This window comes from Saccostrea echinata, unplaced genomic scaffold (genome assembly GCF_033153115.1).
Source record: "Saccostrea echinata isolate AGI-Se365-2 ecotype Australia unplaced genomic scaffold, CSIRO_AGI_Sech_v1 ptg000009l, whole genome shotgun sequence".
Lineage (NCBI taxonomy): Eukaryota > Metazoa > Mollusca > Bivalvia > Ostreida > Ostreidae > Saccostrea > Saccostrea echinata.
In genome coordinates, this window is record NW_026889758.1 from 41,571,008 (window position 1) to 41,643,096 (window position 72,089).

The 72,089-nt window shown below is 33.7% G+C and overlaps 2 protein-coding genes across 2 annotated transcripts; both read right to left on the bottom strand.

The window, feature by feature from the left end:
• Positions 1–2,485: 2,485 nt before the first annotated feature.
• LOC133182400 (neurotrypsin-like) lies at positions 2,486–7,601 on the bottom strand. The gene is made up of 6 exons (XM_061317227.1): positions 7,463–7,601; positions 7,126–7,298; positions 5,340–5,485; positions 5,056–5,224; positions 3,575–3,837; positions 2,486–3,387 (listed from the first exon to the last, which is right to left on the bottom strand). The coding sequence occupies exons 1-6, from the start codon at positions 7,549–7,551 to the stop codon at positions 3,289–3,291; spliced, it is 939 nt and encodes a 312-aa protein (XP_061173211.1). The 5' UTR covers positions 7,552–7,601; the 3' UTR covers positions 2,486–3,288.
• A 2,335-nt stretch (positions 7,602–9,936) lies between these two features.
• Positions 9,937–60,100, bottom strand: LOC133182738 (deleted in malignant brain tumors 1 protein-like). Its single transcript, XM_061317585.1, has 12 exons — positions 59,958–60,100; positions 58,781–58,953; positions 47,293–47,434; positions 47,009–47,181; positions 42,300–42,444; positions 41,803–41,975; positions 39,408–39,549; positions 39,111–39,283; positions 30,798–30,942; positions 26,249–26,421; positions 11,251–11,389; positions 9,937–10,120 (listed from the first exon to the last, which is right to left on the bottom strand). Exons 1-12 carry the CDS (start codon positions 60,062–60,064, stop codon positions 9,937–9,939), a joined length of 1,869 nt encoding a protein of 622 aa, XP_061173569.1. The 5' UTR covers positions 60,065–60,100.
• Between the last annotated feature and the right edge of the window lie 11,989 nt (positions 60,101–72,089).

The following is a 72,089-nucleotide window of genomic DNA, read 5'->3' on the forward strand; positions in this document are numbered from 1 at the left end:
AAGCATGAATAGAAGTGTTTTCGTCACACAACTTGAATCTTTAAAAAATGTGTTGCACTCCTGACCATAGAAATATAGATCTGAAGCACAGATAGATCCTGTAATTGATAAATCTATTTGGTAAAAATGTTCTTTGTATCTTTCTTTTCCAAAATAAAAATCAGAAAATCATATAATGATAATAGTTTTTTCATGCTTGGGAGCAAAACATCAAATGTTGCACTCCTGACATTTTTGGGTATGCACCTATACTTGACTCAAATTAATGCTGCTTGTGATTTATATAACATTTTAACGTTTTAAAATGTATATCAGTTATTGTTTTACACTTCGAAAATTCTTTTTTGTCTTAATTTTCTTTCAGAATTTTATAATTGATGTTTTTTTGTCAACACTACATTTTTTTCTGTTGCACTCCTGACATGGTATAACATTTTTTAAACATCAACCATGACCACAACTTGATTAAACAAAAGTTACTACAGCCTACATTTAAAGCTCAATACTTTGAATATTATCAGGAAAGTCTTTATTTTCAACATAAAGCATTATTATTTATTTCACAGATCTCCAAAAAATATTGAAATTTCAAAATGTCACAAAAAGGTGTTGCACTCCTGACAATTTTAGCATCATTTTTGGGCATAACTTTTTTGTTAATTGAGATATCAACGAGATATTTGGCAGGTATTTAGACACTATCTAAAGACATATGCTGAGACATAGAAATCTATTTTCATTGCCTGTATTTTTAGTGTGGGTTGATAAATATGCGTTTGGTCATTTTTTTTTAATTCACCCCTATGTTAATCCCATTATCACAACCACATTCAAATTTTCCATAACTAATTTCGTTAATCATGAAAACATACTCCGGATAATAAATATAGATAAGTGCAGTTTGCGTTTTATTTCTAACTTTGGTCAACGAGTATTAAATTAGGGTGTTAAATTACCCCTTTGAAAAGTTAAAATTATTTTAATAAGTCATTATAAACTTACTTTCTGTGATCATTCTATAAATCCACTGGGATAGTTTGTATAAAGACATTAGGATAAAGCTCATATGATTTTGATTGCCTACTGACAGCTCGGATGCAGTTCTCAACACTGTCAAATACATGTACCTTTAGATTACATGAATTGTATGTTAACTTTACGCATGCGCATAAATTCAAAGGCAGGTAATGAAGTTTTCCATTGTACCTACTGAATTTGGAGCGGTAAACGTTTTAAATCATTTTTTACTTCTGGATTTAGTAATTCAAGCAGAAAATTGGATGTTTTTATGGATGTAAACTCTAAAAAAGTAGAGTCTGCTTTATGATTTAGCAAAAAGTTTTTGTATACATCATTTGATTGTTTTCAAAATTAACTGATTTCAGTTTTTCATTTTATTTTTACTTATCAAAGTTTGCTAAGCTTCTTGCTCGATAATTATACATCAGCGGTTAAGTCTGACAAATTTTCAAAGGAAATTTTTCAAAAGAAAGTAAAGTAAAAACGACGCATGTGTGTTAAAGCACCTGTTTTCTTACTGACATTTTTCTCGACTGATTCTTTTCTCCATTCAAAATGATAGATATACAGCACTTAATTCGATTAGAAATTCCATCGACCATGCTGTCGTATTCATAAACAGAATGTATTTAAAGTTTAAAATTGCTAATGTATTTACTTTTCCTCCGTCAATATACTTTTTGAAGTAAATAATAATTGATATATCAAAAGCACCTTTATTTCTGTCACTGTTTTAGATTAATGCATTTCTGCAGAATTGAGAACCATCGTACAAAGAAGGGTGCAAATGATTCGACTACGTCAGTACTTTCTTTCAAAACGTGAAACCATGCCCTTCTATTTTAATGAACAATAAACGCATCTTTATTGTGAGAATTGGGCCTAGGAACTGAAATTCAGGTAGTTTATAATGTCAAATATTGATCGAATAGAGTGAAGGAGAAACTTTTTTTAATAAGTTGAACTGCCTTTGCCTTTTCTTATACACAAACCTTTCTTATTCTTATTTTTAACTGGCGCCATGACAGCAAAGTTAACCATTGAAATGTGTGTCCTTGCTTTAAGGTTCATAAACCCTCTACTCACTCATATAAAATGTTGCTTTAACTTTCATGACTTCCTGAAGGAAATGTATTTTATAAGTAAAATACAAAAATTATATCATAGTTTGCGGAGAAAAATTAAACACAAAGAAACATTTAAACCTGACAAATCTTTAAAGGAATAATAGACATTTATGTCATTTAGAGTTATCTCTCTTATCAGAGTATCAATGAACCATAAAATTACGTTTAGCCAGAGAATATAAGTTGGCCGGTGTTATACAGTATTTTATTTGACCAGAAAGGTTTTATAATACGGTACCAACACCAAAAGAAAATCAAAGATCAGAAAAAAATGTTCACTATGTATATCAGTAGTTTATTACGTGGAATAAATAACAAACTAAATTTCAGTCATTTCATCTCCATTCAAATGTTAAACTAGGATCACCTTGGCAGACCAATTTCATTAACTGTAGCTACTGATATAATAATCTTAAATGTTCATAAAAGACACATAATACCCTAACTGTGTTTCCATATCAGTTGCTGCAAATATACCAGCTAATCATCATTGACAATGTTTCATCAAAGCATGCATGGATCAGACATTATGCAACATTCAACATAAAAAAATTGAAATTTGCTTCAAATTGACCTTCTTTTAAATCTAAGTATGGATTGCCTTAGTGCATTTCATACAGTGATTTGTTAAAGTTGTAAAAGAAATAAATATTCAAATTCACCAAATTTACAGCAAAAGATGTCTCATAGAAGTTTTATTAAATTTTAGAGTGAATTCATGAAACATAGGGATTTTGAACTTTTTTTCAGTTTAGAATACAACACAGCACACACATAAACATACACACACACAAATTATTCCAGTTATTAGTGATGTGATTTAAAAATTGAAAAATACTATTTTCCCATGCATAATTTTATTCTATGCCCTTAAGTTTCAAATTTTTGTAACCAATTCATAATCTATATTCGGATGCAAAAAGTATTTTCTAACATAGATTAACTTGTTTGATGATTCTCAAATATTTCATCGAGACACTCACAGAAGGAATAGTTCGTTGGACGAATGGAAAATAATGAGTAAATGAAATAGTTACGTTTGATATGAAAAATGCATTTTGAATTAAAGTATTTAATCATATAGGCACTTGTGAGGAAGACTAATAAAAAATCATAGAACTGTACTTTATGCATAGTAACGTTAAATAATTGTTGTGTAAATATCTTCATCGGTACAGGTTTCCAAAATAGCTTCATAGTCTTCATTTGCACAATCCGCCATGCACGACGTATGAGCTGCCTAAAATATGAATAAAACGTTTACTATATATAACACCTATTTTTATGTAATATCATATGTTTCACGATTGATTATTAGATTACAAGAAAAAAATTCGATCAAACAAACTAAATATTAAATTATAAAATATTTTACTCATAGGAAAAAAATCATACAATAAGTTTTGTTTGTTTTAAATAGCGCATACCTTATTTTGCTTTGAATTATCATTGTTCTCATAAAGGGGCATATTGTAAGAGGGGTTTTCGAGAGTATGCGTATTTTTTACATTTGCCTCAGAATTTTGCTTGCTTTTGTTCCCCTTTCTTTTGTGTGCCATTTTGACCAAGCAAACAACGAGCACCACAACTCCCGCCACAGAAACTGAGATATATATGATGTGTGTTATATCTTCAACTTTGGAAATAGAATTTTCCGAAGAATTTATCGAAGCTTCTTCCAAATCTGAAACTAAAGAATAGATATTTTACGATTTCTTATTCGAACAAGAATAAATATTTCACCAAAGTTTCATGTTTCCATAATCTACTTTGGATAATTTGAGTTAAGTATAGTATATGTTAATATTTCTAATAAATTTGACCTGCTAGAGCTTTGACTTACTTTTGTTCTGCAACTTTATACACTGAATTAAAATGCAAAATATGTGGCAACTTCTCTATACTTCAAGGCCTCTGTTATAGGATGCGTTAATGATGCAAGATGGAGAATAATACATACCCTTTTCATACTGCATCCTGTATCAGCCCGAGGCACGTGCACCAATATCAGCCAGAGGATCGAAGGCCCGAGTGCTGATATTGATCGAAGGCTGACCCAGGATGTGACATACAATATGTTTATTACATACGTAGTTAATGTAAAATACAACACACATATACTTGAGTAAATACAAAAAATAATCACTTAGTAGCTTATTACATCAAAGAATAGTAATTTAAAATCAAGAGAATGTGAACGAAAACAAAGTTGTAATATCAGTACTGTATTTTAAAGGTTTAAACCACAAAGGATGTGATATATATATCCGTATCAACCCTTCAGATCCTATAAGGCCTGCAGGATCCTATCAATCCTGGAACCTGATACGGTTATTGTGACGTCAGGCATATCGCATAGGCAAAAAAATGTATTCATTACTATGTATGTAATAAACAGGAGTACATGTATAAACTTAAGGCTGATACAAAATGAATTAAAACCTCATTACCTGATTGTTTTTTGTTCATAGTACAATAAAATGAAAGATTGTTTTTGCTACCTGTTCTAAATTATGGATTAATCACAGAGAGACAATGATACATTCATCAGCATGTCCACAGGAGAATCTAATCTTTATTAAATTAACAGGAAGGGTCTGAAATATTTTAACTTTTTTCTAAGAAAAGACATAAAATGATTTTCAAGAAACTTAACAGTTCTAATAGTTAAATACAAGAAGTCTACGCCTGTAACGAACAGTTGCAAGTATAATTTACTGGTTAGTCCGATTAGAATTTTTTTTTTATCTTTTATCGTTGCTCTGCTCATTTTTTTTTTAAAGATTCTGTTTAGGATTCTGGTACGAACAAATCACTATGCATTTTCTTTACAAAGTCAGAGGACCGATAAATAATATTACTTTTTTCCTAATAATTTATAAGACAAAGATAGAGAGAGGTCACTAACCTGTTGAACAAATTACTCCAGCGTCTTTACTGTGATCACAATTTTTTATCCTCAAAAATGAATTGTTACACTGAAACAAATCCACTTCATCACCATTACACATGACGTCATTCATCAAGATCCTTCCAGTTTCGTACCCAAATACAGAAGAGGTAACGGCTGTAGCATTCTTTCTGTATCGAAACATATACATTCTCTATTTGTTCAAATTTATTATAATTAGGATATGAGATAGTATTAGCTAGATTATTAGCTAGGTCAAAGGTGTCACAAGAATAAAACACTTGCCTTGAGAATCCCAGCATGAAACAAACAACTGCAGCATCTCTTTCATCCCATTTGTTATCGCAAATTGTTCCCCATGAACTATTATAGAAAACCTTCACTAGTCCTTCCGCTGGTGTCTGACCACCTACCAGTCTTATTTTATCTGGATGCAAAAATCTTATTGATGATTCGTATTTATTGACACGCAGAAGTTAAAGAGTATACAGGTAACTATCAAACAGTTCCTCAGTTATCATCTCTTTACACAATTTAATTTAGAGGAAAAATTGCAGTTGAAGATCATGTATATTTCAATCATTTTTATGTTTGGAAACGTCATTAGAATTATAAAAACTTTTCCCCAATTGGATCAGAAAATTTAATTTTGCACATTAATCAAATTTTTCATATTATTTCCTTATCAGAAACAAAATTCGTATATCAGATGCTTTTAGAGTAAAAGAAAGTTTCAGTTTTTAATATAAATTTACTAACATTATGATTGTTTGTGTTCAAACAACAGGCTTTCTTCAAAAACGTTTTTGATTTCGTGATACTAGTATTTCAGACATTGCAGAATATACTTATTTTGAAATTTTGTTTTAAAGTATCTTCAGTATCAAGTTTTGAAAATAAATCATGGCATGTATTAAAGAGTAATCTGGGAGTTTGCTAATAGTTTTTTAAATTACTCTGATTCTACAAAAAGTACTCTGAAGTTGATATTAAAGGGATACTGGAGTTCCTTACGAACAACATTAATGTAGTCTTCGGAGACCAGGTCGTCCAACAAACTGTTGATATTCCCATGGGAACTAATTGTGCTCCTTATTAGCTGACCTGTTATTATATTCCTATGAATTTATTCAGAAACGTCTACTGAGAAGAAGAAAACACTTGTAATGGCCTTCATCTCGACGTTCAGTTATACAAATCGACGACGATTTGTTACCAATTAATTTTAGAGTATTGTTACCAATTAACAATTCTTACGTTCATTCATATGTCGACTCGAGATATCCCAGTGAACTTGAAATAAAATATACCACAGTCTGACACATCTGTTTCATATCTGGATGTTTTACTGACTATAGATTATGAAGGCCAATTAGCAACAAAATTGTATGACAAGACAAACGAGATGTCAAACGAGCTTTTTCATTGTCAACTTTCCTTATTTATTTAGTAATATTCTGCTATCACCTGAAAATTGTGTTTACGTCTCCCAACTTATTCGATACTCAAGAGCATGCTCTGAATGAAATAAGTGGAGAAATATCTAAATACGATCAATTTTTAAACCGAGGCAGGCCTTTGACAGATAAGTTGATGTTACAGTGATTTCAACAACCTAGTTTAAAGTCAGCATTTCGTTAATTCTATGGTCATTATAACGACTTTGTTTACAAATATAACCTATCACTGGGTCGTGTTTTGGCTGACGTGTTTCACACCAATTGTTAGGCCTTGTTTATACTAAATTTAACTACGGAATGTTCATAAGGCTCACGGCGGGTGTAACCGGTCAACAGGGGATGCTTGATCCCACCTCTGAAATTTCCGGGGGTCCGTGATTTACGAGCTGTGGGCGGATTTATATTGTTTGTGGATTTTTTAATCGTTGTCTTCACCTTCTTCATGTATAAACTACCATTTTTACGATTATTAAAATGTATTGAATAAGTTCCAATGTGTGTTAGTTTTACACATTTCACAAAAAATGATCGATGAAGGCTGATTAGAAGCGAAAGATACTGTTCATCTAAAAATGCAATCCATAGTGCTTTTGCAAATACAACCAACCTTGTGTACAATTGACTGCTGCGTATTGGTTTTGACTACATTTCTGGGGTCTTAATGTTGAGTGATTACATTGAAATATATCAAATTCACTCCCTCTGCATTCAACGTCGGACATCCAAACGGCAATGCTTTGCTGGCCAACTATTTTGAAAGACTCTGCTGTCGATCTTTTTCTAAATGAAATTTAATTTTTTTTTTAAATCATAAAAACTGTAGCATTATTTGAGATACTTACATGTATGAACTAAGTTTTTTTTCTAAAATCTGAGAATCTCTCTCTCTCTCTCTCTCTCTCTCTCTCTCTCTCTCTCTCTCTCTCTCTCTCTCTCTCTCTTACCTTGAAAATCCAAGCATTAAACAGACAACAGCAGCGTCTCTATCGTCCCAACCGTCAAAACAAATTGATCCCCAAACACCCCTATACATAATCTCCACTCGGCCTTCAGTGGTCGATGATCCATTTACAAGTCTGATTTTTTCTGTATTGAATGTATACATACTTTGATGATTATAATTAATTTATTTTCCATCTCATTTTTGGATTCAACACCTTTCTTTGTAGCAATTCTTTATAATGCATAATAATGCTATTAATTTTTTTGATCACATCTTTACAAGAACCTTAAACATCATTTTACATTGCAAAATTTTCGATTTTCATCCAACACACGTTCAATTGTTCTAGCATAAGCGTCCATCCTTTATCGTACACCAGCTGGAATTTATTATCGGTATTTATTTTTTAAGTTACTGACTAAGGTTTGAGAGAAGAAAATACATTATGGTTTTTTACATCTCATTTACCCTCAAAATCATGAGAGTTTTTTTAATTTGTTTCATTTTTGGATGAAGCCACAAAAACAGAATTTTCGCACTCAAAATGTACTCGGAAATAAACTTTCTTTCAAATTTGTCATTTGGCAAATCTCGGATGTCTTTAATGAGGTAGGAATCGACCGAGGTGTGCCGTGTGTAAGTTTTGCGTAAGATAATATGCGTAATGTTTCTTGTGGTTAACTTGCCGCATCAAAATCATCAGAAGCAATGAATGTGACCAAAGCCATTTTTTTTCTATTATGATGTACATGTAGAACACGCATGTAATGAAATATATGGAGATAACGAACAGTATTCAAGCTCAAAAGTCCATTAAACAATACAAAATAGGAGCAGAGTAATCACGGACCTCCAACATCAGAGGTGGGATCAGGTGCCATGGAGGAGTGAGCATCCCCTGCCGACCGATCATACCCGCCGTGTGCTCCGTGTCATGATCGGGAAATAACGGAAAAATCTTTCGACAATTCAGTGTGTAAATAATGGCCTAACAATTAGTATGAAAAACGTCAATCAGCATTTGACTCAATGATAAATTGTATTTGCTGACAAGGTCATTGTATCGACCATAGAACTTACGAAATGATGACTTTAAACGAGACAGCTGATATTCTTGTTTCATCAGCTTGTTTGTCGATAATTTACCTCGTTTCAGAAAATGTACATACGTAGAGCATGCTCTTGCGTATCAAATCAACTGAGAGATATATACCCCGTGCAGGTGATGAAGGTATATTGCTGCATAAGTAAAGGAAGTTGACGATTGAAAAGTTAAAGTCATCACGTTTATCATAAAGCTTGGTGGTTAGATTACCATTAACGTCTTTTTCAAGTAAAATATCCAAATATGAAACAGATGTGTCAGACTCTGTAGTATCTTTTATCTCAAGCTCACCAGGATATATCGTATCGACATAAGAATGGAAATAGCCATTGTTAATTGACAATACGTCGTCGATATATCTAAATGTCGAGTTGAAGGCCACAGCAAGTGTTTTCTTCTTTTCACGTACAAGATTTTGGACAAATTCTGCTTCATATGAATACAAAAAAGGTCCGCTAATAACGGGGTTTAAGTGATTCCTTTAAATGAAATATAGTAATAGGTGGAAATACTGTCATTCATTTTTATGAAAATACTTCTTCCGTTTATTGTGCACTACATTAGTCTTTATATTGTAAAATTGTGACTTCAATTGGTTTCCAGGCGTTATTTATCTAAAAGTATAATTTATTATTCACACTGTGCTTTCTTTGAAACAGAAAAAAAACTCCTTTGTCTTACATTTGTTTCTTTCTATAGGGAATAATTCGACATGTCCCTCGAATATATTACCTAACGTTTTAACACATTTAACGCCATCGGAGAAAATACAAAACATGCATGGTAGCATTCTGTAATCAACACATGAGTTATTGGTTAACACGTCTTTTAGACTTCTGTTTCTTTGTTAAGTCAAACAGTGAGAGTGACTAGTCCACTTTAACTATGTTTTAACACAGATTTTGTGGGTAACTGCACATGTACGACTGTCGTGAAAAAATATGTCAGTCCTGTCAAAGTTCAAAGAGGCTCCCAAAAAGACTGTCGTACATTGAAAAACCACATATTTTAAAATCGTAGGTCTCTCATTAACAAAAGTAGAACGTTCTAAGGCATCACACAAAAACCTACGACAAGGAATCGTAAGCAAATGCCTACATTGCTGACAAATTTTGAACATGTCAAAAAAAATTACTTAAAAGGGAAATAGAATTAGATTTTCTCCGCATATTTACGACTGTCAATTGATGCTCAATACAAACTGAAGTGTGTTTATTTTAAAAAGTTTTTGTTCTGAATTAGGCAAATTCCTTTGAATTGCTAGGCCTTAAGGCATAAAGATTAAAGAAGCATAAAGAAGGTGTATCTGATCGTATTATCTTTTTAGAATGTGATCGCTAAAAAGGAAATAAACGTGTAGCTAAATTTATTTAATACTTGCCTGGTACACAAATAACTCCTGCATCCTCACTATGTATACAATTCTCAGTCCCAAGTTTCGGTTTTTTACAATGCGCTATATTTCTGTCATCCTCACCACATTCTACATCATCCATCCAGATAATTCCTTTTCCTTTTCCAAAGAAAGCACTCCTCTTAGCAACTGCGTTTTTCCTAAGAGCAATATTTAAGAAAAGTAAAAACAAACTTTTGAATAGAATTCAGAATAAACTTTACAGAATTTCACACATATACATAATCAATGTTAAAGGTCTGAAATCTAAAGAAAAGGATGAATCTAATGAAATGATTGCTTGCAGGCACCTATAATAAACTGTTTCATTCTATTAAGGTACTTAAAAAACGAGTCGATCCCTATAAGATATGTAGAAAGGGGCATGAAACTCTTTTCATGCTTCATTATATTTATAACTGTACAAATTGCGTTATTGGAATTACTATTTCTATTCAACATACACGCACATGTACTGAAATAAAAAGAAGAACGGTATAAAGTAAATCAACTATCTAACAAAAATATATTAGAGTAAATTACAGTTTACTATAATAAACTATATTTTACTATGGTATCAAAGTATTTACTTAAGTAAATCGAACTATTTACTATAGTAAATCAAAGTTTTACTATAATAAATGAAAGTACTTTTTCTATGAATTTCAAATGGTTTATTTTATTTTCTCCAAGTCTTACATGCATTTTTTTAAATATATTTAAAGGAAGTATTACTTGTATATTAAAATTTATTTCTAAAACTTATATCATTGGTGGGCAACTGTGGAGATATTCTAGCCCTAAATCTCAAAACAGTTCTAGAGTTAAGTTTCATAGTAAATCAAAGTATCAAAGTATTTACTGTAGTTAACTATGGTAAACTATACTTCACTATCCTAACAAAAAAGTACTATAGTAAATTATAGTTAACTATAGTTTACTATTGTGTCAAAGTTTCACTATAGTAAATCAAAGCTTTTACTAAAGTTGATCAAAGTATTTTTACTATGAATTTCAGATCGTTATGTTTCATTTTTTTTAACGTCCTACAAGCAATTTTCTTATATTAAAAGGAAATACTACATGCATAATTATATACTATTCCAAAAATTTATATCGTTGCTATCTATTTTTCGAAATATTAAGGCTCTAAATCTTCAAAAAATCCAACTAAAAGTTTCAAATTTAATATAAGTATCAAAGTATTTACTATATTTTACTATAGTAAACTATAGTTAACAATAGTAATTTTTTGTTAGGATATAGTAATTTTTTGTAAGAGAGACGTTACCTTGAAAATCCCAACATCCCACAGATGACAGCAGCGTCATTGTTATCCCAGTAATCGTCACATACAGTTCCCCACACATCATTGAATTTCACCTCAACCCGTCCTTCATAAGCCGAGGACCCGTTGACAAGCCGTATATCTAAATAAGATATACTATTTAAAAAATCTGTTCTCACATATACACAGTTCCGAATATAACAAAGAACATTAACAGTACTTTTTCTTAGTATAGATGTAAGATATACTACTTAAAAAATCTGTTCTCACATATACACAGTTCCGAATATAACAAAGAACATTAACAGTACTTTTTCTTAGTATAGATGTCGGGTGTTTGTAGAAACAACCATCTTCCAAACAATACATCTCTCCAATTTCATTTTATTGAAAAAACAATCCATCTATATTCTGAAACATAATGTACTTTTCAACTTTTATCTATGTCGTCATTTTTTTAAAAATATAATTTATGATTAGATGTTGGAATTTCTGAGTTTTATTGTGTAGGGGTTCGGTGTCTCTTCGGTGTATATATAGAGGATCTATAGACAGTGGATTAGTTTTTATTCTTTTTGTATTAGTTTAATTCCTTTTGTGTGCAAATATTCATAATACATATTCATTTCGTTCGTCATTTAATCCTTAATCTTTTGGTTGTTGAACCTCTCGGCCATGAACTAAAGAACGACTTTGACTTGTAATTAATGTGATCAAACAGAAAGGTCCTTTGTTACAACAGTTTTCTTCAAGAAATTATATTATAGTCCTTGGAATCAAAACTAGTTCAAATAGATGTATCACTTTGCATCAGATTAAAATCTTTTATCAACTAATCAATCGAAAAAAAATTATTAATGTTTCAAATAAAAATTCAAATATTGTCTTTGTCTGTCTTCAATACGATTTATTTCCACACGGAAGCAGGCTACTGACAAATAAGGAGGGTTTATCAACAATCTCGTTTAAAGTCAACATGTCGCAGTTTCTTTGGTCGAGACAATGACCTTATTTGCAAATACAATCTGTCTTTCTGTTGTTAGGTTGAATGTTGACTAACCTATTTCATACAATTTTTTGGTAATACTAAGATGTGTACAAATTTCTCCTTTATCTGATCATGACAAAGAGCTTTCATTGGGTGTGACCGGTTGACAGGCAATGCATACTCCTCATTGCACTTGATCCCAGCTCTGAGGGGTCCGTGTTTGCTCTGCTATGAGTTTTATTCAACTTTCTATCGTCATCTCTTATTTATGCAATATACCACAATCACCTTCATATGGACTTTATGTCTCCAAGTTGATTCGATACACGAGAGCATGTTCTACATACGAAAAATATTTAAAACGAGGCAAGCTATTTACAAATAAGTTGGTCAACATTCGCAAATTCTAGGTTGATACTATGAACTTGTTAGCAAATAAGATTTATCGGTAAGTCGATTGTTGATGACGTTTTTCATACAAATTGTAAGGCCATAATTTTCACTTTGAATTGTTTACGGATTTTTCCGTTTACCCGATCATGACAAGAAGCTCACGGCGGTCTACAGGGGATACTTACTCCTCCATGGCACTTGATCCCACCTCTGATGTTTTAGAGGTCTGTGTTTGCTCTGCTCCCAATTTGTATTGTTTCAACGGACTTTTGAGCTTGATTTCTTTTCTTATTTTCACATTTCATTGTTTAACTGGACTTTTTCTGATTGTTATCTTCACGTTTCATTTGCAAATAAACTTAAAGCTTCAAGATTTAAAGGTATGAAATGATTGTTGATAATAAAGCAGTTTTTTTTTTTTGCATTGTTGCTCATATTTTAGAGGGTTATTTTCGAGTTTTAGACGTCTATATATGGGACGTAAAACAACATACAATCAACCAATCCATATTGGATTTTCTTTTTTCCCATTTATTTTCAACAGAAGGAAAGTAAACATTAATTTTATGAAAATAATGCATTTAAATACATGAAATATGGAGATAATGAACAGCAATCAAGCTCAAAAATCCATTGCAACATTACAAATCGGGAGCAGAGCAAACAAGGACCTCTAAAAACATCAGAGGTGGAATCAGGTGCCATGGATGAGTAAGCATCCCCTGTTGACTGGTCATTGTCATGATCGGACAAACGGGAAAATCCGTAGACAATTCAGTGCTTAAATAATGACCTAACAATAAGTATGAACTAGATGCTGTCATGAGACAGAAATACCCGCACTAAGGTGTTTGCCTCTAAATGCACACTCCTTCATATTGGGCTTACCAAGGAAAAAGTCCAAATAATTCTATAATTTACACAGTACATGTATTCGTCAAATCGAGCATAAAATGCTCAGGTGACCATGTGACCCATGAACCTCTTATACGCATTTCATATACTTAATTCATTACCAGTCTGAAATAACAGAATTTAATTAATGATGTAAATTAGATTTTGATAAAAGGGGGGGATATAAATTTTTGGCCCATAATTGGAACTTTTTAAATTTATTTTCTCAACAACAAATAATATTATTTCAGTACAAAGCGTTTTTGATGAATTTATCAAAATGTGCAAACTTTTTTTAGTATTTGATTAAGCAAAAACCTCCTTGAAAAGCCATACCCAATCAATTTTGTCCCCCCCCCCCCCCAACACACACACACACACAATTTGCCTGTTTTTGGAAATAGGCCTAGATGGCAAAGTTATGTTAAAACATCGTTTGTTATGATAATTTAGAATTTGTTCTTGTATTGTACATGTATGTGAACACCTTTTTGAAAATTTCTACATCACATTGGGCTTGCGTCACCCTACCAGTGCGAGTACTAGTTTTACCATTATCATTTTTAGATTGCACATGCCATGTGACATGGTGCAGTGTTACATGTATATCAGTGGAAATTAATTCATTTTGTGTTTTAATTGGATTATATTTCATGAAGTTGACAGGACCTATGACAGTCGGTAAGTACAAGTTTAAGTTTAGATTGGGGTAAAATAAACCGAAATGCAAATAGTTAGGTTAAAGTTTAAAAAGGATCAAAGATCATCGGCAATCTCCTATGCAGAGTTGTCGTTCGTTTCTGAATGTATGAGCCGATGGTAGAGAGGGGATCAGATGCCACAATAGACGAATTTCGCATTCTGAAGAAGAGTTATCTCCCGTTGTCGACATTACATTCAGTTACAGGCACAGATCCGGGAATTTTTTTCCGGGGGGGGGGGGGGGGGGCAAATCTCAGTCCAAAAAAAATTCCAGCGCAGAATTTCCTGAGAAGCAAAAAAAAAACAAAAAACAAAAAAAAACAAACGAAAACAAAAACAAACAAACAAAATAAAAACAATGATGGTGGGGTCCATGTTTTTAAAGGGGGAGGGCATCCAAAGTCATTTTTTATTTGCTTCTGTAAATCGGTATATAGTCCTATTTAAATAACTCTGCAAATTCCAGGGGGGGGGGGGGGCTTCCAATCCCCCTAGCTGCTTCCTGTCCCTGAAATGACAAATGATCATGTGACTCCTGAATAGTAGAAAACTTTTCCATTTGACTATACATAATTTTGTTTCTTGTGTTATTATGTTATGTACATCTAATGGTTTAAGGTTATGAACCCCTGGAGGTCATCCCCACTCTCTTAATGAACTGGAAATGTTCATAATATGACTACATCAAATTAAATAAAAGTGCATCAATGATAAGATTACTTGACATTTCATTCATGAATTTGGGTCAACCCATGTACCCTCCTCGAATTAGGAATGAAAATCATTCAAAGAGATGGACCATTAAACTATTTGTATATATTCACATTTTTTTATGTCAAACCAAAGTATTAGACTAGTTTGCATACATGAACAAACAGGGGTCTGGGAAGGGGCAAGGGGAAGGAGTTATCTCTTTACGTCTTAATTGTTGAAAACTCCTAAAATGAATGTTAACCTCAAATCTGACTTGTATGTCTTCATTATTTTTAAGTGGTGGTGTCTCCGTATGAGTGAAAAATTCCCAAGAGGGACATTAAACAACAAGGTTGTGCATTTTAAAATTCACTAAGCTCTGTGGTTGAATTAGCTATACCAGTTTAGCTTATTTTGCTACTCAAAGCACCTTAATTAACTATTTTTAATCATACTGTTTTCTGAAATGTGAAGTTTTTTCAACATGATATAAGTCATACCTTTTCAGCTTCTGAAAACAATGCATGAAAAAAAAAACTGCTTTTCAAATACTGTAACTCTTTCCAAGTACTTGTGATCATCAGTTTTTAGCTTACTTGAGTTTTTCTGGTTTTCTGATCACATTTTGTTTGTCATCCATCTGTCCGCCTGTAAACTTTTCACATTTTTGTCTTCTTCACTAGAACCGCTGGGCCAATTTCAACCAACCCTGCCACAAAGCATCTTCGGGTAAAGGGGATTCAAGTTTGTTCAAGTGAAGGGTCACACCCTCTTTCAAGGGGGGGATAATCAAGAATTAGTGAAAATTTGGTGGTATCATTTTAAAAAAGTCTTATCAAGAACCACTGACTGGGCCCAAAAAGTTGAAACTTTCTTTACATAGACTTAGTGTAGCTTCAAATTTGTTAAAACTATGACCCACTGGGGTAGGGTGGGGCCACATATGGGGATCCAATGATTTACATAGGAAAATGCAGGGGATTTTTTCCATCATAAATCTTCTCATGAACAGCAAGGGCATTATTGTCGTCCGTTTTCACAAAAGGGACCTAGGGGACATTAAATCTCATTTGTCTGTCAGTCCGTCCATTTGTCAGTCTGTCAGTCTGTCACAATAAATTTAACCTTGGTCATAACTTTTGAATAATAAGAGATAGGGCTTTCATATTTCACATGCACATTACCTACAAGAACTTTCTAAACATACCATGATTTTTGAACCCATGACCTTGACCTTGAAGTTTGACCTACTTTTCAAAAAATTTAACATTATTTTAAATGATCATTTTGAAAGAGAAAAGATAGGGCGTTCATATTATACATGTATATTACCTGTGACAAGACCTTTCTAAATATATCATGACTTTTGACTCTGTGACATTGACCTTGAACTTTAACCTACTTTTCAAAAATGTTATATTTCCTTATAACTTTTCATTGAGAAGAGATAGGACTTTCATATTTGACATGTACATTACCTGTAACAAGTGGTTTTCGAGCATGCTATGATTTTTTTACCCCTTGACCTTGATGTTTTACCTAATTTTCAAAAATTTTAACTTTGGTGATTACTTTTGAATGACATATGATAGGGCATGCATATTTGAAACAATATGTCATAAATAATGGCATCCCATCCACTAGGACACGGAAAGCAGGGGACCATAATTCTTTGAATTTGCTTGTTAGTCATTTTGATATGGAAACATCCTCATATAGTGTAGATTCAAGTTTTTTATGCCCTGCCATGAATATGGTCGAGGCATATAGTGTTTTTCATGTCCGACTTCAATAAAACATCATATGCTGATACATACTGATGTAAGCTTTTCAACTGCATCAAAATTTTTGACCTTGACTTTTCCTTTGACCTTGACCTTACTTTTCTTAAATTAGTGTCTAGATCAGTTTTGAATAAACAATTCAAGATATATTTATCAAACTTCATATGCTGAAAGATACTGCTGAGAGCTATCAATTGCATCAACTTTTTTGACCTTGACTTTCCCTTTGACCTTGACCTCACTTTTTTAGTCCCCTACCGGTGAAACCGGAGGGGACTATAGGTTTCCTCTGAGTCTGTCCGTCCATCTGTCTGTCCGTCTGTCTGTCTGTCTGTCCGTCTGTCTGTCTGTCTGTCTGTCCCTCTGTCTGTCTGTCAGTCTGTCCCACTTGGTTTTCCGCACTTTTTTCTTAAACGCTTGTAGATATTGAGCTGATTTTTGGTATGTGAGTGTATCTTGATGAGTTACAGATCAAGTTTGCATTTCGTTCCGCTTCATTGATTTTTGACGGAATTACGGCCTTTTCAATTTTAAGGGTTTTCCCCAATTTTCTTCTAAACGCTTGTAGATATTGAGCTGATTTTTGCTATGTGGCTCTACCTTGATTAGTTATAGATCAAGTTTGCATTTCGTCCCGCTTTATTAATTTTTGACGGAATTATGGCATTTTCAATTCTTAACGGGAACCGGATTACACTTGCCGGTAGGGGACTAGTATTGCTAATGCAATACTCTCAGAATGCTGGTTAAATTAGTATTTATCTACGTTTTAAATAAAGCATTTCTGATATTTTTATTGAACTTCTATGCTAATAGTAAATACATACTGATATAAGCTTTTCAACTGCATCAGCATTTTGACCTCAACCTTACCTTTGACCTTGACCTCTCTTTTCTCAAATAAGTGTTAAGCTCAGTTTTAAATAAATCATTCAAGATATTTTTATCAAACCTAATATGCTGATATGTATTAATTAGAGCTATTCAACTGCATCTAAAACTTTTCACCTTGCACTTTCCTGTGACCTTGACCTCCCTTCTCTTTAATTTGTATTTTGCTTAGTTTTAAAGAAACAATCTAAGATATTTTTTGTAAGCATGTACTTATACATAATTTTGTGAGAATTTATCATCTATATCCATTTTTTTTAGATTTTAGTTTCAATTTTAAAGAAACTGTTCAAGATATTCTCATCAAACTTCATACACTCATACAAATTCTCATGTTGCATTAGTAATATACATTCCGCGGGGCATTTATGTCCTATGGACATATTTCTAGTTTTCAAATCATGACCTCCGAGGATAAGGTCAGGCCACAATAAGAGATCAAAGTTTTATAGAGATTTAAAAGGAAAAAAAATCTTCAAAATTCTTCTTTTTAAGAACTAACAAAAGCATGATTAATATGGAAACATTCCCAAGAAGTGTAGATTCAAGTTTGTACAAATCATGACCCCATGGGTTAGGGAGGGGCCATTTTTTTCCTGCCCCTATTTGCTATCCACATGAAAATGCAAATTTTAAAACCATTTTACACATCCACAGGACAAAATCAATCATCTTCCAAATGATCATGATTTAAGGCTAGTGCATAAAATATAAGGGAAGTTCTGGGAACCAGGATGTTTAAACATGTTAAATATTTTTAAAAAAAAAATTGACCCCCATTTGACCCCAGGGGGAAAATAAAAATTCCGAAACCTTACTGCACTTCTATAGGACACCACCAACCATCTCCCAAAAGATGATTAGGCTACTGTGTAAAATGTAAGAGGAGTTCAGGGAACCAGGGGCTTTTTGCATAAAAAACGTCATTTTTTGACCCCCATTTGATCCCGTGGGTGAAAATGAAAATTCCGAAACCTTACTGCACCTCTACAGGACACCACTAACCATCTCCCAAAAGATGATTAAGCTACTGTGTAAAATGTAAGAGGAGTTCAGGGAACCAGGGGCTTTTTGCATAAAAAACGTCATTTTTCGACCCCCATTTGACCCCCAGGGTGAAAATGAAAATTCCGAAACCTTACTGCACATCTACAGGACACCACCAACCATCTCCCAAAAGATGATTAGGCTACTGTGTAAAATGTAAGAGGAGTTCAGGGAACCAGGGGCTTTTTGCATAAAAAACGTCATTTTTTGACCCCCATTTGACCCCGTGGGTGAAAATGAAAATTCCGAAACCTTACTGCACATCTACAGGACACCACTAACCATCTCCCAAAAGATGATTAAGCTACTGTGTAAAATGTAAGAGGAGTTCAGGGAACCAGGGGCTTTTTGCGTAAAAAACGTCATTTTTCGACCCCCATTTGACCCCCAGGGTGAAAATGAAAATTCCGAAACTTTACTGCACATCTACATGACACCACCAAACATCTCCCAAAAGATGATTAGGCTACTGTGTAAAATGTAAGAGGAGTTTGAGAAATAAGAGTGTGACAGACGGACGGACGGACAGACATGAGTAACAACAATATACCCGAACTTTCTTTAGAAAGTGCGGGTATAAAAACGCGTCAGCATTCGACTTAATGATAGATTGTATTTGCTCATACTTGTTTTATCAATGTATGTATCAATAGCTTGCCTCGTTTTAGAAATGTTTCGTACGTGGAGCATGCTCTTGCGTATCGAATCAACTGGGCGATTAAAACCCCATATGCAGGTAATAAGGGCATATTGCTATATAATTAAGGGAAGTTGACGATAGAAAAGTTAAAATTAAACATTCTCGGCTTAATCTAAAAAGTACGATGACCGACAGCGGGTGCCACTTTTGTTAAAGAATACGAGGGTTGTTCAATAAATAATGCAACAAACAGTATATCATAGTAAATGTAGATCTATTCAATTATATTTTTTCACAGTTGAAAGGTTCCATTAAAGAGCTCCCAATTTTTCCTATTATCCTCGCAAAGAATTTCACTTTTAAAGTAAGCATGGTCACTACACTGACCTGAAAACTTTTTAAAATGATCTCTGCCAAGAAGATGAAAATTAGAGCGTATGTGAAAACTGCTTTTTTAAATAAATCGCCGAGAAACTCATTTTAAAGATATGATCTTTATATGTGGAAAGAATAGTCTTTAATCTGTAAAGTTTTCAGATTGATTCAGAAATTCAAACGTAAAAAAAGAGAGTTAAAATATAAAAGTCAAAGTGGTCAATTGAAATTTGTAGGGACACCAAAAATTATCAATGAAATGTGCAACATGATACTGCAGTATCTGAAAATGCCAGATTTACATCCAAAGACGATGTTAGAGCACTAAGCATTTCATCGTTTGTTTGTTTGTTTGTTGTTTTACGTCCCTCTCGAGAGTTTTTCACTCATATGGAGACGCCACCACTTGCCGGTGGAGATCTAGAGCTGCAAATTTTGACCTATGCACTTAGGGCCATTAAGCAGTGAGGGGTCTTTTTCGTGCCAACATCTACTGCGACACGGGACCTCGGTTTATACGGTCTCATCCGAAGGACAGGTCTCCACGTCCCACAGTGGAGCATTTCATCCATCGTCATAACATTTTATGGAATTCTGACAACTGAAATGAATATAATAATATTTTATCAGATATCTGCCTTAATTTCTTAAATTTGCCAAAGAGAAAAATACGCATTGAATGTGCCAACGGTCTACTTAAATACAAATATTTTAAAAGACAGAAGAATTGTTAAATTTCCCTGGTGGATGACGAAACATGGGTGCACTTTTTATAGCCAAAAAGGAAGATCAATAATAAAATGTGGAATCAAAGAAAAAGCTATCGTTCTTATTATTGTAAAGAGAAGCAAGGTCTCCAAGCATGTTTTATCAGTTTTCATTTTTTTTCAAGAGGTCCAGTAAAACATGTTGATACACCCAAAGGAAGGACCATCAATGATAACTTTTATGTTGTGCACTGAGGAAGATAAACAGATTTCCTGCAAAGGAAGTCCAAATACGACCCCAGGGTAATTTTCTTGCACCTGGCAACGCTGCTGCAAATAAGCACAGAGAAATAAATAAAATTCTGAAGAAAAGAAAGTTTACTGAGATTTGATATCCCCCATATTTGCTAGATGAAATATATGGAGATAACGAGCTCAAAAGTCCATTAAACATTACAAAATAGGTGCTGAGCAAACACGGACCTCCAACATCAGAGGTGGGATCAGGTGCCATGGAGGAGTGATCATCCCCTGCCGACCGGTCACACCCGCCGTGTGCTCCTTGTCATGATCGGGAAATAACAGAAAAATCCGTCGACAATTCAGTGTGTAAATAATGGCCAAACAATTAGTATGAAAAACGTTAGTCAGCATTTGACTCAGTGATAAATTGTATTTGCTGACAAGGTCATTGTATCGACCATAGAACTTACGAAATGATGACTTTAAACGAGACTGCTGATATTTTTGTTTTATCAGGTTGTTTGTCAATAATTTACCTCCTTTTAGAAATTGTATATACATAGAGCATGCTCTTGTGTATCGAATCAACTGAGAGATATAAACCCCGTATGCAGGTAATGAAGGCATATTGCTGCATAAGTAAGGGAAGCTGACGATTGAAAAGTTAAAGTCATCACGTTTATCATAAAGCTTGGTTGTTAGATTACCATTAACGTCTTTTTCAAGTAAAATATCCAAATATGAAACAGATGTGTCAGACTCTGTAGTATCTTCTATCTCAAGCTCACCAGGATATATCGTATCGACAAAAAAGTGGAAATAACCATTGTTAATTGACAATACGTCGTCGATATATCTAAATGTCGAGTTGGAGGCCACAGCAAGTGTTTTCTTCTTTTCACGTATGAGATTTTGGACAAATTCTGCTTCATATGAATACAAAAAAGGTCTGCTAATAACGGGGCGCAATTGGTACCCATGGGAATTCCAATAGATTGTTGGAAGACCTGGTCTCCAAAAACCACATAGATATTGTCAATCAGAAACTCAAGCATCTTTTTAATGTCAACTTCAGAGTACTTGTGTGTACAATCAGAATGGTTTTAACAAAATAATTTTGCAAATGACCAATGACAAGGTAAGTAAATTTACGATCTCAGCCATTGTGAGACCTTTTTATTCTAAAAAAATGCATGACAACAATCAAAGGAAGATTGTACAATACTAGATACGTCATGGAAAGTGATATTCATCAGTGTCTTTAGGGTATCCCTAAAGATGGGATGCTGAGGTTTTCTGGTCATGGGCACAAAGACTTAAGACGTGTAAAGGATAACAGGAAATGACTTGAGGGATTAAAAATGTTTAGAATATATATTACGCACTTTCCTTACTTTTAAATGACCCATTGCATTGTTTATTGAACGATGCTCGTATTTTCATTTTGTACAGCGTCTTTTGTCAATTTTCGTTGTCAAATTAGAACTAAACTAGTAATGCTATACGTACATGTACCATTATTAGACTGACAATATTCACCCGGGAAAACCCTTAAAATTTTTTCATGTGATAGTATGAAATGCAGATACATACAACAGGTTTATGTCAAGGAGGAGATAAGGTTCTAGCAGAAATGCAAGATCGAGATAATTCTAGATTAGTATTGTCTCCTAGATATTCTTTCTCGACAGATTTTTGTAATTATAATTCATATAATTCTTTGTTATTGTGCGTGTTTATTACATCATAAGTAACCAGAATGAAATTTTCTAGGACTATCAGAGATTTGATTTTTGTTTGTAATCGGACGATGTTTTGTTTAACAATGCGCACATGGAAATGATCACTAGATTACTGTAGTCAGCTATACATGTATTTTGCTTAAGCGTGCCACATTGAACTTTGCAGGCTGCAATGGCCTTTTAAAAGAGTTTCAAGCACTTGATTTATTTAGGGAGCAAATACAGACTCTCACATTTAATGTTGTCATTTTATTTTTGTTTAAAACGGGTATAGTAGGTATAATTCCTTGTCTAAAGTTTGTTTTTGATACATTCCAAAAACTAAAGACTGGATGCTCTGATGTAGAGCTACTAAATCGGTTTGTCTACCTTTGTATAATACATGAAGGTAGAATCAAGTTGTCTCACACTCTCTAAGATATATTGATATATTTCCATCACAGCAACCGTATTATTTTTTTTATCCACCTTTTTATACAATCCCACGATTTATATTATTGGTTACCACTCGTCTTCCGCAACAGCCATGACAGGTCTCTATCGCGTGATTTACTGAGACCTGCGCTTGAAATTTAGAAAGGCCTCAAATAGTAAATGTAATATCACTAAACATCGATAAATAACAGCATTCGAGATGGATTTTTGTTTCCGAAACAGCAATATTTATGCTTAAAATATAGGAATTCCAATATTGATCCTCTCCTTAGATCCAAAATTCTCATTGGCTGTCTCAAAATAAAATCGATCAAGGTCAGTAAACATGGTGGAAAAACTCAAGTTGTGATGTTGGCATACACGAAAAATAACTATAAAAAATCTATGGTTTATTCATTAAATTTTTGGATCAATGTATGTCTTGCATGACTACATTTTTTTAAAATCATATATGAAATGTTGATAAAACAGTCACTTTCTAATAATTTGAGCCTAAATTCGTGCGGTAGTGAATCACTCCCACACTTACATCATTATGGAGATAACCAGACTGTTTATATTACATGTATAAACGAACCATAAAAGTATTACTGAGTACTAGAAGCACTGTGCTACTGATAAGTTGTGAATTTGAAATTTAATTCGGTATGCAAGTATTGGAAATCTAAACGAGAATGTCGGTTCCGGTTAGAGGCACGAATTTTATAATTTTCATTAGTGGCATCGGTTCTAATATTTTCCTGGCACGTCAAATATCAAAATCGTGGAAAAAGCCCAGAAAATGTCCAAGTTTTCAGAAAAATTTACAGGCCACATCCAATTATATTCCAAAAGATGATTTGGTGAAGATTGAAAAAAAATGTTAGGCCTTCTTGGGACATGATTCTTGTAAAAAAAAATCGTTATTTTTCTACCCCCGAAATTATCTCCCAGGATAACAATGAAAACTCTGTAACCTCTCTGCATGTATACAAGACACTATAATCATACTTGAAAAAATAAATTGGCTACTGCTTACAATGTAAGAGTACTTTGAAGATAGTGTTCCAGGTGGACGGACGGACCTGAATTTTGTTTTGTTTGTATTTTGTTTAACGCCCCTCTCGAGAATTCTTCACTCATATGGAGACGCCACCACTTGCCGGTGGAGAGCTGCAAATTTTGTCCTATGCTCGGCATTTATGGCCATTGAGCAGTGAGGGATCTTTTTCGTGCCGCACCTACTGCGACACGGGACCTCGGTTTATACGGTCTCATCCGAAGGACCGGTCTCCACGTCCCACAGTGGGATTCGAACCCGCGACGTAAGGATCAACTCCTTACTCCGCGACTCTAGAGCAGATGCTCTAACCACTGCGCCACGCGGGCGACATGGACCTGAATTAAAGCAATATACCCGAACTTTCTAAAGAAAGTGCGGGTATAATTATCTCTTACTTGTAATAGTATTTTATATTTATATATATATATATTTATATTTATATATATATAGAGAGAGAGAGAGAGAGAGAAACTTGTCTAATCCGGACACCACTTGTTCCAAAGAAATTGACCGTATAAGACAACATTCCAGATTAGACAGCATGTAAAACTATTGAATTTACTGCAAGGGAAATAAAGTTTACACCGTAATAGACAAGATTTCGGATTACACAACATCCGGATTAGACAAGTTTCAGTGTATGTATGTGTGTGTATATATATATATATATATATATATATATATATATATATATATATATATATATCAAAAACACACAAAACTATATAGATGTAATGCCCCCACGTAGGGTTTGCCTCTAAAAGTACATGTGCTCACTTTTATATTTGGGAAAGAAGGGAAGATACAACAAATATTATTCTATAACTAAAAAGTCCCTTTTGGACCCCCAATCGCCCTCAGGGTATATACCAAATATATATCAAAAATACACAAAACTAGATGTAATACCTCCACGTAGGGTTTGCCTCTAAAAGTAAATGTACTCACTTTCATAATTCGGTAATAAGGGAAGAAACAACAATAATTCTATAATTTAAAAAAGTCCGTTTTCAGCCCCCAATCGCCTCCAGGGTGAAAATCAAAACACCTAAATGCACATCTACAGGACACTCCCAGACTTCCAAAATATGATTGGGCTACTGTGAAAAATGTAACAGGAGTTCAGGGAACCAGGTTTGTGTAAAGTTTCAGTATTTAGACTGGTCTCAGAATTTTGATTTTTACCGTGGGGGCCGTATGTAGGTAAAAAAAACACTATTGCACATCTACCGGACACTCCCAATCATATTACAAAATATGAATGGGCTACTGTGAGTTTAAGAGGGGTTCAGGGAACCAGGTTTTTGTAGAAAAACGAGACTTTTTGACCCCAATCGCCCCCAGGAAGAGAACTGAAATTCCGAAACCTTATTGCACATCTACAGGACACTCTCAATCATATTCCAAAATATGAATGGTCTACTGATCAGGGAACCAAGAATTAGAGGACAACTATTTTTATCCCCATTAGGCATCCAGAGTGAAAATGAAAATTTCAAAATTTGCACATGGTCAAGGCACCACCAATCATATCCCAAATATGAGTTGGCTACTGCTTAAAATGAAAGAGTAGTTTTAGGAAGAAGATAGTGCGACAGACGAACGGAGGGACCAAGAAAACAATATACTTTAACTTCCTTTTGAAAGTGCGGGTATAATAAATTGTGTATCAAAATGTCTTCAAAAAATTATTTCCTTTGACATTTTTTATAATGTTCAAATGGCTTAGGTATTTTGCGCCAAATCGTGGACAATCATGCTTAAATGATTTGACGCTTTTTGCGCCTGCGTCTACCATCGATTAAATCGTCTACTATTTACTTCATGAATTTGTTCGTTTTCATGTTTCTACAAACATTTTTTCTTTCCTCTTCATACCATTTTGTATCAAAAGTTCTATAGAAGTTGCTAACATTTCTTGCGCTGTCTATAATGGAATCTCCAGATGACTCAGTGGCTTCCGGATACACATACAGAGTCTCCTACCCTAAGTAGTTATCTAGATATTAACTAACTTAGTAAAAATCATCAAATGATAACTTTTTACTTACAAATGTAGTAGAAACATTGAATCATATCTTTTTCATTACTTTATATATTAAAATCATCAAGGTCTAATATTTTTTCTTGCTTTATCGATTATTTTATCCACCTGAGTACATTAAAACTATGTTAAAGAAAGGGAAAAATCTTTTCTTTTCTACTATAGAAATAAATTTGAATGATAATAAGGGTAAATAATTATACTATATAATGATGTTGATGAAGAAAAAGTTATGGTATTTGCACATTTTTAGTTATTTTGAACAAAACAGGTAAGCACCATAAGTATTTACAAATCTGATACTGGTATCTGAACTTAAACAGCAACTATACTCAAATGTAAAGCGGCAAATGTTCATAAAAATATCGTCATTTTCCGTACCTAATGAGCAACTGACTCCCGAATCTTTGCTATGAACACAAATGTGGTCACCAATTTCTGCTTTAGGACACTGGAATAAATTAGCCTCACTTCCTGTACATTTAACATCGTCCATCCATATAGGTCCTTGTCCTGGTCCAAAGAAAGCCCCATTTCTGGCCACAGCATTTTTCCTGAGGAGAATTTATTATAGAATTGACTATATAAATTATTTTGTTCATCGAGAAATGAATCTAAAAAGTGAATCGCACACTTTATGAAAGCATAAAGCTTTCATAAAAAAGTGTGCGATTCGTTTTTCAGATTCATTTCTCGATTAACAAAATAATTTATAAAGTCAATGCTTATAATTCACTTTCAGTGAAAAACATGTCACTTTTTATGTACATACTCATTATTTAGCTAACTCAAAAAATTGTGCACGAACAACTGCGTAGAAATATATCGATTGGAAAATTACACGATTCTCGGGAGCGGATCTAAAAGCCTGTAGTAAACAAGGCGGGTATAATTTTCTTTTAAAAGTTATAAAAATAAAGAATTCCCCATTATGTTATATTGTCTTTATGATAATTTACTAGTTGTCAGTAAGCAAACAATCAACTGTAACACGTCGAGTGGAGTGCAATGGAATATAAACAAGAGGCCCAAGGGCCTTAACTGTCACCTGAGTACAACAATTTAGAGGATCCATAAACTGATAAATGAAGCTTTGTTGCCCAATACCAAGGAAAATAGTACGATTAAGACCAACAAAATAATTGGTCTAGTATCTTTCTATCTGTCCCCCATTTATCACTATTACCATGCAGACTTTTAAAAAAATGTCTATATTATTACCTCTCACACTGGCCTCACTTGGCCTTTGAAAAACATTTTTAAAAAGTTATTTTTGTTTCATTTTTATTCATCTATTATTTCCAAGTCTACCTGATTATTAAAACGATGAAAGTACTTTTTGTATTATACAATAAATGTTCTTGCATAATTCTCTTATTCTATTAACCTTTCAAATACATTATCTACAGTGATTAATTATCAAAGGTGAATGGCAAAGGGGAATAACTTCAGTAGAATACAAACTTTTAGAGCCCTGGCCAGGACCAGAACACTTGACTAAATGGTCCAGATGTTCAAAATTCTGGTAAAAATACCTTGCTTATTAAAACTTTTACTCTGTTTGTTTCCAATATGCCTAGGAGTAGAGGAGATTTTCAAAGAAATAATGCATTTTCACTATTTAACACAGCCCTACCCTAACACCAGAACCCATGAACTAGGGTCATGAAAATTTAAAAATTTGGAAGAGGTATCCTCATCATCATAAATATGCAATTAGTTGAAGATTTTCAAAGAATTCACACATTTTCACTATATAATCAAATAGAGCCCCCCCCCCCCCCTCAGAGAAACAACAGAACCCCTGGGACCACAAGTTTTAAAAATTTTGTAAAAGCATTCTTGCTCGTCATAACTATACACTTGTTTCTTTGCTTTATAACCAGGAGTAGAAAAAACTATTTAGAAAGAAATTATGAATTTTCACTATATAATCAATGGAGTCCCCCCCCCCCCTTTCACCAGAACCCCTGACCCAGGGGCCATGAAATTCACAATTTTGGAAGAGGCAGCCATGCTCATCATAACTATGTACTTAGTTAGTATATTTCATACCCAGGAGCAGAGAAGATTTTCAAAGATTTAATGCATTTTCACTATATAATCAATAGAGCCCCGCCCTAATACCAGAACCCCTGACCTAGGGGCCATGAAATTCACAATTTTGGAAGAGGCAGCCATGCTCATCATACCTATGTACTTAGTTAGTTTATTTAATACCCATCAACAGAGAAGAAGATTTTCAAAGAAATAATGCATTTTCACTATATAATCAATAGCCCCCCCCCCTCAACACCAGAACCCCTGACCCAGGGGCCATGAAATTCACAATTTTGGAAGAGGCAGCCATGCTCATCATAACTATGTACTTAGTTAGTTTATTTCATACCCTGGAGCAGAGAAGAAGATTTTCAAACATTTAATGCATTTTCACTATATAATCAATAGAGCCCCCCCCCCCCCTCAACACCAGAACCCCTGACCCTGGGGCCATGAAATTCACAATTTTGGCAGAGGCACTCTTGCTCTTCATAACTATGTACTTAATTAGTTTATTTAATACCCAGGAGCAGAGAAGATTTTCATAGAAATAATGCACTTTCACTATATGATGTATATAGCCCCACGTACCCTAGCACTACAACCAACTCCTGACCCTGGGACCATGAATTTCACAATTTTGGTGGAGGGCTTAGTGCTTATTACAATCATGCCAACAGTTTGACTGCTTGATGTCCAGAAGTAAAGAAGAAGATTTTTAAAGATTGCATTAATTTTGGTGGTTTTAGCCCCACCCCTAGGCCCCAGGGGGGCAGGGACCATGAAATTCATAATTTGTGTTCCCCTTTACCCATAAATGCTATATGCCAAAATTGGTTGAATTTGGTTGAGCGGTTTCAGAGAAGAATCTAAAAATGTTCAAATGTTAACGCGCGACGCACGACGAATGCCGACAGACGAAAAAGGATATCAATAGGTCACCTGAGTGACTCAGGTGACCAAGAAAGAGATATCTTTAGGTTTAATAGGAATAAACTTACTTTTCGATACACCTTAATACACGTACAACTTCATTGACAGTTAACATAGCAAATACCCTGTATAAAGTTGATGTGCAGATGAAAAACGTGAGAATGTGCGAATAACACACATCAGGAAAACTTAGTCTAAGGTCCTTCTAATTATTTAAATTTTAAAACCGACATAATAACTTTTTTTTTCTAGTTTGGTTTTCAATTTGTACGACATTCAATGTAAATTGTTACTTGTTACAAATAAAAAACGCAAAACACGTGCTTCTTTACAAAATTATATCACTTACCATCCCCGGCATTAACCATTGACAATAGTTTCCTCGCATAATAATTTATTTGAATATTTTTCTTTTCTCTACTACCAAGAATTTTATTGTATGATTTAAAAATAAAAACACATGATTGAATTTTTTCCTTTAAATCACACTGAGAGAAATAAAAGATTTACAGAAGCTGAATTTAAATCATGAAAAGAACATAATCATTCATTTGAGAGAGTATTAGTTTATAACACAGTCGCGTTCCTATAGTTTTTAGAAAGACGTTAACAGTGACAATCATCGTATCAAAACGTATAGTGAAAAGTAGTTCGGTTACTAAGTTGACATTACATTCGTCGAAAAATGAACAGAAATATTCCTCCGTAGACATACATTACTTCAAAATGATGAAAGTGAGGAAATTTGAATTGTATTATTTAATTTACCCTGTTGTTATAGCTCATCTATTATTTCTTGTTTAACTACTTATTTCTTTGTAATGACTTGGTTTAAATGAATTTGTAATTTTCTTTGTCTAAAATTTATCTTTAAATGCGATTCAGTTTGTCGGATTCTATTATCGTTATATGTATTATTAAACAAGAAAACATTGATGTAACCATCAATTGTCGCCCGGGAAATAAATAAAGTAAACAATGGAAATGAGTCTTTATCATCAAACCGCTTCGATATGTGTGAAAAAGGCACGCGTCTAAATGATGGAGACGATAGTCGAGAATATTTTGAAAACTTATAGTCGGATGAAAATCGAACAAAAACGATACCCTTTTAAACTTTATCAATTCTTCAAGTAAATGTTGGCTGCATGAAATATAATATGAAACCAGACACATGCATCACCTATTTTCAAAAATATCTTTCACTTTAAGAATATAAAACACGAACTGTGTAAAGTACATTTTTACGTTTTTATGCGATAAGTAAAATTCGATGTTCTAAAAAAAGGGACCTGTCGTTTTTTCGATAGTAAATGATAAGCAACTTTATATATTAAATATGAAAAACATATATATTTTTACAGATTCACTTTATGGAAGTAAATATATTGTGTATCTCGTAATTTATAAAGGGAAAGAACATTCTGATTAACAATCTTTTTAATGTTTAGAAAACCTTCAATTCTGAATAACTTCTCCCACCTCAATCCCCATATACCAACACTTAAACTTATATGTATAGAGCAGCCCGGTCCTCCGGGCTGCAATTATTCAGACTTTTTTTTAAAGTTATGGCTATATATCCTAAACGATTGATTAAGGTAAGACGACACGTTTCTCAATAATAAATAATTTTCCCCAAGAATTTGTCTTTAAAATACTGCTAATTTGACAAGTTTCTTCACAAAAAAATGATGTACCTTACTAGGCAATTGTGCAAGATACCAGAGGGTTGCGTTTCCTATATAATCCTATTTTAAATCATTTGAATTGTCAATATCACATTTTTGTTGTATTTATTTTCTAAGATATTTTGAACAGTTTAGAAATCAGAAGATAATGTTAACATTATGAATATTTCTTATATTTTACAAGGAGAAACAAAAAGATGTTTGAGAAACGTGTCGACGTGTGACAATAAGCAACACGCAAAAACATCACATATCCAAAGTCTCACCTTGAAAATCCAAGCATTGAACACACTACGGCGGCTTCATTGTCGTCCCAATCATTATCACAAATAGTTCCCCATGCACCTTTTCTTTGTATCTCCACTCGGCCCATTGCAGTTGTGTACCCATTTAGAAGTCGAACTTTTTGAACTGTAATACAATTTCCCATAACTTCCAGTGTTATGCGTTTATACATTTATTGTATAAATGTATATATTCAAGGAATAATTGTCTTTTTTATGATGATGAACGATAAACGTAGTCTTCAGAGAAAAGGTCTTCCAATAAGCAGTTGGAATTCCGATTGGCACTAATTGTGCTTCAGGGTTCTCCATCATTTCAAATTTGACTGTGGCGCATTTGTTTCCCGAGGTGCTAATTTTCGCGATAATTAGCGACCGATTTCGCGAAAATTAAAAAAAAACAACACACGACTCTTCTGAATCGCTATTTTGATATACAAATTAATAGTATGAATTATTTGGCGAATTGAAAAATGATTTTAATAATACTAAAAACAATTAACGGATATCGATATACATAGCCTAAAAAAGGAATGTTTCCAATAAATAAGTGTACTGTGACTCGGTCACTCACTCCCCATCCCTACCCCCAACCCATCCCCCAACATACATGTAGGTAGGTACTTAATAATACTTAATAATAATATAACTAATAGGATTTGAATTCTTAAACCCATTTTAAAAAAAAAACAACTTTAATTTATAAAAGGTAAATTATACACCTACAGTATACATTAATTGAGTGCGGAAATTCCAGTAGGTCACACAATCAAACTTCCATCTAACCGTTATATATATATATATATATATATATATATATATATATATATATATATATATATATATATATATATATATATAAAGCACATTTTACAAACAAGTCTTAAACTAACTCTAACATAACTGCCCTAAGTGAAGAAATATTAATAAAGAAAGCACAAAGAAATCAACTTTTTATAAGGATACTCACTTCCGCCCCAACCTGGGGTTGAAATCTCGACCTACGGAATCTGTCTCCTAGCTGTAAGGAACAGCGCGCTAGACCGCTCGGCCATCTATGCAAGTAAAAAAAAAAAATGCTTTCGATACCGATGGAATTCGATGGAATTCTCTCGGCGCTGTCCCACTCTACACGGTCATTGAGAATGGAAGTGAGATAAAGTTAATTAGACAATAGTTTTATTATAGAGGATCGTTACCGATACACATTGTATTCTTTTTTATATTTTTATTAATTTTATTTCTAAAGCACATTTTACAAATCTTAAACATAACTGCCCTAAGTGAAGAAACATTAATATATAAAGCACAAGGAAATTCACTTTTTATAAGGATCGGTAACGATCCCCTAATAAAACTAATGTCTAATTAACTGTATCTCACTTCCATTCTCAATGACAGTGTAGTGTAGGACAGCGCCGCGAGAATTCAATCGGCATCGAAAGAAGGTTTTTTTTAACTTGCCTAGATGGCCTAGCGCGCTGTTCCTGTACTGCTAGGAGACAGATCCGCACGTCGAGAGTTCAACCCCGGGTTGGGGCGGAAATGGGTGCTCCTTTATTAGCCGATCTGTTTTTATATTTCTCTGAAGCAGGATTTATTCAAAAAGAAGAAAACATCGGCCTTCAACTCGGCACTCCGATATATCGACGGCATTTCATCAATTAACAAATGTTTCTTCTATTTATATGTCCATTTATATGTCGACTCGATATATGCCACTGAACTTGAAATACACCACAGAATCTGCCACATCTGTTTCACATTTGGATGTTTTACTGACTATAGACGATAAAGGCCAACTAACAACCAAACTGTATGACAAACGAGATGACTTCAAGTTTTCCATGGGCAACTTTCCTTATTTATGTAGTAATGTTCCGCTATCACCTGCATATAGTGTTCACTTCTCCCAACTTATTAGAACATTTTTTAAAAGGGACAGGTTACTGACAGATAAGATGATGCTACAGGGATTGCAACAACCTCGTTTAAAGTAAGCATTTCGTAAATTCTATAGTCGTTTAAATGACTTTGTTTGCAAATATAACTTATCATTGGGTCGTATTTTGGCTAACATGTTTCATACCATTTGTTAGGCTTTTATACTAATTTTGATTACGGAATGTTCCGTCTACCTGATCAATACGGCGGGTGTGTCCGGTCAACAGGGGATGCTTACTCCTCCAACGTACCTAATCCCACCACTGGAATTTCCGGGGGTACGTCCGTGTTTTGTGCCCTGTTCACAGATTTGCATTGTTAGTAAATTTTTTTTAGGTCGATCACCGTTTGTTATCCACATTTTTCTTTAATGCCGAGTCGGCAGTATTTATGCCAAATACCGTCAGCAAATGATTACTAGAAGATAGATATACTTCAGGTTATTTTAAAACACAATATTGAGAATTAACTGTAAATTAACCTTAGGTATATATAATTGTCTTTTTGACAAGACATATCCCATAATATTTGGTAGTTGCGGCCTGTAATATGACTGTTAAAACTGTCTGTGTCAGAGATGTGCTTACAGAGGAGACAACTTCTGTCAGAGTAAGTTTTAAAACCCTCGCTAGGTAATGGGTTGTCCAATTTGGTTATAACTGTCATATCAGATCCTTAAAGTTCCTATAGCGCCTTTAGGAAGCTAATGGAGTCTTCTTAAACACCTCTTACATTCTTTCATCTCATCAGTGGTAGTATGAACATTGTGTGACACATTGTAAAGTAATGCATTACACTTCTGGGTATTAAATTGCCATTACTATTACTTTGTTTTCTTAAAGTAATGCATTATATTTTGCTCTAACAGTAGAATGGTTGTCTTCTATTCCTTACGGTTCAGTAGATTTGCCTTGATCAGCTCCAGCTAGACCAGCTCAATGTTTCATGAACACAGTCAGGATATAGGGATTAGTATGTTGAGCACCACTCAAAACAATACATTGTTTAGATTGTTACATACTCCCAAAGATCTCTGACAATGTTGACACTGTGTACCTTTAATTAGTGCATAGGCCATAAAAACGTACCCCTGGAAAATCCAGAGATGGGATCAAGACGCTGTGAGCCCTATGTAATGATCTGGTAGACGGCAAATTTCGTAGTCAAATTAAGTATAAAAACAAAGTCCTAACACACCCTATTGTATTCCTCACCATATATCTTAAAAATGTTTCTTAAGAATCTTAAAAATGAAAGATTTCATGATAGACTGAAATTATATTGTGATTAATAGGGTTTATCTTATAAGGATAAACCAGGTTATTCAGTGTAGTAATTACATGTGTATAATTTTCTAATGGGCAAAGGGCAGTAACTCTTAATATTAAGTCAATTGTAGTTTCCCTGTTGCGTTCCCCTTTGTCTATGTAGTGATCATGCGCAAACACTACTTTTATTTGGTGAGCATGCGCGTTCAACTCTTCCTTTTTCTTCATCAACCCTTGAGCAAGAGACACGAAATCCCTCTCACCCACCTCCAATTATTAAAATTCTATATACTCTTAAAAATGGTTTTTTCTGCTTTCTCAATTTATTTTTTTTCAAGGTCATGACCAGTGTCAGCGCCGATTGGTTACCATGTGACAGTCTCTGCGTCTAATGGACTTTTTTTTATTTGCTTCTAATGGACATGGCATAATTTTGCATAGAATTCCGTCTCCGGGGGGTACTGTTGTCTCCAGGCTCCTTGGATCCAGATGGTATTTCTATTGCTGTCTCATATATATTTATGCTGCCATGTAATTGTAATCGGCGCATATATTTGTGAATTTAATACATATTACACTGTACATATAATAAAAGGTCATGACAAGCACGCCAAACACAATTAAATGTTGTTTTTATTTCAAGTATGGTTGAGGCCAGGTTCATAGGACAATGTTTCTTATTAGTTTTCAGGTTAAAAAAGGGGGCTTTACAGTCACTAAATAATTAAATGTTAATTATTCATGGATTAAAAGTAAGTTTTTCTATACTGTAATATATCGCTTATTAATGGGCAATATGTTACTTTTAAACTCAATCGATTGATTGATTCTATATTGTTTTACGTCCCATTCGAGAATTTTTCACTCATATAGAGACGTCACCATATACCGGTGAAGGGCTTCAAATTTTGACCTTTACTCGGCACTCAGGGCCATTGAGCAGTGAGGGATCTTTATCGTGCCAACGCCTGCCGTGACACGGGGCCTCGGTTTTTAAGGTCTCATCCGAAGGACCCGCAACTTTCACTTCAAAGTGCCGAGCGCATGGCGAAGGAACAGTTGCTACCTATTTTTTATCGACTTAGGTCTGTCGCGGCCGAGATTCGAACTCACGACCTCCCGATCACGAAACTCAATCGAAGAAGAGATACAGTTATTTTTCAATGTACAAACCCTGAAACGTGCTACTACCCCAAAAAAGCGTGTAACTTTCGTGCGCTTTTCGTTTCGTGCAAACCGTGTAGCGTTTCGTGTAAACCGTGCAGCGTTTTGTGCAAACCGTGTACCGTGTAGCGTTTCGTGTAAACCGTGCAGCGTTTCGTGTAAGCTCCAAAGCGTTTCGTGCAAACCGTGTAGCGAGCGTGCGGGAAGCGTGTGAGAAACGTGCGACTTTCGTGTAAGAACCGTGTGAGAAACGTGCAACTTTCGTGCAAGAATCGTGTGAGAAACGTGTAGGATTCATTCGGAAGTCATTTCATTTTAAATATAGCTATCGATGGGTCAGGATGTCAAATAGTGTTGTTTATAGCTAATATTATTCGGAGATATTATACTGGATGTATTTTAAGAGTGAAATTTAAAAAAAAAGTATGAGAGCAACAAAATAAATTACACGGTAATGTATATTTAATTTGTTTTTCTTTATTTTTTTCTCTCAAAAATAAAGATGGACAGGAAATTTATTCAAACTAATTACATGTAATAACAGTGTATGTGCAACATTTTTAATGAATTGATTTAAATGCACAATCGGAGTGATCATATCTTTTTCTATTTTATTTTCTAAAGAAAGCAACAAACGAAATTTCAAACGAAATTTTATCAGGACTCCGCTCTTGTCTATTCATTACCAGATTGTATTAAATAATTTTAATACTGTGTGTCAGCTTTCTAACACATAGCATTGGTTGATTTATAGTTGAAAAATATGAGTATAATTCACTTGCATTTACGAACGCAGGATTAGAAATTACCGAGAAGGAGGGGGGGGGCGCATTTCAAAAACGCAAGCTTTTAATTTCAATATTTATCGGTACCGGGTGTTAAAAAGCATAATTGACTCTCTTTTGTATAAAGAAATAAATACTTAATTTATTTATATGGTGCATCGGATGCACCACTTAAAATATATTGGAATATTTAAATCTTCAACTTCCCATTTGCGAATGTGATCAAGGTCATTTACGACAGCGACCACGGGCTCCACGGGCAGGGAACTGAAAGCTTGTTCTGCTTTTATCTTTTATCAATCATGTCTAAAATACACCCGAGAATAACGATTGAGTTTAAATTTGTGATATTAAATGCTTATTTTTTTATTTAATTGGTACACATAATACCCGTGGATTTTATTTTTAATCGACCCGAATTTCCGTAATCAGTGGATTGTTCGGCAGTCACAATAAAAAAGAGTTTAGAAATAAATTATAAATAACAATTACATATCAGTTGTTTTATAAATCAGGCAGCTTTGTATTTTTTTTTAAATGTTCGAGTTTTCATATAATGTACTTGGACATGTATACACGAATATTGCATGGTAAGTTGTGCCGTGACTATTTGTAAATTACATAAAATTTCCCCTTTACCGAGTTTTATAATGAAGGAATTTACAAGGTGATGGGTATATGTATATTGTTGTCATTTTAGGTACATGTAGAGAGAGCTAATTATCCTTTATACCCTTCTCCCCGCGGGTTTTTCTTCCATTCTTCCATATAGAATTCTAATGTTAAATGAAACTCTATAATAAAACGTTTAAATGTTAAAATTACCATTTGGTATAAAATGTTTTATTTTATTAAATCTCTCTGGAGACATGAATATTTTTAAGCACAGTTACTTGTTTCTCTAATAATTTTTTCCCAATAGTATAATTACTTAAACGACTGTCGGTGGTCTTAAGCCATGTCAGATCTATAGATACACAAGAAAGATCAAGATCTCGGTAATCTCCCCCTCCTCGCCCCCGACCAAAAGAGAGAAAGAAAGAAAATGCATAATCATCCTCTTTTCTGCAATGTACTTATTAATTTTGCATATTAAAGAGGTGAACCTGAATTAAATAAATAAAATAAACTTACTGCTAAATCGTGAGAAAATCGATCCGTTCACGGAAATAAACACAATATTTATTGAAATTAATTACTAAAGTTATAATTCGCTAATAAACGAGTTTTTAATATAATACTTAAAAAAATTAATGCCGAAAAAAATTATGAGGAAAACATATTTATAATGTTTCCCTTGCAGTGTAAAATTTAGAGAAAAAAGGATGTACACTGACGATGATGGGCATATCACCTTAAAACAAGCGGATTACAAATGGAAAGACAATCATGGATTATTAACTACTAAACTTTGAATATTTCTATCAGTTTATAAACATGTAGTACAGGTGTAGCGAGTTTTAATTTAAAACGTACTGTGAAAGATTGCGACTCTCAATTAATCTATATTTAACCCGTAAAAAAATAAATAATGCCCGAGAGATTCCGAATAGAAAATCCAGATCGAGGCCAAAGCGTGCGAGAATCGTGTACAAAGCGTGTGAGAAACGTGTACAAAGCGTTTCGTGCAGCCTTTCGTGTAAACCGTGCAGCCTTTCGTGCAAAGCGTTTCGTGTAAACCGTGTAGCGTTTCGTGCAAACCGTGTAGCGTTTCGTGTAAACCGTGCAGCGTTTCGTGCAAACTGTGTAGCGAGCGTGTACCGTTCGTGCAGCGTGCGTGTGGGGTAGTTGCACGTTTCAGGGTCTGCCAAAAAATCCTATCAGGATATTACTGTGAGACATAAGGATAATTCTTGACATGGTGAGGAAAACAATAGGGTGAATTCAATGTGCATCGGATACCCTTGTACTCAAGTTCAATCGATATCGCTACCGACCAAATATTTTCAAAATGAAGCTTAATATGTTTTATGTGATTAAAATATGAATTCGTAAATAATTTTAGTTATTGAGAAAATATAATTAAGAAACGAATTTTTGGAATGTGTCAGAATTCACCATGGATCGGACAGTATTCACCCTGCATCGCACAAACAGTATATTGAACCGGAAAAACGTGATACCTTTATCGCAGTGGCCTTTTTTAAAACACGTGGAATGTTTATAAATTAGTTACATGAATTATTTTGTTTCCTTCAAAACTTAACTCTCATTTATAATTTGGTTGACTTTATCGATCCACAAATGTGTCTGGAGCAATTTTAATTACATCACGTCGTCTTAAATCGGTCTTGCAGTGCCTTGTAATATGGCAACTTACGCTTTGGTTTTGGGGGGGTTATCATCTTCTATTTAGAAGAAATAAGTATAGACCACTTCTACTTGTCATATATCGATAACTTGTATTTTCACTGAATATTTTGATTTTATATTTTTTGTATTTCTGTAAAAAGGGTATAAACACGTTTCTCTATACCTAAAGAGAAGTTATTATTGATGCATCGAACAATGTCCCATGCATGGATAATTCGTGCCCGCCATGCAAACCATTAAATAAACATTCTAATAAAAAACAACTCTAAGAAAATTAATTCAAACTTTGATATGAAATTTTTTGAAATTTTCTATAAAATTATCAATCATTTATAAAACTCAACCAAGACGGACTCGTTCCCTTAAAGTTTAATGAAAGAAAGACGACTCTTAAAATTTGCAAAGTCATAAAATTCTGGTTATTCCCCTTCGATGATGTCAAATATGATGTCACTTCATGGCAATTATCGTGATATTTTTATCACCACATGATAATAAAATTCGGCATCATTAAAAAGTTTAAATCCTCGGCTTTAATACAGAAAGAAGTCAAAACAAAAAAAAACCATTTAGATTTGATTCAAGTTTATTACTTGAAGTTGTCCGAAGCAGGATATGTGTCCGATGCATGGTTAACTCAGCCTTACGACAAATTGATGCAAACTTCGAGTGAATCAAAATCATTCTACCTCTCTTTATTATATTTACCAGTATTATATCTGAGAATGATAATTTGTAAGAGAATATCCAGTGATTTATCTGTATTTTATTTTTTTTTTCTTTTAAGTCTTCTTTGTCGTAGATTTATAATACATACGTACCAGGTGAACAGAGTACTCCTGCATCCTCGCTGTGTTGACAGTTATGTGTGCCTAATGCTGAACTATTACATTGCAATATATTGGATTCATGACCACCACATGATATATCGTCAATCCAAATTTTACCACTTCCTTGTCCATAAAATGCGTTTGATTTGGCTGTTGCAAAATTTCTACACGTAAAAAATCAGTAAAAAGTATATGTTTAGTAAGATCTTGATAATTGAAATGTTCTGTTAAAAAAAAATTAATTAATATTTCAAAAATATATATACGGTTATTGTTAAATACAATTACCTTGGAAAGCCAAGCATGGAACAGACAACAGCTGCATCCTTTTTGTCCAATCCGTCATCACACACTGTACCCCAAACACCGTTATGTTTAATCTCTACCCGTCCCTCATACGGCAACGATCCATTGACAAGCCTGATAGTATCTATTGCACGACATAATTAATGATGCTAAATAGAAAATCTTTTTTGTTGTTGCTGTTTGGCATTGGTAAATTTTCAAAACAGCATAAATGTTTTAAAAATTCAACAGACAAAACCTTTTTGCAATTCTTTTTCTAAGTTATTAACAAGTGATAGGACGGAGTACATTGACCATTAATTTTTTTTATGAAAAACATGTATTACTAGTGCACAATTTTGTAATTTCTGGTATATTGAAACTTTATTTCTTTAATTATTTTATATTTTAATGTAAAGGAAAATTTATTGGACCACAGAAAATGTTTATTTCTCCTCCTATGTCAACATTATTTCTTTTGTTGTTTCATCAATTTATTTCGGTTGCAGTCCACAAGACATAAAGCTTGAAAATTTACCATATAATGCCTTAAATACTAATAAAAAGCACATAAAAGCATGTAAAATACATAGGTCGTCCATGTCTTAAAGACCCCCCTTTCCAATATGAAAAAGGTCTTGAAAATGAAAAATAAAATGAACATTTTTTTATACAATCTAATATTAATATTGCTGGTTAAAACGAAAACATTGGGGAATTCAACGCATACGAACTAAAACAAAGCTCTATAAAATATACAACCGCCAACGGACCACAAAATGAATAGGTCATCAATATTTGGTGTGATACATGTAATATTCGTACACCTTTGCCAATAGTAAAACAAACGAAAATCTTATTTTGAAAACAATTTTTCGATCACAAATTAACAGGGAGAAGGTGATACATGAAATTAAGGAAAACTGCATTGAACATTGCAAATTTTTGGAAAAAAACAAACAGAAATCATCCCTTCTCGTTCTTCTGAACAGAGTAATAGAGCTAGCCTATTTAATATCACATGCTAGAAATCCAAGACGTCTTCAATGCTAAAAAATTGTTTTAAAATGAATATAGCATATTCTCAGTAGTATGTGTCTTTTGAGTCTTTTCAATTTAACTTCTAAGCCTTCATGAAAATGACGTGTACCTTCAAAAACGATCTACTATTTAGTTTCAAAAGAAAATTTCAATTTTTTTCTCATTTTTTCGAATATTCGTGTATCTTATGCGAAATCGGGACAATAACATGTATTCTTAAATTTCATGACATATTTTCCTCCTCCGTCTCCCATGAATAACATCGGGAGGCCTGGGTTCGATTCTTGCTCGCTGCGTCGCGTAAAACCTAAGGCGTGAACATAGGTAATGACTGTTCCTTTGTCAAGCACCTGGCACTTAAAGTAAAACTCACGGGTCTTTACGATGAGACTTTAAAATTCAAGGTCCCATTCCATGGTTGGCGTAGGCGTAGGCACTATAAAAAAAACTCTCACTGCTCAATGGGCTTGAATGCCGAGTATAGGTCTAAATTTGAAGCTCTTCAAATATGGTGACGTCTCTATATGAGTGAAAAATTCTCGAATGGGACTTATAACAACATGGAATCAATCAATATATCTGTGGATTAAACAGTATGCTATCTATAATGAATATGATTAAGATTTTGTCTTTCTGTTTATCTTCATACAGTATCCCCTTACGTTCTGGAGTTATCATCTATATTTCTGTTGCTATCTATAATGTTAATGTAATTTTCAAAACAAAATCGCCTCAATCTTGTCGGTACAACAAGGAAAATGCCCTACCTTTAGTGATTATCTAAATAAATGACTGGAAATGTCATAAAATATTTCAACTGGCGTTTTATCCCTAACAAAATATTGCATACGCTTAAATCAAATAGATTTAAACACTAAATTAATGGTATTTGTTTGTTTGGTTGGTTGGTTGATTAAAGTCCCTTCGGGAATTTTTCACTCATACAGAGACGCCAACACTTCCCTGTGGAGCGCTGCAAATTTAGACCTGTAACTCCGCACTTACGGCTTTTGATTATTGAGGAATCTGTTTAGTGTCAGACCTACTGCGACATGTGACCTCGGTTTATACGGTCTCATCCGAAGGAATGATCTCCAAGTCGCACAGTGGATTAGAACCCGCGAAGTAAGGATTAATCCCTACGCCACGACTCTAGAGCAAACGCTCTAACAATTGCGCCACGCGGGCGACCATGGTATTTGTAAATTCTGTGCAATATTTGAACAATTAATTAATACTATCAGTACCTACACATCAGTAATGTTAGTTGATCTTGCATGAAAACAATAAGTAGTTTATACCGACAAATATATCCCTTTACAGACACTTGTCAGGCAATAGTAGTTCGTATTCGTACCTAATGAGCAAATAACTGCTGCATCTTCACCATGGGTACAATCGTGTTCACCAAGAGCTGATTTAGGACACTGAAATAAATTAATCTCGGTTCCTCTACATTCAACCTGGTCCATCCATATAGTTCCATGTCCTGGTCCAAAGAAAGCTCTCTTCTTGGCCACTGCATTTTCCCTAGAAAAGAAGTCATATTTATATGTCTTCAATCATTTCGGGTCGTTATACATGTCTATTGTTTCTTTTCTAATTTAAACTACCTCCTTCTACTGACTTAATAACAATTCATTCCCAACCCCTCATTTTTTTCACCAAAATGTAATTGTTCGATGGGCTCTCGTATTACCATTCACACATATCATCAAATTATCCAAGGACTTTTCAATACATCAAATGACCTTAAAAGCCCACAATTTCGTACAAAAAAAAACTATGGTTTTTTCGAATAAGATTGACCGAATGAAAATAAGCAACATAATAATCATATCTAGATAATCTAACCTTGAAAATCCGAGCATTGAGCACACTACAGCAGCATCATTGTCGTCCCATTCGTCATCACAAACAGTTCCCCAGGTACCGCTATTCTTAATCTCAACTCTACCCATCGCAGCTGTATACCCGTTTACAAGTCTAATGTTTTGAGCTAAAAACATGAATTTAATAATTACATGCACTCCCCTTCCCCAATACCTTTCAATGAAATGCATTAGTAAATAAATTGTGTTAAAAGAATATGTAATTACAGGTGAAGTCCTCTGTTGCATGTTTACTTCTCAAACTTTCAAAGTTTTCAAATATCTACAATTGCATACCCAATATTTCCTAGCTATCTGATTGCAATATAAATAATAAAAAGTTATATACGCCTGCATACGAAATTCCAGATGATTTTTTCTACATGATTTTCTGATTTATGTTTTGGAAAATAAAGACACAAAGAACATTTTTAACAAATAGATTTATCAATTACAGGATCTGTCTGTGTTTCAGATCTATATTTCTATGGTCAGGAGTGCAACACATTTTTTAAAGATTTAATTTGTGTGACGAAAACACTTCTATTCATGCTTAGAAGTATCAATTAATTAATAATGATCTTTTTGTATAATTTAATACTCAATTATTGACAGTTTTATTATTAAAATCCTTCCTTTTTCAATTTCATCAATTCAGATGTGTTTTTATCTTTTTTATGATTTTTTTTTAATGAAAATTAAAAATAAACACATTAAAATGTTGTCATAAAATTCAAGTTATTCCTCCTCAACTTCACTGAAACAACAGAACAAGTTCTTAGGTAATTTTCACTTCACAATTCTACTTTTAAGGCCCCAATGCTTTTGGTCAGGAGTGCAACAGATATGTTAGAATTATAAATCATCCAATAAGAATAAAAATAAACAAAAATGATAAGTAGAATTTTTTGGTGGGTTACTGTGTTTATCCTCTAATGGAACATATGCTATAAAATATATTTTATCTTCTAAATATACATTTAAGCTAGTTTTTTGGCATAAATAGGGAATAATTGCAGGTACAATGCGAATTTAAAATACTTTCATCTGTTTTAATCAAGAAGTATTAGACTATAAATATTGCACATTTTCATTACCACTTGATGTTGCTAACACTTTATGAATTTTTGTGTTCTGTGGTTTTAATTTTAAATTTCACTGCAGTCAGGAGTGCAACAAATCTGCTTTATAATTAGCAATGCTTTTTTACTATCTTTACTAAAAATAAGTTGAAAAAAAATGTTTGATACTATTTGATGTTCAAAACACTATGTCTATCAACAAAATACAGAAATTTTACAGTCAATTCAGAGAATAATTTTCAGCATTTCACATATATTTTTAAATACAATTTATATATATTACACTTTGCAAATAATCATGTTTGAAGGTCTTCAAAATATGAAAAACCTGCCGTAAGCGATGATAAATATCAACACGACAAATTGATTTACAAAGTGAGAATGAGTTATTGTGTGTTATAATTTTTAAAACAATGTTAAATAAAATACATATCAGATGTCAGTAGTGCAACACAATAATGTAACATAGGGTCACTTCAAAATCTATTATTTTTTGTGAGAACTCGTACATAATAATTCTTTTTTGGCTTAGATTTAAAGAAGTGACTTAAACGGACAAAAAAGTGAATTTTGGGGAATTTTATTACTTTATATTTTTTTCATATTAAAACTTTTCAAACCAGAATTGAAAAAATAATGTAAAATAACAATCAACAAGCCAATTTTTTGTCACATATACAAGAGAAGATACTCAATCAAGGTCTAGATTTATACCCCTTTTACCATTTTGAAGCATAAAAAACTATAATTTCTTGTGATTAAGTATTTTAGAAAGTGTCTTAAGGTGTAATGATATTTTCTTTTTTCAAAAGAAATTTTACTAATAAAAATTCTGAAACTGTTTAATCTAAAAGTCTATTCTATTGCCACTTCAGGATTTTAAACTAGAATGCATGAATGATGATATAAGTGAACAAGAGGCCCAGGGGCCACATCGCTCACCTGAGCACTATGGCTAGAAAAAAGCAGAAATCAGTTCAGTCTTGAAAAGTTTAAATATAAAAGTGGGGGGGGGGGGTCATGAATTGAACAAATTTGAATCTACATTATCTGAGGATGCTTCCATTTAAATATGGCCAATCATGGCTTTGCTGTTCTTGAGTAGAAGATTTTTAAAGATTTAACCTATGTATTCCTATGTAAAACTTTGATCATCCATTGTGGCCCCACCCGACCCCCAGGGGTCATGTTTGAACAAACTTGAATGTACACTATCTAAGAATGCTTCCATATGAATATGAATATGCATATCATGGCTTTGCTGTTCTTAAGAAATAGTTTTTTTTAAAAAGATTTTTACTACGTGTTCCTATGTAAAACTTTGATCACCCATTGTGGCCCCACCCTATCCCCGGGGGTCATGATTTGAACAAATTTGAATCTACACTATCTGAGGATGCTTCCTTGTAAATATGACCAATAATGGCTTTGCTGTTCTTGAAAAGAAGATTTTTAAATATTTTTCCTATATATTCCTATGTAAAACTTTGATCGCCCATTGTGGCCCCACCCGACCCCAAGGGGTCATGAGTTGAAAAAATTTAAATGTGCACTATCTGAGGATGCTTCCATGTAAATATGACCAATCATGGCTTTGCTGTTCTTGAGAAGAAGATTTTTAAAGATGTTTTCCTACATATTCCTATGTAAAACTTTGATCGCCCATTGTGGCCCCACCCGACCCCCGGGGGTCATGATTTGAACAAACTTGACTCTACACTATCTGAAGATGCTTCCAAGTAAATATGACCAATTATGGCTTTGCTGTTCTTGAGAAGAAGATTTTTAAAGATTTTTCCTATATATTCCTATGTAAAACTTTGATCGCCCATTGTGGCCCCACCCGACCCCAAGGGGTCATGAGTTGAAAAAATTTAAATGTGCACTATCTGAGGATGCTTCCATGTAAATATGACCAATCATGGCTTTGCTGTTCTTGAGAAGAAGATTTTTAAAGATGTTTTCCTACATATTCCTATGTAAAACTTTGATCGCCCATTGTGGCCCCACCCGACCCCCGGGGGTCATGATTTGAACAAACTTGAATCTACACTATCTGAAGATGCTTCCAAGTAAATATGACCAATTATGGCTTTGCTGTTCTTGAGAAGAAGATTTTTAAAGATTTTTCCTATATATTCCTATGTAAAACTTTGATCGCCCATTGTGGCCCCACCCGACCCCCGGGGGTCATGATTTGAACAAATTTGAATCTACACTATCTGAGGATGCTTCCATGTAAATATGACCAATCATGGCTTTGCTGTTCTTGAGAAGAAGATTTTTAAAGATTTTTCCTATATATTCCTATGTAAAACTTTGATCGCCCATTGTGGCCCCACCCGATCCCCGGGGGTCACGATTTGAACAAACTTGAATCTACACTACCTGAGGATGCTTCCACATAAGTTTCATATTTTCAAGCACAGTGGTTCTTGAGAAGAAGATTTTTTAATGATGCCATTAATTTTTCACAAATTCTCAAAATTTTCAAAATTCTCCCCTTGGAAGAAGGCGTGGCCCTTCATTTGAACAAACTTGAATACCCTTTACCCAAGGATACTTTGTGGCAAGTTTGGTTGAAATTGGCCCAGTGGTTCTTGAGAAGAAGATGAAAATGTGAAAAGTTTACAACAACAACGACAGACAACGGACAAATTTTGATCAGAAAAGCTCACTTGAGCCTTTGGCTCAGGTGAGCTAAAAATATGTTATAAGTAGTTGAATTTTTCCAAAAAAAATCAGTTTGGTGGTCGTTTTTTTTTAATTCACCCATAATAGACATACAATCTTAGCTTGTGAGCCACCAATAAAGATGATTTTTTTTACTTCTTTTATTTGGTTGTTTAACGTCCCTTCGAGGATTTTTCACTCATATTGAGAAGTCACCACTTTCAGGTGGAGGGCTGCAAATTTAGACCTAGGTCTGTTCTCGACATTTACGGCTTTTGAGCAGTAAGAGATCTTTTTCGTGCAAGCACCTACTGCGACATGGGACCTCGGTTTATAAGGTCTCATCCGAAAGACCAGCTTCCTCTTCGCACAGCGGACTCGAACCCACGAAGTAAGAATCAACTCCCTACGCCACGACTCTAGAGCAAACTTTCTAATCATAGCGCCAAGCGGGCGACAAGTGGAAGACAGAAACACCAGGTGCAGGTTATCAAGATACATGTATCTTGCTAAATAAATAATTAAGGGTGATATTAGAAAAATTGAAATCACGTTTATCATTAAGTTTAGTTGTTAGTCTACCATCGATGTCTTTCTCTATTAAAACATCCAACTCTAATAATATATACCATATCATTTTCAGTTTTAATGTATTTATACCAATATATATACTCGAATTTTGTTATTTTTCTTTTTAAATTGATTAAATTTTTCGGTATATATATATATATATATATATATATATATATATATATATATATATATATATATATATATATATATATATATATATATGTATGTATGTATATATATATATATATATATATATATATATTCATTTTATTCAAAATTATATTTACACCACGAACAATGCATTTTTTAACCTTTCTATCGTGTTTTAATCCTTCGTCGTCGTAGAATTTGCATGCATGCGTACCATGTAAACAAATAACTCCTGCATCCTCGCTGTGTTGACAGTTATGTTTGCCTATTGCTGAACTATTACAGTGCAATATATTGGATTCATGACCACTACATGATATATCGTCAATCCAGATTTTACCACTTCCTTGTCCATAAAATGCTCCGGATTTGGCTGTTGCAAAATTTCTACATGTAAAATATCAGTTATAAGTATGCGTTTAGTAAGATGCTCTGTAAAAAATTATTTAATATTGCAAAACTACATGTATATGCAAGGTTATTGTTAAACACAATTACCTTGGAAAGCCAAGCATGAAACAGACAACAGCTGCGGCCATTTTGTCCCATCCGTCATCACACACTGTACCCCAAACACCGTTATGTTTAATCTCTACCCGTCCCTGATAGGGTAACGATCCATTGACAAGCCTTATAGTATCTATTGTACAACACCAAAAATATAGTAAATCAAAACATTTGAATTCAAAGGTGAATGAAAGGATTTCCCTCAGTAATTTTTTTAATCGTTAAAAATCATTACAAAGCCTTGGTAAATACTATTTTACAATGATGAATCACATTAACTTTCGTGTTCATGGCAGCTATGGAAATATCGCCTCCCTGTAATTGAGACCCTTAGTGAGCATTATGAAACTTATATCTCTGAGGAAATAAACCAGGAGCAGTTTATCTATACTGCATTTGTCCAAGCAAGATGTCTATTCCTTTGCGTGAAAGTATCTAGATGAAAAATCGCCAAATCGAGGAGAATTGAAATTTTGTCAATTCGACAGATGAATTCCAATATACATGTACAAGTTTCTTCAGACAGTGAATAAAAGTCTTAATATAGGAAGAGAGAAGTAATCAAATTAAATAGTCCTTAGTATAACCAGAAGTCTCTGACGAGAATGTAGCTCTACTGGTTGTACTTATAAAGGAAGATAAAGTACATGTAGCACTTGGACTTGAAACTTTGCAGCAGCAATAAATAGAATAATGATCCTTGGTTTAGTCTCTTATTGTGGCAAGATTTATTGCAACAAGACTAAAACTGTAGGAGGAGTAGCCTTTTAAAACAATTTTACAGAAATTTCGATTTAAGTTACAATGGCAACATCATTCAACCAAAAAAAAAAACAACAATAACATCAATTATGTATCTCTTTTTTTTTTTTTTTTTTTTTTTTTTTTTTTTTTTTATATATATAATTTATTGTATTTTCAATGGTTTCTTTTTACAAAAAAAATTGAGAGAGAGAGAGGAGAGAGAGGAGAGAGAGAGAGAGAGAGAGAATTATGAAAATAAGTCATTCAAAAGTCTCCAGCTTTCATCAAAAGATTCTCTTTCATTATTTTTATAAGATATATATTTTTGTAATTCATACATTGTCTTAATAGAGGATATCAACCCACCTAAGGAAATGTTTCTGTTTGTACATTTGTACAGATAAATGTAATATTTGATTTGTAGAGCAATAATATTTTTAAGCTTGTCAGTTTTCTTCACAGAGCCTAGTAAAAATTCCTTTTTTGAGAAGGTTATAGTAGAGTGGATTCTATCAAAGCAGTACTCTGCAAAATTCTCTAAAAGAGTCTGAACATGTTCACATTCCCACAACAAGTGTTCAATTGTTTCAGTTTCTGTTTTACAAAGAGTACATACATTACTGTCAATTTTTTTAATTTGATGCAGGAAGGAATTTGTTGCTAGTATTTTATGATTTATTCTAAATTGGAACCACTGAAGTTTTGTGTTTTTTGTAATTTTGAATGGGAGTAAAAAGATTTTCTCCCATTCACCATTGCTCAAGTCAAAGACTCTATTCCAAGAGATTTTACCCAAAGGTTCAATTATTTGTTTGATTAATATTTCATAGAAATCATGGGATTTTTTAGCATTCAGTAGAGAATTAACATTCTCTGGAATATATGGATAAGTTACCTTTAATAAATTATTAGGATCTCTGTTTATCTTTCTCAGCCATTCTAATATTGCTGCTTTAATGCCATTATATTCAAGAAAATGTGTTTTTATCCCGTATTTCGCGTGCAGGTCATTCAAACTCATAAATGACCCATCTTCATAAAGTATGTCACTAATACATGAAATATTACCTGAAAACCATCTTCTATAGAAAAATGGCTTTTTATTAATAATTAAATTTTTGTTTAGAAATAATGGTTCTAAAGAAAGAAGTGTGTCATTTTGTAAGGATTTTTCACTAAAGTTTAACCATGCTTGCAACACATCCCTCCAAAATATATTTTTTAAATCATTCATTTTTTTGACAACATACTCTTGCCCACAGTATACAACTTTTTTAATGTCAACATCTAAAAAAGAATCCAACCCATTGTCCTGTAGTAACAATTTTTTCATCCATACTAGTTTTAAGGACATAATGAACTCTCTTACACTGATCATCTTGAAGCCCCCTTCCTTATAATTCATTATGCAAATTTTCCTTTTCAGTCTTGAATTATTACTACCCATTACAAATGTATAGAAAATCTTCTCTAATTCTTTTATTTGTATTTCAGAGGGATTTGGGAGAGATGCAAAAATATGATTTAAGGTCGGCAGTAAAAGGGTTTTTAAAACTGTCAAGCGACCAAGAGGAGTTAAATTTCTCTTGTTCCAGTGTTGTATTAATTTTTTTATATTACCGATTTTAGATGCATAATTAAGCATAAGTATATTTTGAAGATTTGTATCAAATTCAATGCCTAATAATTTAAAAGTTGCTTTTCCCCACTCTAATATATTATCTGTACATAGAGTATCATTGCTACCTTTTTTTGACCCAATCCAAACTACTTGAGTTTTACTATAATTTATGTGCAAACCTGATATATCCGCAAATTTTTTAAGAGTAACAAGACTAGACTGAAGGGATTTTTCACTTCCATCTAATATTAGAGAAGTATCATCTGCCAACATAGTTAACTTTTTTTCAGTATTCATAAACTGAATCCCTTTTATATCTTTATTGTTTCTTATGCTGATTGCAAGGATTTCTGCACAAATGAGGAATAAATATGGAGACAAAGGATCTCCTTGACGGCAGCCTCTGTGTAAGTTAAAAGACTGTGATAGATTTCCTCCTTGATTAACAGCAGCTGTAATATTTGTATAAAAAATATCAACCCATTTTCTAAAGGAATTACTAAAATTAAAAAATTTGAGGGATTTCTGTATAAAAGACCAAGACAAGGAATCAAAAGCTTTTTCAAAATCTACCAGGAGTAAAAGTCCTGGTATATGTTCTTCCTCTGTAAATTGCATGATATCATATATCAGTCTTATATTTTCAGAAATATTTCTTCCTTGTATAAATCCAGTTTGATCTCGATGAACAATTTTATCAAGATATTTTTTCATTCTATTAGCAATTGAGCCGGATGCGATTTTATAAATAGTATTTAGTAAAGAGATGGGTCTCCAGTTTTTTAAAAGTTGTCTGGGTTTATCACCTTTCGGTATACAAGTAATAATACCATGTCTTTGCGTGATACTTAAAGTATTGTTTTCATAAGCATAGTTAATGGACCTTACAACAAAAATTCCAACAGATTTCCAAAATACCTTAAAAAACTCTGATGTAAACCCATCTGAACCTGGTGATTTGTTTGATTTCATATTATGGAGTGTTTCTGAAGCTTCTTTTAATGTTATTTTACCTTCTGTCTCCAAGGACTCAACTTTTGAAAGTTTAACAATATTTGGAAAGTTTAATTCATCATCAAGATTGATGTCATTTAAAGAATTATCTATATCTCTATATAAGTATTCATAATATTTTTTGGCTTCATTCAGTATTTCGGCCTGCTTATAAATAATTGTACCATTTTCTGTTTCTACTTTTGGAATGATCTTGCTTGTAAAATTTCTATTCTCTAAGTTGCAAAAATAATGTGATGGTTTTTCCCCTTGTTCTACCCATCTTGCCCTAGATCTTATTAAAACACCCCTCATCTTTTGTTTTCTTATATCTTCTAATTCTCTATTTTTTTCCTCTAAAATTTCAACATTGTCAGCAGTAGTATGTATTGTTTCTTCAAGGTGTTTTATTTCTTCTACAAGTTTTTCTTCTTTTAGTTTTGTTAGTTTCTTTTTGTATGAAGAGTAGGAAATACATTTTCCTCTTATTTCCATGAGAAGGGTTTCCAAAAACAATTGGTCATTTATTGTAAAAGTTAATTCTTCATCGTTAACTTGTTGCAAGTTTTCCATTAAATATACAGGTACAGCATACTGTTTTTTAACATTCTTGATGACTTCATTTATAGTATAAAGAAAATTTTCATCAAAAGGGAATTATTAAATTTCCAAAGACCTTTACCTTTCTTAAAATCATTAAAAGATAAAGATAAACTAATCATAGAATGATCAGACCTATAACTTGTTTCAATTGTACATTCTATTGCACTTGGCAATATATTTTCTGAGATCAGAAAGAAATCAAGCCTGCTTTGTTTTAGTGGATTTTTTTTCCTCCATGTATATCTTTGGGTGTCTGGATGAAACTGTCTGTATATATCAATATAACCACCATCTTCCATAAAATCAAGAACCTTTTGCCTTGCGTTTGGATTATTTATATGTTTGTAATTATAATAGTCAATGTCTGGGTTCAAAACAAGGTTGAAGTCACCACACATAATAACACTTTCACAATTAAAATCATCTATACAAGTTTGTATGTTTTCCTAGAAGGCTGGATTATCATTATTGGGGCCATAAATATTACAAAGAAGCAACTTTTTTTCATCAGTTTTAAATTCTAAAAAGAGATAGTTTCCATCAGCATCCCCTTTTTGTTTTAAAATTTGTATATCAAAGTTATTATTAACGAGAATGGCTACACCCCTCGAATTTGAGGAGAATGAGCTAAAATAACAATCAAAACCCCATAGATTTTGAACATCATTCTCAGAGTTGGGTGTAAAATGTGTGTCTTGTAAACAGTATGTATTGTAATTTAGTCCTTTTAAAAAGTTAAAAACATCTCGGCGTTTGTTGATATCCCCTAAACCCTGACAATTAACAGATAAAATTTGTAAATTCATCTTTAGTTGAAAAGTAAACATTACCTTTGAAAGCGTGGAGCCATTGTACTTCGGAAAAAAGTGATACAGGAAGAAAAGAAAGAAAGAAGAGAGCAGAAATAAGGAATAAGAGAAGAGAAACATATAAAACACACATTTTAAGTTCAAAAATGGTTGGGTAAGACCCCAAAGCCTTTCACAAAACTGCGTTGTTGTAGCCAAATCCGTTGGCAAACGATACCGGAAGAGTCACTACGAATAGTAGTACAAGGAGTCCTTAACGTGGCATATAGATCCGGAATATTTTTTCGTTCATTTTTCACTTTCTTCTATCTTTTCATCGATATTGTCTAGAATCTCAAATTTCACTCTCTGTTTATCATGTTTATTACTCTTAATTTCACCATAGACACTTCCGTTGAAGTACCATGCGTTACTAATCTTATGATGTTTTTTCAGGCGTTCGATTAGCATAGCATTCTGCTTGGTAACATCGTCTGAAAGCCAGTGTTCTCCGTTCGTCTTGGTCTTAATGACAGATCTTTTACACATTATTGCACTCTTCGCGGCGTTGTTTTTCAGCTTAACCAGAATCGGCTTGGGTGTATTAGGCTTACCCGGGATTCTATGGACTGCAATTACATCGCCCTCTAGGATCCGCACCCCACATTCACTTCGAATCACCTGTCCAACAACTTCCATTATATTTTCCCCCTGCGTCTGGGGAACACCATTAAGTTTAAAGGAGTTTTTCCTAGAATACTGTTCGTTGCGATTTGCAGTAACATAAGCCTCACGGGCAAAATAACTTGTGTCCTCCGCTTCTGTTTCAAGCTGTTCAATCCTTTGCTTCAGCTTTTCGATCGTATCATTTTGATCATCAATAACTTTTTGTAACGTTTGTTTGTTTTCTTTGATAACCTCGTTGATTTTTTCCATTTTCTTTTCGATGATATCAGTAACAACATTCTTCACAGTATTTTCTACAATTGACTCCAGGTCTTTTTTAGTTACAAGATCATTTTTCAATCGCCGAATTTCTTCCATAACTGACTGTAGCTCTTTACTAGGTTTTCCTGGTGAGCTGACACCAGGAGTGACTGGATTGCTTTCAGATTTACTACTAGTTCTTGTAGGTGGCATTTTTACAAGTTTTCAGTCTCCAGTTTTAAACATAAACACTTATACAGTAAACTGGTAAAGCACGAAATAACACACTGAGTTAAATCTACTCACGAACACCTGTAGTACTGAAGAACTGTAGAGGCCTCGATAGCGAATGCAAGCTCTCTGCAAACTCTCTGGATTTTTACCACAGAAATGCAAAAAATAGCACCAGAGTCCGACAAGCAATGGTTATACAACAATCACATGTTAATTTTTCCACTTCTGACCAACTTATAGGCTTTAGAGCACGGACCCCGTGTTCAAGCGGCCACCTTCACTGACGCCATTTTTAAACTCAGTGTATCTCAGTGTAGTCTACTTGTAAGCCAAGTTATACTGAAATCAGACAAAAAGTGTAGGAAGAGTAGCGTTTTGAAAGTATTTCACAGAAATTTCTATTTTTAGTAACCATGACAACACCGTTCATTGAAATCAAAAACCGATACACAGAATTATGTATCTTAGTATAGTCTACTTGTGTGCCAAGTTATATTGAAATCAGATCAAAACTGTAAGAGGAGTAGCATTTTGTAAGTATTTCCCAGAAATCTCTATTTTTAGTAACCATGGCAACACCATTCATTGAAATCAAAAACCGATGTATAGAATTATGTATCTTAGTATAGTCTACTTTTGTGCCAAGTTATATTGATATCAGACCAAAACTGTAAGAGGAGTAGCATTTTGTAAGTATTTCCCAGAAATCTCTATTTTTAGTAACCATGGCAACACCGTTCATTGAAATCGAAAACCGATATATAGAATTATGTATCTTAGTGTAGTCTACTTTTGTGCCAAGTTATATTGAAATCAGACCAAAACTGTAGGAGGAGTAGCGTTTTGAAAAATTGTTTACAGACAGACAGACAGATAGACAGATGGACGGACGACGGACACCTTACTATCGCATAAGCTCTTCTGGTCTCTGACCAGTAGAGCTAAAAACCAACAATGATTGTTGGAACAGAAGTACATACAGACTACACCATCCCTTTTTTGGAGGGGGCGGGGGTTGTGTGTGTGTTTGCTGTTTTCTTTTTTATGTTTTGTGTGTGTGGGAGAGGTGTCTTTTGATTTGATTATAAAATTTGCTTTTTTACACCTTCCATTCTATTTCGCTTTTGCCTTATATCTAAGATAGCAGGTATAAAAGAAAAGAATTTAAGCTTTAACGAATAATGAAAAAGGGTGAAGATAACGATCAATGATCGATCTCAAAAAATCTCAAAACAATACAAATCTGTGACAGGGCATAAAACACGGACTCCGGTAATTCCAGAGGTGGGATTAAGTGCATAGGAGAAGTAAACATTCCATGTCGACTGGTCACACCCACCGTGCGCCCTATGTATTGATCAGGACGGAATATTCCGTAGTCAAATCTAGTATAAAAACAAAGGCCTAACAATTGGTATAAAACACGTCAACCAAAATTCGATCCAGTGATAGGTTATATTTGCTAACGAGGTCATTATAACCACCATGGAATTTACGGAATGCCGACTTTAAATGATGGTATTGAAATCCCTGTAACTTCAACTTATCTCTCAAAAGCCTGCCTCGGTTTTAAAAATTGATCATACTCAGAGCATGCTTTTGAGTATCGGATAAGTTAGAAGACGTAAACACAATATGCATGTGATAGCGGAATATTACTTCATACTAGTAAATAAGCCATCTCGTTTGTCATACAATTTAGTTGTTAGTTGGTCCTTAACGCCTATAGTCAGTAAAACATCCAAATGTGAAACATATGTGGCAGACTCTGTGGTGTCTTTGATTTTGAGCTCACTAGGGTACATCCAGTCGACATATGAATGGGAAAATTCATAAGTCCATTAAAACAATACAAATCGGGAGCAGAGCAAACACGGACCTCTAAAAACATCAGAGGTGGGAATATGAGAGATATGAAGGATCCTCGAAATAATTAGTCTAGTACTCAGTAACAACTCAAAGTACATCTATTTGCCCCCAGTTGCACTATAATCATGCAGACTAAACAAAACTTCAGCACTTTTGATAGATCCATCTGATTCCCTCTCAGGTTGGTCTCTCTTGGTCTTTAAAGAACAATTAATAAGTTATTTTTGTCTCATTTTTATTTATCTATTATTTACAAGTCTACCTGACCATTAAAACTACGCAAGTACTTTTTGTATTATACAATAAAAATTTTAGCATAATTATCTTATTATATTAACCTTTCAATTACATTATTTACAGTGATTAATTATCATAGGCGAATAGCAAAGTGGAATAACTTTTTTCAGTTTGTTTGTTCGTTTGTTTATTGTTTAACGTCCCTCTAGAGAATTTTTCACTCATATGGGGACGCCAAAACTTGCCGATGGAGAGCTACAAATTTTGACCTATACTCGGCACTCAGGGCCATTGAGCAGTGAGTAACATCACATTTTTTATAAATACATGTATTGCATTATTGTTTGAGAACTATGTTAAGTATGTTTTCCTTTGTCTTATTTGTGTTTACATATATATAACTTTTGATTATTCTGTCATTTATTTTGCTAAATAAATGACATCTTCTATTCCTCTACTGAATGTTTTGTCTTGTCATTTATAAGGAGGTTACGTTTAATTAGGTACCCATACATAATGCATTTCCAGTATTAGAGGATTAAACTTAATGCAGGCATTTCAGAGTTTGCAATTTTTTTTTATCTCTAGATTCTAGATAGAATTTTAGATTATAAGAGAATTTTGAATTTCCTAGAGTTTTGCAATTTACTTTCTCGGTTTTCTGTGTTGTTGTCCTTGTATTTAAAAACGGAAGCCATGTGTGGATTTTAAACAACCGGTCTAATGTACATGTATAATAAATGCACTTTGTGCACTGCTATTGAACTTTACTTTATATTATTATCATTCTACAACCAAAAACAAGTTTTCCTTTTTAAAGAAAAGTGATCGGGAAGTGTAATTTATAAGTTTGTAGTCTACGTAATGCCACACAATTAACAACATACTAAACGAACAAGTTGCTGTCTATTTAAAAATTACTCCAATACGTGGACCATATGCATGTGTTTCTAGCAGAAAGCCGAAAAAACGTTTCTAGTTTTATTGAAAATAAGTATAGTTAAATTTTATTTTTTATCTTGAAATGTAAATTTTTCATCATGATTTAAGAAGTCTAATTGATAAATTACATGTAAGCTGTAATAACAAATACAGTAATATCATGACCTTAATATTAAATGTTGATCTAGGTATTTATCATTGTAATGTAGCCTTAAAAATAAACCACAGAATTAAAAGAGGTTTTCAAGTGCACGTATCATAATAATTGTGAATTTTTTTTTTTTTTTTTTTTTGGGGGGGGGGCTTAATTAGGATATCTAGTCCCTAAACACCCTCTCTCCTTATTTTTTCATCTTCTATAAGTTGCTTGTACCATAGACTTTCGACATCTTACTTGTTACATATAAATATTTCTACTATTATGATACTATATGAATAAATACTAAAAATATTATTATTTACCAATTAAGATGAGTGTGTATAAGTGATGATTACTATGCTAATAAATATATACGTAAGGAATTCAGTATTGTCGTTATCATTCAAAGTAAAAGTTATGTAAACTTTGCGTTTGATCATGTAAAATAGCTAGGGCGAGTTGTCTTGAATATAGCGAGTTATCCCAACAGATAGTACTGGTTGGGGTGCATTTTCCAAAGAGCGAGTTGTCTTAAGGGCGATCTGTCTAGCATTCTAGTGTTAGCGCAATCTGAGTGTTCACCATCGCATCCGGTTTAACCTCGCTTATATATTTTCTGCGTGGACCTCAGGGTCCACGCAATAAATAGACTTACTCGAAACACCAGTGAACAAATAAACTTTACTACACAAGAAAAGCTCGAAGTTCCGTTTTCCAAGTTAATGCGCATAAAAAGAAAACATAAGTTTATTCACTGTGTAACTACGTAAGTGTTTGCATCTCAAAGTAAATGCATTAAAAAAGCTCCTTAGTGCTTAACGTGTTAAAATGTTGACGGTGCGTCCGTTGGGGCTAGCGCGGTTGTGTTTTGATAGCTTGTCTATTCACTTTGAACTTAGAGTTCTACTAAGTCTTGTAGGGTAGTTTTTATGCAGTTAGAGTTATCTGCCCTTTGAAGATAGAAAAAATGGTTATTTACAGTTAATTACACAATACGTTCTATTTCCACAATGGAAGAGTTATACTTCTTAGTGCGCTCTTTTGTGAAAAAGTCGGAAAATGTAGAAATCTCGCGGGATTTCTGGGACAAACGTTACATAAACATGTAAACAATATGTTGAATGTCGATGAACAATTCCTAAGAAAATGCAAATGAAATATTTTATTGTTGTGGACTTTATATACATCAAGACTAGGAATGACAACGATATCAATTTATATCTATTGTTGATCGTATGTATCTATTTATCGTATGGTACATCTAAATACAATACACATGCCTTGGAAATGTCGTACTTTTTATTAATGGATGATAAATTTAGGGTTCTCGCTCTCTTACATATGTCTTTTAGTTCTTCTATTCTTATATTGGAATGACAAATACATTTAACATTTAAAATTGGATTGAGATTGGCATGTTTTGTATTATCCGCAACGCCATGCTGTCCCAGTAAGACGACCAAATGCGCCTCTAACTTAGAAGAGTTCACTAATGGAAATAGAACGTATTTGTAAAAGATTAAAATATGTTTAACTTTATATTAGACCAAGAATAAGTAATTTAATTCATTATTTCCATTATTTCTCCACAATTTACGTAGACAATAGTGATTTCTGTTCACGAATAGTCCACTGTCTGAGAACATTTTTCATGAAGAAATAAGGCAGGAACCCGATGTTGAAAATGAATTAAATAGTATCAATATGCACACCTTTATATGATATATTTTTCTCCAAGTCCAAAAATTACTTTTTGCTAGTGTTTAGAGCTTCCTTATTTTTTTTTTAACGAAGAACGTTAAATCTACCATCTATTAACAATATCAATTGTATCAAGGTTAGTCTATTTACATGTAATTTTTGTAAACTTTGGTTATCGAAAGAATTCGTTTCGGTGCCATATGCAATATTATGGAGCATTATGGTTTCGGGGTTTACTGCGGAAAAAAATCGTTTGGATCCATATGCTTTTCTCCGAATTTTCTCTTTGTCCAGGCGTTGCTTTGAAAACTCGCAGTGACGAGAGGCTCTTCGCGCCGCTCGCTATTACCTTAGAGATTCATATGAAGCCGTCAGTGCAGAGTAAACAAAGTACGTATGTGGTTTGCATCGAATCAACTATGATTGGCTCACAAAATTGAGAAAACTATTTTTTATATTCATTTAATAATGATTATGTAAAAATGGGTAATTTATATGGATACTTAATTCCAATCTAGATAGTTTTATTTGTAGGTTTTAATTAATTTGAAAAATAACGAATGAGCAACAATACTGATTACATAACCTCTATTAATTTCTGATCTTGAATGAACAATTATGCTTTAATGACGTAAAATTTTAATACGTGTACTGGTGAATCGTACTAGTCATTATTCGTACCTAACGAGCAAACAACTCCAGAATCTTCGCTATGGCCACAATTGTGTACACCAAGTTCTGATTTGGGGCACTGAAATAAATTAACCTCAGTCCCTGTACATTCAACCTCATCCATCCATATAGTTCCAGATCCTGCTCCAAAGAAAGCCTCCTTCTTCGCAACCGCATTTTCCCTTTTAAAAAAAATTATCATATTCATTACCGTCTTCCTTGAAAGACGGTATGCAGAGTTGAAGTATTTTACAGTCATCGGACTATGCACTTCCACTCTTTTGTGATTGGTAGAAATTGCATGATGAGAAAATTTTCAATTATTTCATTGCCTGAAATGCTTTTCAAGGCAAGGGAGATAATTTTCTGATGATTTAATTTTCGTACGACTTAACAATTTTTCAAGATTTTCAATCGTAAAAAATATGACAAAACGAACAGCGGAATTCGGCAGTAATTTATTCGAAATAGCATGCTAGTTTTTTTAATAGCAATTACCAAAAAACATTCCTATATTTTCATTGTTAACAGAATTGATCTTTATTGCATGCAAGCTTTACAGCTTGTATGTATTCTTTTCCCCTTTGTTTTGCACAGCCTTTCTAATCTCGGCCGCACTCGGCCGATTCGCACCTCATCTACATATCACAAAGGTGAAGGAATCAGCACAGGTTTGCCGAATGATCTTGGCAGCAGTGTCGAAGTTTACGCAGACAGCAGCCGCGCCGTGCATCTGTTAACCTTTCACTTGGTAGGGCTTATGTCAGAAAAAAAAACAATTGAAGAAATACAAAGCCAAGAAATTTTCAAGACTTATACGGCCTGATGGGTTTAGGTCAGTTTACTGTTTAAGGTTGTTGCTAAAGACGGTAAGCTTTTTGAAAAAGCTCCACTTGTATGTCTTAAACATTAGATAATTCTTATGTTTATTTTTCGATTTAAATAATCTGCGTATGGAATGATATTTGCATTAAAATTTAAAATTTTCCTCCATATGAAATCGCTTAGATCCATCCTCGTACTAACATGCATTATCGGTTTTTTTTTTTTTTTTTTTTTTTTTTTTTTTTTTTTTTTTTTTTTTTCTTTTGTTATGTATCTATTCAATTCAGAAAACCAAAACTATGTAATACATGTATTGGTAATTGAATTTGATTGATTGATAATCATATTTGGATAATCTTACCTTGAAAATCCTAGCATTGAACACACTACAGCAGCATCATTGTCGTCCCACTCGTCATCACAAACAGTTCCCCACGTACCGTTATTCATAATCTCAACTCTACCCATCGCAGCTGTATACCCGTTTACAAGTCTAATGTTTTGTGCTGGAAAGATAAATAAGTAAACCTTCCCTCTCATGTTATGTTCATTTGTAGATCTATTTAATGAACATATATCTACAAACCAAGCATAACTTGTGCATTTCCATTTCAAGGCTTCTTAATGCCAGTTAATGGCAATGTGGCCTAGTATTCTGAAATAGTGTGGGATTTTGTGTGTACGAGGGTTGTTCGGAAAGTTCGCGGACTACTGTCAAAACTTTTTTACTTGACGTCATACTACATTCAAAATTGTTAGAAATGTCTTAACAATAAATTCAAATGACAAGTTTTAAAAAATTTTAAAATATCATGATTTATTTAAAACTTATTTAGAGTTTAAAAATTGTGAAAATTGGACCAAGGAGCAGGTCAACATTTTGTAATTACAAACAATACATCAAATTATGTCTGTAGTCATATCCTCTGTAAAATGGCGCAAAAGCGGAAAAATCCAAGATGTTCAAATTAAGAATTGTTACATCGTTTCATATTCCATATCATGGTTTAAGGAGGGATTCTTGTCTGGTTTCTGACTAGATGAAATATTCAAAGTATATTTGCTTATATGTCTTTTATATTTAGATGTAAGGGATTTAAAAGATCATATTTTTCTTTCCTCGTCATAATTGTACAACATTAAAGAGAAATGGTAAACTGAGTTTGAAATCTAGCAGGGACTATTTTTTTGGCGGAACGGCGGCGTATGAAAATATCTCCTTTTCTGCTTCTAAAATTACTATAGAACATAGAGAATGAATTTAGTTAAAAAAACTTTAAACAATCAAAGACTTTAAGAAAATTTCAAATATTAGTAAAATTAATAATAATGGACTGAAGTTTTATGATATATCAAATAAATATGATTTTCCAAACAAACTACAATTTTGTTAGCTTTTAAAAGCTTCCAATCTAAATACAGATTTGAGCAAAAAATCCATAAAAAGTGTTTTTTCTCTCTTAGTAAACGGTCAAAACTTTTTGTTTTTGTATAAATTTGTATCTTTATATGACTACTTTACCATATGTGAAAATACGAAAAATATAAATATACGAAGCATATAAAAATAACTAATATATCCTAAAAATCTAGGAAAAACAGAGGAAATTCAGATCAGCCAATATCTATTTTTTTAGATAAATTATATAATTTATGTCAATTTGGTAGTATCAACTTATAGTCCTTATATGGTAATGTCTTTTTATGCAAAAAGAAAAACATTAAATCATTTGAAATAGAAGTAGGTATGGCATGATTGGCAACAGTAATTTTATATTCTTAAGGTCAAGGAAAAAGATAATGACCTTGACCTGACCTTGCTTTTGAAATAAAACGGTCAAATTTAATCTAATTGATACCATCACTTAATGATAATGTCTTCTTGAATCTGTGAAAAAAAAAATTGATTATTAAGGTATTCAATGTATAAAGAAGGGATTTTGTACAATTTTGAATCGTTTTAAACTAGTTAAAAATACATTGCTAGATAACGATGAAAGTGAAATGAGTCAAATTCACATGACTGATAACAAATAAGAAGCTGATCATTTTGCACCTGAAAAGTTTTTGAAGAGTTATCTGCCCTTGATGAAAAGAAGAAAATTTTAATTTTGTCAAAATATCTGTGGTAAATGATTCATTTTATTTCACATTTTAATAAAAAGAGAGTCTATGCATATTTTCCCCAAGAGATTTGTATGAAATTCACATTACCTTTTACAATATCTTAATAAAACAAGTGCTGCCCATAGACGTCAATGTAAAATTTAAGGTGCAATTAATTGGACAGTAGTTAAAATTTTGTAAATTCCTTTGGTGGGATATGTTTATTTCATAACACCTTCAAAATGTTACCATGATTAATCATTTCGGACCATTCATTTATTAAGTACAAAATATGGTCGTTATACATTGAATACCTTAAATACAAGAAATACATGAATGTATGAGAAGAATCCCTCCTTAATACTTCTCTTTGATGAAAAGAAATCGATTTCAGAAGATAGGCAGTCCTCATTGAAAAGGGCAAAAAAGATGACGTCGTAGAACGTCACGGAGCAGCAGTTAACGATCTGTAATTTTGTTTGGTACTCTGGAAAACTCCCGAAAAACTCTGAAAATGCTGGAGGAAATATGTGAAAAACGAGTCATGCATGTGTGTGTACATGACACAGGCGGTATTTGAATGACACAGACTCTGTATCAGACGAGGATGTTCTGTGAGAAAACGAATTATCTGTAAAAATCTGATCAAACACTTTAAAAAAAAGTTAGTAAGGACGTGGTAAGAGCAGTCTAAGGATGCATACTACTGGACTTGCTTCGGGTGCTGGATCTGACCTACATTTTCCGGTTGAGTGACCAGGTTAAAGTTTTTAAAGCAGGTCCATTTCCAAGTAACTATAAGCCCTATATTGACCAAACTTGCATGGATTATACATCTAAGGATGTACACTACTGGACTTGCTTCGGATGCTCTATCTGACCTACATTTTCCGGATGAGTGACCAAGTTAAAATAAACTGTAAGGGCTTTCTCAACCAAACTTGCTTGGATGATGCATCACAGGATTAACACTCTCAAATTTACTTCAGTTCAGATGCTGGATGCGCGTAAGTAGTGTAAATTTCCCCACGCGTAAATAACCACTTTTACAGTATGACTTACATTTTCCGAATGATTGATTGATTGTATGTTGTTTAACGTCCCATTCGAGAATTTTTCACTCATATAGAGACGTCACCATATACCGGTGATGGGCTTCAAATTTTGACCTTTACTCGGCACTGAGGGCCATTGAGCAGTGAGGAATCTTTATCGTGCCAACGCCTGCCGTGACACGGGCCTCGGTTTTTAAGGTCTCATCCGAAGGACCCGCAACTTTCACTTCATGCCGAGCGCATGGCGAAGGAACAGTTGCTACCCATTTTTTATCGACTTAGGTCTGTCGCGGCCGAGATTCGAACTCACGACCTCCCGATCACGGAGCAAGCGCTCTACCGACTGAGCTATCGTGAACGGTCATTTTCTGAATGAGTGACTAGTTTTAAAGTTTTTAGGTAAGTCCATTCCCAAGTAACTGCAAGCCCATCGTACCAAATTTTGCATAAAAGTTACATCTAGGGATGCACACTACTAGATTATTAGTTTAGGACTTTGCCTTACTTAAAGACAACATTCGTTGAGGTGAGCTCTGTATTCTCTGATTACCTATCTTTTGTTTTGTGGATGAAGTGATCAGTACACTGTATCAAATACTCTGTTGAATGTATATATTTTTTTTTACAATATTTATATTAAAGCTGGAACAGTATGTAAATAATTTGTATACAGTTCGGGGACTATCATCTTTTTTTATGATACTGATGAATAATACTTGATTATGAATCTTTATTTTTTATTATTAGCAAGTTTATTACCAAGTTCAAGTATTCAAGTATTATTATTCAATGTCTGTGTCTTGACCTACTATACATGTACAAAGAGAGGGTGTGCATAGGGTTTCCCTGCTGCCCAATTCTTATTGATTTACTCAATAAAATATGTTTAAAATAAGTGATCAGAAATAAACATTCTGGACTTGCGTTCAAAGATTTCCTTTTTCTGGTAAGCTACTAATATTAATTTCATATTTAAAATGTTCATCCTATAGTATGCAAAAGTTATATTTCCATTTGTATTTACTTAAACGGTACTGCTGGGGCGAACACAGTTGTATTTATTACTATTTTCCTTGGAAGCAGTATACAGTGTTTAACATTTTCCGGAATACGCACTTCTGTAACTTGCGTTGAACAGGAATTGTATTGTAAAAGGAAGTTGTATTCTATCAGTTGTTAAAATTACAAAGCTTTATTCAAAAAGACAGTATTGTAATGACATCCGATGTGAATGAATGGACATTCATTCATCACATCGAATGAAATAAATGTGGAATTTCAAATAACAGGCAGATATGTTGGAGTTTTGTATTGAATCATTTATATAATTTGTTTGGCCAATTTGATGTCATATTTAAATGTAATAACCGTGGTTTTTCACATTGAAATATTCAAGATTTCTAAAACCTTTCAGTGATTATGGTAATATGCATATTTTTCAAAAATAATGTACCGATGACGTTCTCTTTTTTTCCGTCGGAGAATGCCACGGTTGGCAGGAAGTACAGTAACACCACAACTCTAAACACACTAATCTCCTCGAGTGTTCATGCAATCACTTCCTATTTTATTAACAGACAGAAACTATAGATCAAGAAATTAAATTACAGATACGTCAATTTCTATTTTTAAACAAAATATTTTTGTGAAACACTGATGCCCTCGTATGGCAACATGTAACGAAGGTTAATTAAAACTTTCTCAAATGCAAATCAAATATGTTGGTACCCAAAATAAGGTCTTGTCTCGAGGAATATACCTGTGAAATATGAAAGCCCCGGCAGCAACCATTGATATGGGGAAGGTTAAAATTTTTCCAAAGTAAGTCAAACGTCAAGGTTAAATGATCAAAATTAATGTTGCCTAAGGAAAGGTCTTATAACAAGAAATACAAATGTGAAAAATGAAAGCCCTAGCACCAACCGTTCAAAAGTTATGACCAGAGCTAAAGTTTTTCGAGAGTAGGTAAAACTTCAATGTCAAGGTCAAAGAGTCAAAGTTGTTTGTATCCAAAGAAAGGTATTGTCATGAGGATTATACATGTGGAGTATAAAAGCCCTATCACCAACTGTTCAGAAGTTATGGTCAAGGTTAAAGTTTTCCAAAACTAGGTCAAACTCCAAGGTCAAGGTCAAAGGGTCAAAGTTGTTAGTATCCATCGGAAGGTTTTTCAGAAGGATTACGTATGTGAAATATGAAAGCCCTAGCACCAACCGTTCAAAAGTTATGGTCAAGGTTAAAATTTTCAAAAAAGGTCATACTCCAAGGTCAAAGGGTCAAAGTTGTTAACAACCAAAGGAAGGTCTTGTCACAAGGACTACATATATGAAGTATGAAAGCCCTAGCAGCAACCGTTCATAAATTATGGCCAATGTTAAAGTTTTTCAAAAGGAGGTCAAAGGTCTAGGTCAAAGGGTCAAAGTTGTTGGTATTCAGAGAAAGTTCTATACATGTGAATTATGAAAGCCCTAGAACCAATTGGTCAAACTCCAAGGCCAAGGTTAAAGTTGGGTAAAATTTTGCAAAACTTGATCAAACTCCAAGGTCAAGGTCAAAATGTCAAATATGATGGTACCCAAAGAAAGGTCTATACTTGTGAAATATGAAAGCCATAGCTCTAACCAATCAAAAGTTATGGCCAATGTTAAAATTTTTGCGGATAAACAGACAGCTAGACGGACGGACGGACAGGGCAAAAACTGGAAGATCCGCCAATTTGCATAGAGGGTTCTATGAAGATTACATGACTTGTTTTATCACTTGACGGACACTTATGATTTTTTGAAGTGGAGAACTTATCACTTCAGCGCAAATCATTAACATACTTTTGTGTACTTTTTTTTTGCATAAAATTGAACTTTAATATCGTTTACTAAGAATAGACAGTATAAAAGTCTCACTGGAAACGGAATATTTTATGAGAATCAGAAAAAAAAAACTGATAAAACGGACCATCCCAAGCAAGATTACATAAGTGTGAAACAGTGCTACAGTTACTGTAACTTGCTCCTCGATTGATATCCAAAGAATAGCTTTAATTAAAAATACATTACTTACAACGGTCTTTCAGTCTTTTAAAGGGAAACTTTTTAATACTTGGCTGTCACTTTAAATACATGTATACTGCAAGTAAATCATGAGAAATGATACTGTATTGTTTTGAATGTTAAGTATTATGATAGTACCCATTAATCATAGGACAAGAATATTAGTATGTTTACCACCACTGTAGTTTGCAGCACAAGCAGATGGGCACGGACACACCCCACCCCCCTTTTCCGTTTAGTTTTATAAACCTCGGATAGACTTTTTTTTTCCTTTTCATGATTTCTATATACTTAACATGTAATGTAACTTATTCGTCTCTATGAGCTATTTGTAAATATCTCATTTTACGACTGATAAATAAAAAAGAGTTATTATATATCTCTCTTTCAAGAACTGTCAGCGGTGCCATACCTTTTGTAAGAAACCATTAACTGTGCTTTGCATGATCTCACAATGCAATCATAAGTAAATACTCAGCGGATGATTCAAATTGTTTTTTTTGGGGGTGGGGGGTATTTTATTTTGTATTTGGTCTTTGAATAATTGCTATTGTTAATACAATCAAGCTCTTACCTTTTACAAATAGTATAATACCACACACAGTTGTCAGAAATAAAATCTGAAAATTGGAATAAATGCAATACATTTTTCTTCAAATTAAGCTCCCTCAATTTTTTGTATCACTTTATAGATAGATGTAGCAAATCTGTATCCTAGAAGTGTCATTTGCGTCTCAGATGTACAAACAAGGAAGGAAATAGTGAAAGTGCAATCTTCATACCGAAACTATTAACTTTTATACACGTAAGTGATCCAACGGTGTCCTTTTTAAGTATATGTAATAGTTAATTGTCTTCGTAATAAACTAACCGTAAACTGAAATGAAAAATAAAACGAAAATAAACAGTTTTACGCTCTGGAGTTCAATGCTTTTGCAAAAAATAGTCGAATGATTCTCTTTATTGGCCAGTTGGCTATTGATGCATTGAGAAAAATCCAAAGCTGCTACGGCAATTAAAAAGTCAATGATGCCAATTCCTCTAACACGATTTAAATCAAATAAGAGGTTGCCATCACACTTTTAGTCCAGGACAAACGCAAGAATTCTGAACCTCTAGCTTTGCTGAAAAAAAAATTTATGAAGAATTCACTATGCACTAGAAGAAGGTTTTTAAAAATGTCTCTTTTTACAACTATCTCTAATTTATAAATATACACCCCAAATTGATGGTTAGTTGACAACCCATATTTGGCAAGCTGCTGTTAAGAATTTTTACCAAGTTTATTTTTAGAATCTACACACATTGCTTAATTAACAAGAGGCCCACGGGCCTTATAGGTCACCTGAGTATTGTGTAACAACTTTCCAACAATTGAATTTGGTTCGTATTTTAAACCAGAGGCCATGTAATTCACAATTTTGAAAGAGGCACTATTGCTCATCATAACTATACGGTTAGCATGCTTACTTTGATTACTTAATACCCTGCAGAGGCAGAGCAGAGGAACAAAAACAAGAGAAGTAGGAAGATCAGGATCAACAAAATAATTAGTCTAGTATTCACTATCAACTCAGAAATTGAGTTCTAATCTGCCCCCCACTTAACACTAATCACCATGCAGCCTATTAACAAACTATTAGTGCTTCTGTACTATTTATAAACCCATATTAAGACCTCTAGCATTGACCTCTCTTATGGTCTTTGAAGAACTTTTAATAAGATAAGTTATTTTTGTCTCATTTTTATTTATCTATTACTTACAGGTCTACCTGATTATTAAAACTAAGAAAGTACTTTTTTTAATTATACGATAAACATTCTTGCATAATTATCTTATTCTATTAACCTTTCAAATACATTATTTACAGTGATTAATTATCAAAGGTGAATGGAAAAGGGGAATAACTTCTCTCAGTAGAATACAAATTAATAGAGCCCTGCCCAGGACCAGAATGCTTAGACAAATGGTTCAGATGTTTAAAAATCTGGTAGAAATATGCTTACTCATATCATTTAAACTTTTACTCAGTTTGCTTCCGATATGCCAAGAAGCAGAGAAGAATTTCACAGGTACAATGCATTTTCACTACAGATTCAACAAAGCCTTACCCTAACACCAGAACCCAAGACCAAGGGTCAAGAAATTTAGAAATTTGGAAGAGTTACCCTCATCATCATTACTATGGACTTCAAAGAATTAACACTTTTCCACTATATTATCAAAAGCCCCCCTCCCCCCTTCCTCGTTATGCCAGAACCCCTGACCCAAGGACCACAAGATTTAAAAATTCTGTTCGAAGCTCCCATTTTTATCATAGCTAAGCAATTTATTTATCAGCTCAACACTAAGGAGCCGACAGGATTAATTAATGATTAATTAATAGAATTAATGCTTTTTCACTATATAATCAATAGAGCCCCCCCCCCTCCTCAAGAACCCCCAAAACTGAGGCGATATATTTAAAAAATTTGGAAGAGGCATCCTTGTCTATCATAATCATGCACTTAGTTTGTTAAAATAATCTCCAGTAGCAGAGAAGAAGATTTTCAAAGAATCAATGCATTTTCACTATATAATCAATAGAGCCCCGCCCTAACACCAGAACCCCTGACCCTGGGGCCATGAAATTCACAATTTTGGAAAAGGCATCCTTATGCATCATAACCATGCACTTAGTTTGTTTAAATAATACCCAGGAGCAGAGAAGAAGATTTTCAAAGAATTAAAGCATTTTCACTATATAGTCAATAGAGCCCCGCCCTAACACCAGAACCCCTGACCCAGGGGCCATGGCTTTCACAATTCTGGAAGAGGCCCACCTCCTCATCATAACTATGTACTTAGTTTATCACCTTAATGCCCAGGAGCAGAGGAGAAATTTTCAAAGAATTAATGCATTTTCACTATATAGTCGATAGAGCCCCGCCCTAACACCAGAACCCCTGACCCTGGGACCATGAAATTCACAATTTTGGAAGAGGCACTCTTGCTCATCATAACTATGTACTTAGTTACTTTATTAAATATCCAGAAGCAGAGAAGAAGATTTTCAAAGAATTAATGCATTTTCACTATATAATCAATAGAGCCCCGCCCTAACACCAGAACCCCTGACCCTGGGGCCATGAAATTCACAATTTTTAAAAAGGCACTTTAGCTCATCATAACTATGTACTCAGTTCCTTTATTTAATACGCAGGAGCAAAGAAGAAGGTTTTCAAAGAATTAATGCTTTTTCACTATATAATCTATAGAGCCCCACCCTAACACCAGAACCCCTGACCCTGGGGCCATGAATTTCACTATTTTGAAAGAGGCACTCTTGCTTATCATAACTATGTACTTAGTTCCTTTATTTGATACCCAGGAGCAGAGAAGAGGATTTTCAAAGAATTAATGCATTTTCACTATATAATCAATAGAGCCCCGCCCTAACACCAGAACCCCTGACCCTGGGGCCATGAATTTCACAATTTTGGAAGAGGCCCTCTTGCTTATCATGACTATGTACTTAGTAACTTTATTTCATACCCAGGAGCAGAGAAGAAGATTTTCAAAGAAATAACACACTTTCACTATATGATCTATATAGCCCCACCCTTGGGCCAGAACCCCTGACCCTGGGGCCATGAATTTCACAATTTTGGTAGAGGGCTCAATGCTTATTACAATGATGCCAACAGTTTGACTGCTTGATGTCCAGGAGTAAAGAAGAAGATTTTTAAAGATTGCATTATTTTTGATGGTTTTAGCCCCACCCCTCAGGCCCCAGGGGGGCAGGGACCATGAAATTCACAATTTTTGTTCCCCTTCACCCATAAATGCTGTATACCGAATTTGGATGTAATTGGTTCAGTGGTTCCAGAGAAGAAGCTAAAAATGTTCAAAAGTTTACGAACGACGAACGACGTACGACGACGGACGAAAACGGATAGCAAGAGGTCACCTGAGTTTACTCAGGTGACCTAAAAATCAAAACGAAAAATGGGGGTCAATGCGCTTCTTTTGGCGACATGGAGCATTTAGTATGACCTTTTTGCACTGTAACTATGTCTAACACATAAATCAATTTTTAAGTTTTTCCTCCAATATATTTTTATTCAAATAAATTATGGGAACAAATAGAGTCTTATTTTATCTTGAATACACACGTTTAAAAAAAATTTGACAACAAGAGAGTGGTTCGAAAATTAAATCTTCACTGATTTTCAAAGATATTTTTTAAATATAAATTCATGCTTCCTCCTTCCTTTAACAATTTGATGTTACCAGATTACGAAACACTGATAACATCTAATTGTTAAAAGAAGGAAGAAGCATAAATTTATATTTAAAAAATATCTTTGAAAATCAGTGAAAATTTAATTTTCGAACCGCTAGTACAGGATGTAAGCAGTTTTTCCCTATAAATCTATTTTAGTGGCAGTCGCCCGCGTGGCGCAGTGGTTAGAGCGTTTGCTCTAGAGTCGCGGAGTAAGGAGTTGATCCTTACGTCGCAGGTTCGGATCCCACTGTGGGACGTGGAGACCGGTCTTTCGAATGAGACGGTATAAACCGAGGTCCCGTGTCGCTGGCACGAAAAAGATCCCTCACTGCTCAATGGCCCTAAGTGCCCAGTATACATGTACATAGGTCAAAATTTGCAGCTCTCCACCGGCCAATGGTGGCGTCTCCATATGAGTGAAAAATTCTCGAGAGGGACGTTAAACAACAAACAAACTTAGTGGCATTTTAAATCATAACGCCTGGTTGGTTAAATATTTATCAATATCTTCAGCAATTTTCTATCAACTTATTCAAACTGTGTAGCTATGTGTAGATTATATACACATACTTTATTTTAAATCAAAGCTAAAGTGCAATGCATGTGTATAGAGAGAGAGAGAGAGAGAGAGGAGATATATATATATATATATATATATATATATATATATATATATATATATATATATATATATATATATATATATATATATATATATCTTTTTCATTTCCTCAAGTAACTGTTGGCTGCATAAAATATAAATTAGAATCAGACACATGTATCAATTATCAATAAAAATATATCTGATTTGAGATCAGACGACACGTTCCTCAATAATATATATTTTTTCCCAAGAATTTGTCATTGAAGTATTGATACTTTAGTACTAACAAGTTTCCTAAAAAAGATTAAGGTACCTTACCAGGTATTTGAGCAAGATACCGGAGGATGCTGTTTACTATATAATCCTATTGGAAATCATTAGCATTGCCAATATCACAATTTTTATGGTGTCTTATCTACTTAGGCATTTTAAAAACAGCTTAAAAATCAGAAGACAATGATAATTATGATTAATTTGTTATATATTATGAAGAGATACAAAAAACGGATATTCGAGTAACATGTCGTCAGACCTTAACGAATATAAAACACAAACTGTGTAACGTACGTTTTTATGCGAATAAGTAAAAAGGGATCTGTCATTTTTGTCGATAGTAAATGATAAGCAACTTTGTATATTACATATATATTTTTAAAGATGTACTTCATGGACGTAAATATTTTGTGTATCTCGTAATTTATAAAGGGAGAGAACATTCTGATCTTTTTAATGTATTATAGTTAACCTTTAATTCTGAATACCTTCTGCCACCTCAATCCCATACACCAAAACTTAAACGTATAGAGCAGCCCAATCCTCCGAGCTGCAATAAGCATACTTGAGATTACCGCGGGTTTTCTATGATGGCATCAATTATTAACTATTGTATGTTACAAAATGCCATTTTTGAAAAGACAGAGAGGAACTGCTGTTACTTCAAACAAATAGAATCAAGTATGTATGCTTACGCCTTCTGTCGATGACATCTTTTCCTACATAGACAACCTATAGAGAAAGACATATTGATTTTCAACTCATCTATCAATTTTCAAACCTTACATTAATTGTGCCTGACTGCTGTTTCAATGATGGTTTGCAAAACCTTCACGACATCGTACTGGCCATAAGATACTCCTGCCATCAAAAATGAAATCTGGAGATAGCGCACAGCTCAGAAGACCATGGGAACAATACAAATTTGGAGCACAGCAAACACGGACCTCTGAAAAAATCAAAGGTGGGATCAAGGGCCATTGAGGAGTGATCATCACATCTCGACCGGTCATACCGACCGCGTGTTCCTTGTCATGATCGGGCAAACGGAAAAAAAATCCGTAGAAAATTCAGTATGAAAATAACAATTTGTATGAAACTAGAGTGTTCCAAGGAACGCATGTGTCGCCTGCTTTGTTG

Excerpts from the sequence above, each read along its gene's own strand:
- LOC133182400 (XM_061317227.1), bottom strand. The coding sequence starts at position 7,551 with ATGTATAGGGGTGTTTGGGGATCAATTTGTTTTGACGGTTGGGACGAT. Across the intron at positions 7,299-7,462 it reads TTAATGCTTGGATTTTCAAG|AAAAAGATCGACAGCAGAGT; the intron begins GTAAGAGAGAGA and ends AATTTCATTTAG. Across the intron at positions 5,225-5,339 it reads TGCTGGGATTCTCAAGGCAA|AATGCTACAGCCGTTACCTC; the intron begins GTGTTTTATTCT and ends CGATACAGAAAG.
- LOC133182738 (XM_061317585.1), bottom strand. The coding sequence starts at position 60,064 with ATGGGTAGAGTTGAGATTATGAATAACGGTACGTGGGGAACTGTTTGT. Across the intron at positions 30,943-39,110 it reads AGGAGTACTCTGTTCACCTG|TTCAAAAAGTTCGACTTCTA; the intron begins GTACGTATGTAT and ends ATTGTATTACAG. Across the intron at positions 26,422-30,797 it reads TCAATGCTTGGATTTTCAAG|GAAAAATGCTGTGGCCAGAA; the intron begins GTGAGACTTTGG and ends AATTCTCCTCAG.